The 56,608-nt window shown below is 45.9% G+C and overlaps 1 protein-coding gene across 5 annotated transcripts; it reads left to right on the forward strand.

The window, feature by feature from the left end:
* Positions 1–229: 229 nt before the first annotated feature.
* Positions 230–47,438, forward strand: LOC137424807 (cytokine-inducible SH2-containing protein). 5 transcript variants are annotated; one of them, XM_068112660.2, is made up of 4 exons: positions 282–477; positions 29,831–30,009; positions 41,785–41,943; positions 42,040–47,438. In XM_068112660.2, exons 1-4 carry the CDS (start codon positions 407–409, stop codon positions 42,381–42,383), a joined length of 753 nt encoding a protein of 250 aa, XP_067968761.2. In that variant the 5' UTR covers positions 282–406; the 3' UTR covers positions 42,384–47,438. The 5 variants fall into 5 exon arrangements, with proteins under 5 accessions (XP_067968759.2, XP_067968761.2, XP_067968762.2 ...); XM_068112661.2 differs by having other exon boundaries at positions 42,043–47,438; XM_068112658.2 differs by having other exon boundaries at positions 230–477; positions 29,921–30,009; positions 41,785–47,438.
* Positions 47,439–56,608: the final 9,170 nt, after the last annotated feature.

Genomic DNA, 56,608 nt, shown 5'->3' on the forward strand with positions numbered 1-56,608 from the left:
TGCAAAAGAAACTTTATTTTAACCAATAAACATGTCCGCTTATTATGTGAGTTAAAATGAGCAGAGTGAAGTTTAAAAAACCTTTCTTACCTACGAGTGAAAAAAGGTAAAACATCATTGTTTGTCTTCCAGGGAAAAAGAATGCACATTGAAAATCACGTGGAGCCTTGCGAATGTGGTCACGTGACATCTATTCCTGGAAAGTTCCTGGAAATCAGTTTATGGGGGAGGGGCAGGACTGGAGTGTGGGGGGAAGGAGTGAGAGCGAGTGGTGGCGAATGGGTGGGGACACAGATCGTCACTGAACGAGCGAAGATAATTTCCGAATTCCCGACTCAATGAACGTAAGGTGTGGAGACACACAGACAAACAAAAACCGAGCGTAATTGGACGTGGCGACGGACAAATGCCGGAGAGAATATCTTCATCTTGTTTACCTGGGCTCCGGAACCTTGGCGAGACGACGCGGACAATTAGGTAACCACCCGACGTGTGTGTGTGTGTGTGTGTGTGTGTGTGTGTGTGTGTGTGTGTGTGTGTGTGTGTGTGTGTGTGTGTGTATCTGTGGGTGAGATTGAGAGTGTGTCTGTGGGTGAGATTGAGAGTATGTCTGTGGGTGAGATTGAGAGTTTGTCTGTGGGTGAGAGATTGAGAGTGTGTGTGTGGGTGAGATTGAGAGCGTCAGTGGGTGAGAGATTGAGAGTGTGTGTGTGGGTGAGATTGAGAGTATGTCTGTGGGTGAGATTGAGAGTGTGTCTGTGGGTGAGATTGAGAGTGTCTGTGGGTGAGATTGAGAGTGTGTCTGTGGGTGAGATTGAGAGTATGTCTGTGGGTGAGATTGAGAGTGTCTGTGGGTGAGAGATTGAGAGTGTGTGTGTGGGTGAGATTGAGAGTGTGTCTGTGGGTGAGATTGAGAGTTTGTCTGTGGGTGAGAGATTGAGAGTGTGTGTGTGGGTGAGATTGAGAGCGTCTGTGGGTGAGAGATTGAGAGTGTGTCTGTGGGTGAGATTGAGAGTGTGTCTGTGGGTGAGATTGAGAGTGTCTGTGGGTGAGATTGAGAGTATGTCTGTGGGTGAGATTGAGAGTATGTCTGTGGGTGAGATTGAGAGTGTCTGTGGGTGAGAGATTGAGAGTGTGTGTGTGGGTGAGATTGAGAGTGTGTCTGTGGGTGAGATTGAGAGTTTGTCTGTGGGTGAGAGATTGAGAGTGTGTGTGTGGGTGAGATTGAGAGCGTCTGTGGGTGAGAGATTGAGAGTGTGTCTGTGGGTGAGATTGAGAGTGTGTCTGTGGGTGAGATTGAGAGTGTCTGTGGGTGAGATTGAGAGTATGTCTGTGGGTGAGATTGAGAGTGTGTCTGTGGGTGAGATTGAGAGTGTCTGTGGGTGAGAGATTGAGAGTGTGTGTGTGGGTGAGATTGAGAGTATGTCTGTGGGTGAGAGATTGAGAGTGTGTCTGTGGGTGAGATTGAGAGTATGTCTGTGGGTGAGATTGAGAGTGTGTCTGTGGGTGAGATTGAGAGTGTGTCTGTGGGTGAGATTGAGAGTGTGTCTGTGGGTGAGAGATTGAGAGTGTGTGTGTGGGTGAGATTGAGAGTGTGTCTGTGGGTGAGATTGAGAGTGTGTCTGTGGGTGAGATTGAGATTGTGTCTGTGGGTGAGATTGAGAGTGTGTCTGTGGGTGAGAGATTGAGTGTGTGTCTGTGGGTGAGAGATTGAGGGTGTGTCTGTGGGTGAGAGATTGAGAGTGTGTGTGGGTGAGAGATTGAGAGTGTGTCTGTGGGTGAGAGATTGAGAGTGTGTCTGTGGGTGAGAGATCGAGACTCGAGAGTGTGTCTGTGGATGAGAGATTGAGATTGTGTCTGTGGATGAGAGATTGAGAGTGTGTCTGTGGATGAGAGATTGAGAGTGTGTCTGTGGATGAGAGATTGAGAGTGTGTCTGTGGGTGAGAGATTGAGAGTGTGTGTGTGTGTGTGTGGGTGAGAGATTGAGAGTGTGTGTGTGTGCGTGAGATTGAGAGTGTCTGTGGGTGAGAGATTGAGAGTGTGTCTGTGGTGAGATTGAGAGTGTGTGTGTGGGTGAGAGATTGAGTGTGTGTCTGTGGGTGAGAGATTGAGAGTGTGTGTGTGTGTGTGTGTGTGTGTGTGTGTGTGTGTGTGTGTGTCTGTGGGTGAGAGATTGAGATTGTGTCTGTGGTGAGATTGAGAGAGTGTGTGTGTGTGGGTGAGAGATTGAGAGTGTGTGTGTGTGTGCGTGAGATTGAGAGTGTCTGTGGGTGAGAGATCGAGACTCAAGAGTGTTTCTGTGGGTGAGAGATTGAGAGTGTGTCTGTGGGTGAGAGATTGAGAGTGTGTCTGTGGGTGAGAGATTGAGAGGGTGTGTGTGGGTGAGAGATTGAGAGGGTGTGTGTGGGTGAGAGATTGAGAGTGTGTTTGTGGGTGAGAGATTGAGATTGTGAGTGTGTGTTTGTGCATGAGATTGAGAGTGTGTCTGTGGGTGAGAGATTGAGAGTGGGTGTGTGTGTGTGTGCGTGAGATTGAGAGTGTGTCTGTGGTGAGATTGAGAGTGTGTCTGTGGTGAGATTGAGAGTGTGACTGTGGTGAGATTGAGAGTGTGTGTGTGGGTGAGATTGAGATTGTCTATGGGTGAGAGATTGAGAGTGTGTCTGTCGGTGAGAGATTGAGAGTGTGTGTGGGTGAGAGATTGAGAGTGTGTCTGTGGGTGAGAGATTGAGAGTGTGTGTGTGTGGGTGAGAGATTGAGAGTGTGTGCGTGAGATTGAGAGTGTGTCTGTGGTGAGACTGAGAGTGTGTGTGTGGGTGAGATTGAGATTGTGTCTGTGGATGAAAGATTGAGAGTGTCTGTGGGTGAGAGATTGAGAGTGTGTGTGGGTGAGAGATTGAGAGTGTGTCTGTGGGTGAGAGATCGAGACTCAAGAGTGTGTCTGTGGGTGAGAGATTGAGTGTGTGTGTGTGGGTGAGAGATTGAGAGTGTGTGTGGGTGAGAGATTGAGAGTGTGTGTGTGTGTGGGTGAGAGATTGAGAGTGTGTCTGCGGGTGAGAGATTGAGAGTGTGTGTGTGGGTGAGAGATTGAGAGTGTGTGTGTGTGTGCGTGAGATTGAGAGTGTGTGTGTGGGTGAGAGATTGAGAGTGTGTGTGTGTGTGCGTGAGATTGAGAGTGTGTGTGTGGGTGAGAGATTGAGAGTGTGTGTGTGTGTGCCTGAGATTGAGATTGTGTCTGTGGGTGAGAGATTGAGAGTGTCTGTGGGTGAGAGATTGAGAGTGTCTGTGGGTGAGAGATTGAGAGTGCGTCTGTGGGTGAGAGATTGAGAGTACATCTGTGGGTGAGCGATTGAGAGTGCGTCTGTGGGTGAGAGATTGAGAGTGCGTCTGTGGGTGAGAGATTGAGAGTACATCTGTGGGTGAGCGATTGAGAGTGCGTCTGTGGGTGAGAGATTGAAAATACATCTGTGTGTGAGCGATTGAGAGTGCGTCTGTGGGTGAGAGATTGAGAGTACATCTGTGTGTGAGCGATTGAGAGTGCGTCTGTGGGTGAGAGATTGAGAATACATCTGTGTGTGAGCGATTGAGAGTGCGTCTGTGGGTGAGAGATTGAGAATACATCTGTGGGTGAGCGATTGAGAGTGCGTCTGTGGGTGTGGTGTTTTGGTGATGTTTTCTTTCTCAATTGTGATGCAACCTTCTGTGTGAGTAGTTAAATCACTCATTGGTGTGGTGATGTTTGTGGATTATGAATTACACTTTTTTATTGTGTCTTTTTCTTTGCTTATTGTTCTTCCTTCTTTGTCTTTGTTCACTTTCTCTTTTCATTTTTATCCCCACGCTTAAAAAAACAAAATGGGCGATATTGTATTCGGCTCTGTTTATCTGTCCGTCTATACTGTGCTGTCCATCATACTATCTCCTCCTAAACGGTTGTACAGAGATTCATCAAACATGGTAGTATTGGGTCATTCCTGATGGAACGTTTTGCCATCTTTCAACCTTGCTCTTGGTGGGAAGCTTCGGCATTTGTGATGGCGCAACATCAACATCACTCTGATTACCTCCGCCACCAAAGGTGGATGTAGGTTATGTTTTCACCCCTGTCTGTCTGTCTGTGAACAAGATATCTCAAAAAGTTCTGGACGGATTTCGGACGAAATTTGGTGGAGAGGTTGGGTATTTGACGAGGACGAATCGATTTGATTTTGCTGAAGATCTGAATTCGGATCCGGATATGAGAATTTTCTTATATTTGCTAAGTGATTCTTCACCATTGAGTGATAGGGCCAGAAACAATATGTAGCATGATATTTCAAACAGTTGTGGACAGATTATGACAACACTTGGTGGATGAGTTGGGCAAGTGACAAGAACAAGCCGAGTAGATTTTGGTTCAGGTTGGATCCAGATCTGACCTATGAGTGGGATACTAAACATAAACTGTTCAGCGTGGCGGGGGTATGCACTCAACCGAGTGCCAATCTAGTTATATCTTCTTTCACTCCATTCTACACTGTCCTCCATAAAAATCTGAACATTTGGAATATTGATAATGTAATTGTTAAAGGACCATTCCAGTGATCATTCTAAGTGCCATGGCACGAGGGATGTGTAGAACATCTTTTTTTTTTCTTTTTTTTTTCTATACTGAATCGAGGCTCGTGAAAGAGCTAACATTTACTTCACAAACAAATCAACCAGACAAACAAAATATATAAAAAGAGGGAGTGGAAGACAAGATGGGGAGAGAAGGGGAAGCACACAAACACAACATTTGAGAGCAGGGAGATGTGTGGAAGGGAGAGGGCTTGGGGGGAGGAGGCGTGGGAAGGTGAGGGGGTGGGGGGGAGGGAGAAGTATAGAACATAAGGACACCAAGTACTTCCAGGACAGAAGTTGGTATTTCAAAAAAGTGGAATTGGGGTGAAATTAGCGGGGGTAGAAAAGATAAAGGTTTTGGATGGGGGAAGATAAGAGATGGTGGTGAACAGCTGTTTTAAAGACCTGGAGGGTGGAGTGGGATTGAAGAGAGTGATGGAGTTTGTTCCAGAAGCAGGAGAAAAGAGTAATGAAGGAGTGAAGGTGAGCAGAGAGTCTTGACCTTGGCAGTTTAACCATAAGAGGGTTGCAGGCAGATCTTGTGCGACCTGTAGGAATATTTGCGGGACAGAGCCCAGAGAGAGCTGGGGGGGGCAAGGCCAGAGAGAAGTCGGTAGAAGACGGAAAGACCACCAACCTGCCTGCGGTGAGTGAGTGAGAGGCCCTTGGAGTTAGCTTCATCGCGGGAGATTCCAATGATTCTGAATGCCTTGGTTTCAACAGCGTGAAGACGAGCTAGGTGTGAGGCAGGAGCACCAGCCCAGAGGGGAGAGCAGTATTCCATTGAGCTGCGGATGAAAGCCTTGTATGTGGTGAGGAGCTCAGGTGTGCCAAGGAAGGACTTCGCACGACGGAGGATGCCCAGTCGGCGACTGGCTTTGGAGGCCAGATTTGAAATGTGGTTTTCCCAGGAAAGATCATGGCAGATAGTGAGACCCAAAAGCTTGAGTGACAGAACTTCTTGGAGAGGATTATTCAGAAAGTGGATGGGAGGGTTGTCCAGTCGGTCTTTTCGGAGAGACATCGTAAGAGTGTGAGATTTGTCAGGATTGAAAGACATGTGCCACTTGTTTGCCCAGTCTGTGATTTTGTCCAGGTCTGCAGAGAGTGAGGAGGCTGCAGACTGCCGATCTGAGGGATGAAGAATGGAGCGACAGAGAGTAGAGTCATCAGCAAAGAGATAGAGAGGATTTTCAAGAGAGTCAGAGAGATCATTGATGAAGACCAGAAAAAGCACAGGGCCCAGAACACTGCCTTGGGGAACTCCAGCCTGAACAGGAAGAGGAGATGAGAGAAACCCATTCAGGGCCACACGTTGACTACGACTGGAGAGGAAGTCCGCCAGCCATGCGTGGAGATTTCCATGGATACCAAAAGAGGAGAGTTTGGTGAGCAGAGCGGGGTGCCAGACCGTATCGAAGGCACGTGATATGTCAAGGGAGACTGCTCTAATTTCCTGTTTGGCATTGAGAACCTCCATCCATTGTTGAGAAAGCAGAAGCAGCATGTCCAGAGTAGAGTGACCAGGTCTGAAACCAAATCGATGATCAGAGATCAAGCCTTTGGAGAAGAGGAAAGATTTCATATCTGAAGCAATGATGGATTCCATGACTTTGCTGATAATTGGGAGAAGGCTGATTGGTCTGTAGTTGCTGGGATCTGTTTTTGCACCTTTTTTGTGCAAAGCGGTGATGTTGGCAGATTTCCAAGCAGATGGAAGATGACCTTGAGCAAAAGAGAGGGTGAAGAGAACAGAGAGAGGGAGTGAAAGAGCGGAAGAACAGGATTTTAGGACCCGTGGGCTGATGCCGTCAGGTCCAGTTGCAGAATCAGAGTCGAGGGTTGACAGAAACTTTTCCACCTTGTCAGGAGGAAAGGACACAGAGTCCAGGAGCAGCTGGGTACGACTGGGTACGGTGGGTACAGAGAGGGATGGGTTTGGGACACAAGATTTAGAGGCAAACACAGAGTTGAAGCATTCAGATTTTTCACGTGCGGAGTCAGCCATGTGGCCTTTTGAGGTGAGGGAGGGGATGGAGGGGGAACAAACACCAGAAACAGATTTCACCAGACGCCACCAGGATTTGGAAGAGGGAGACAGATAAGAGAGTTCGGTCCTGAGAACGGAGAGATATTGTTTCCTGGCTCTCCTGAGGGTGGACACACACCTGATTGCAATTTTCCACGTAAGTTAATTGCCTCATGTAATAATCATTCAGCACGTGCAATTCATTCATCGTTACATTTGTAGAGTTGACACGAGGCATTGTGAGCATATTTGAAAGTTTTGTTGAGACACCAGGTAATGGCAGATTCATACATTAAAGAGATCGTGCAGCAACATGTGTTGTCTGCCCTTCAACAACATGGTCCAGGAATAATCTTTATAAATGATAATGCTCCTGCTCACAGAGCCATTCAAACAAGAATCGTCCTTGTCATGCCCACATTAATGTCATAACACCCTGGCCTAACATAAATCAAAATAAAATCTCTGGGATATCCCTGATCACCACGTTCGAACCTTGCCAAGACAGCCACAGACCCTCAATGAGCAGGAGGAACAGGATCTGTTTCATCCTTGGAATGCCGTTACTCAGGCTCAGATTTCAGTGCGTATATGGTTAATGCGATGATGGTTTGATGTAGTGATTCCTGCCGGAGGTTGTCATGCCCAGTACATATTGAGATTGTTACTTCGACATTGGATCTACATGTTAAAACATTCGCCAAAATGCAGCATTACATGAGTAGATCAAAATAAAATGGACATGTAAATATTCAGCATTTATGGTTCACACCTCATCTGTGTCCTATTATGTCACATAAATAATCCATCAACAGCAAGAACGGCACTCGGTAGAGCACATACCTCCGCCAAGCTAAACAGTTTGCGTTTTGTATCCCACTGGCAGGTCAAGATCTGGATCCGAAATTAACCAAAATCTAATCGGCTTGTTCTCGTCACCGAACCAACTCACCCACCAACTCTCCAACCAACACATCCACCAAGTTTTGTCATAATCCATCCATAACTTTTTGAGATATCATATTCACAGACAAACAGACAGAGAGACAGGGGTGAAATCTTAACCTATGGCAGGGGTAACAATCACGTGTTCAATTTTTTATGGCAGAGAGTGTATGTTTACTGACCGTAACGATATTTGTGGTTTTCACACCTTTGCATTCATTCTCTTCTTTAACTCTTTGAGGACTTGTTTTTTTTCAAGCATTAAAATATATATTACAAGCATTTCTCTCAGTCCCTATCCTCATCCCTATCCCCATCCATTTCTTGCTGTCCCTTCCCCATCCATTTCTCTCTGTCCCTATCCTCATCCCGATCCCCATTCATTTCTCTCTGTCCCTTCCCCATCCATTTCTCTCTGTCCCTATCCTCATCCCTATCCCCATTCATTTCTCTCTGTCCCTTCCCCATCCATTTCTCTCTGTCCCTTCCCCATCCATTTCTCTTTGTCCCTATCCTCATCCCTATCCCCATCCATTTCTCTCTGTCCCTTCCCCATCCATTTCTCTCTGTCCCTATCCTCATCCTTATCCCCATTCATTTCTCTCTGTCCCTTTCCCATCCATTTCTCTCTGTCCCTATCCTCATCCCTATCCACATTCATTTCTCTCTGTCCCTTCCCCATCCATTTCTCTCTGTCCCTTCCCCCATCCATTTCTCTCTGTCCCTATCCTCATCCCTATCCCCATTCATTTCTCTCTGTCCCTTCCCCATCCATTTCTCTCTGTCCCTGTCCTCATCCCTATCCCCATTCATTTCTCTCTGTCCCTTCCCCATCCATTTCTCTCTGTCCCTTCCCCCATCCATTTCTCTTTGTCCCTATCCTCATCCCTATCCCCATCCATTTCTCTCTGTCCCTTTCCCATCCATTTCTCTCTGTCCCTATCCTCATCCCTATCCACATTCATTTCTCTCTGTCCCTTCTCCATCCATTTCTCTCTGTCCCTTCCCCATCCATTTCTCTCTGTCCCTATCCTCATCCCTATCCCCATTCATTTCTCTCTGTCCCTTCCCCATCCATTTCTCTCTGGCCCTTCCCCATCCATTTCTCTTTGTCCCTATCCTCATCCCTATCCCCATCCATTTCTCTCTGTCCCTATCTTCATCCCTATCCCCATCCATTTCTCTCTGTCCCTATTCTCATCCCTATCCACATCCATTTCTCTCTGTCCCTGTCCTCATCCCCATCCCTGTCCATTTCTCTCTGTCCCTATCCTCATCCCTATCCCCATCCATTTCTCTCTGTCCCTTTCCCATCCATTTCTCTCTGTCCCTATCCTCATCCCTATCCACATTCATTTCTCTCTGTCCCTTCTCCATCCATTTCTCTCTGTCCCTTCCCCATCCATTTCTCTCTGTCCCTATCCTCATCCCTATCCCCATTCATTTCTCTCTGTCCCTTCCCCATCCATTTCTCTCTGGCCCTTCCCCATCCATTTCTCTTTGTCCCTATCCTCATCCCTATCCCCATCCATTTCTCTCTGTCCCTATCTTCATCACTATCCCCATCCATTTCTCTCTGTCCCTATCTTCATCCCTATCCCCATCCATTTCTCTCTGTCCCTATCTTCATCACTATCCCCATCCATTTCTCTCTGTCCCTATCTTCATCCCTATCCCCATCCATTTCTCTCTGTCCCTATCTTCATCCCTATCCCCATCCATTTCTCTCTGTCCCTATTCTCATCCCTATCCCCATCCATTTCTCTTTGTCCGTGCCCTCATCCCTATCCCCATCCATTTCTCTTTGTCCGTACCCTCATCCCTATCCCTGTCCATTTCTCTTTGTCCGTACCCTCATCCCTATCCCTGTCCATTTCTCTTTGTCCGTGCCCTCATCCCTATCCCCGTCCATTTCTCTCTGTCCCTATCCTCATCCCTTTCTCTCTGTCCCCATCCCCATCCATTTCTCTGTCCCCATCCACATCCATTTCTCTCTGTCCCTATCCTCATCCCTATCCTCATCCATTTCTCTCTGTCCCTGTCCACATCCCTATCCACATCCATTTCTCTCTGTCCCTAGCCTCATCCCGACCCGCATCCATTTCTCTTTCTCCCTATCCTCATCCCTATCCACATCCATTTCTCTCTGTCCCTGTCCTCATCCCCATCCCTGTCCATTTCTCTCTGTCCCTATCCTCATCCCTATCCTCATCCATTTCTCTCTGTCCCTATCCTCATCCATTTCTCTGTCCCTATCCTCATCCATTTCTCTGTCCCTACCCTCATCCTGATCCACATCCATTTCTCTCTGTCCATATCCTCATCCCTATCCCCATCCATTTCTCTTTGTCCGTACCCTCATCCCTATCCCTGTCCATTGCTCTTTGTCCGTACCCTCATCCCTATCCCTGTCCATTTCTCTTTGTCCGTACCCTCATCCCTATCCCTGTCCATTTCTCTTTGTCCGTGCCCTCATCCCTATCCCCGTCCATTTCTCTCTGTCCCTATCCTCATCCCCATCCCTGTCCATTTCTCTCTGTCACTATCCTCATCCCTATCCTCATCCATTTCTCTCTGTCCCTGTCCTCATCCCTATCCACATCCATTTCTCTCTGTCCCTATCCTCATCCCAATCCTCATCCATTTCTCTCTGTCCCTATCCTCATCCCTATCCACATCCATTTCTCTCTGCCCTTGTCCTCATCCCTATCCACATCCATTTCTCTCTGTCCCTATCCTCATCCATTTCTCTCTGTCCCCATCCTCATCCCCATCCACATCCCTTTCTCTCTGTCCCTATCCTCATCCCCATCCCTGTACATTTCTCTCTCTCCCTATCCTCATCCCTATCCACATCCATTTCTCTTTCTCCATATCCTCATCCCCATCCCTGTCCATTTCTCTCTGTCCCTATCCTCATCCCTATCCACATCCATTTCTCTCTATCCCTTTCTCTCTGTCCATATCCTCATCCCCATCCCTGTACATTTCTCTCTCTCCCTATCCTCATCCCTATCCCCGTCCATTTCTCTCTGTCCCCATTCTCATCCCCATCCACATTCCTTTCTCTCTGTCCCTATCCTCATCGCCATCCCTGTACATTTCTCTCTCTCCCTATCCTCATCCCTATCCATTTCTCTCTGTCCCTATCCTCATCCCTATTCTCATCCATTTCTCTCTGTCCCCATCCACATTCCTTTCTCTCTGTCCCTATCCTCATCGCCATCCCTGTACATTTCTCTCTCTCCCTATCCTCATCCCTATCCATTTCTCTCTGTCCCTATCCTCATCCCTATCCCCATCCATTTCTCTCTGTCCCTTCCCCATCCATTTCTCTCTGTCCCTATCCTCATCCTTATCCCCATTCATTTCTCTCTGTCCCTTTCCCATCCATTTCTCTCTGTCCCTATCCTCATCCCTATCCACATTCATTTCTCTCTGTCCCTTCCCCATCCATTTCTCTCTGTCCCTTCCCCCATCCATTTCTCTCTGTCCCTATCCTCATCCCTATCCCCATTCATTTCTCTCTGTCCCTTCCCCATCCATTTCTCTCTGTCCCTGTCCTCATCCCTATCCCCATTCATTTCTCTCTGTCCCTTCCCCATCCATTTCTCTCTGTCCCTTCCCCCATCCATTTCTCTTTGTCCCTATCCTCATCCCTATCCCCATCCATTTCTCTCTGTCCCTTTCCCATCCATTTCTCTCTGTCCCTATCCTCATCCCTATCCACATTCATTTCTCTCTGTCCCTTCTCCATCCATTTCTCTCTGTCCCTTCCCCATCCATTTCTCTCTGTCCCTATCCTCATCCCTATCCCCATTCATTTCTCTCTGTCCCTTCCCCATCCATTTCTCTCTGGCCCTTCCCCATCCATTTCTCTTTGTCCCTATCCTCATCCCTATCCCCATCCATTTCTCTCTGTCCCTATCTTCATCACTATCCCCATCCATTTCTCTCTGTCCCTATCTTCATCCCTATCCCCATCCATTTCTCTCTGTCCCTATCTTCATCACTATCCCCATCCATTTCTCTCTGTCCCTATCTTCATCCCTATCCCCATCCATTTCTCTCTGTCCCTATCTTCATCCCTATCCCCATCCATTTCTCTCTGTCCCTATTCTCATCCCTATCCCCATCCATTTCTCTTTGTCCGTGCCCTCATCCCTATCCCCATCCATTTCTCTTTGTCCGTACCCTCATCCCTATCCCTGTCCATTTCTCTTTGTCCGTACCCTCATCCCTATCCCTGTCCATTTCTCTTTGTCCGTGCCCTCATCCCTATCCCCGTCCATTTCTCTCTGTCCCTATCCTCATCCCTTTCTCTCTGTCCCCATCCCCATCCATTTCTCTGTCCCCATCCACATCCATTTCTCTCTGTCCCTATCCTCATCCCTATCCTCATCCATTTCTCTCTGTCCCTGTCCACATCCCTATCCACATCCATTTCTCTCTGTCCCTAGCCTCATCCCGACCCGCATCCATTTCTCTTTCTCCCTATCCTCATCCCTATCCACATCCATTTCTCTCTGTCCCTGTCCTCATCCCCATCCCTGTCCATTTCTCTCTGTCCCTATCCTCATCCCTATCCTCATCCATTTCTCTCTGTCCCTATCCTCATCCATTTCTCTGTCCCTATCCTCATCCATTTCTCTGTCCCTACCCTCATCCTGATCCACATCCATTTCTCTCTGTCCATATCCTCATCCCTATCCCCATCCATTTCTCTTTGTCCGTACCCTCATCCCTATCCCTGTCCATTGCTCTTTGTCCGTACCCTCATCCCTATCCCTGTCCATTTCTCTTTGTCCGTACCCTCATCCCTATCCCTGTCCATTTCTCTTTGTCCGTGCCCTCATCCCTATCCCCGTCCATTTCTCTCTGTCCCTATCCTCATCCCCATCCCTGTCCATTTCTCTCTGTCACTATCCTCATCCCTATCCTCATCCATTTCTCTCTGTCCCTGTCCTCATCCCTATCCACATCCATTTCTCTCTGTCCCTATCCTCATCCCAATCCTCATCCATTTCTCTCTGTCCCTATCCTCATCCCTATCCACATCCATTTCTCTCTGCCCTTGTCCTCATCCCTATCCACATCCATTTCTCTCTGTCCCTATCCTCATCCATTTCTCTCTGTCCCCATCCTCATCCCCATCCACATCCCTTTCTCTCTGTCCCTATCCTCATCCCCATCCCTGTACATTTCTCTCTCTCCCTATCCTCATCCCTATCCACATCCATTTCTCTTTCTCCATATCCTCATCCCCATCCCTGTCCATTTCTCTCTGTCCCTATCCTCATCCCTATCCACATCCATTTCTCTCTATCCCTTTCTCTCTGTCCATATCCTCATCCCCATCCCTGTACATTTCTCTCTCTCCCTATCCTCATCCCTATCCCCGTCCATTTCTCTCTGTCCCCATTCTCATCCCCATCCACATTCCTTTCTCTCTGTCCCTATCCTCATCGCCATCCCTGTACATTTCTCTCTCTCCCTATCCTCATCCCTATCCATTTCTCTCTGTCCCTATCCTCATCCCTATTCTCATCCATTTCTCTCTGTCCCAATCCTCATCCATTTCTCTCTGTCCCTATCCTCATCGCCATCCCTGTACATTTCTCTCTCTCCCTATCCTCATCCCTATCCATTTCTCTCTGTCCCTATCCTCATCCCTATTCTCATCCATTTCTCTCTGTCCATATCCTCATCCCTATCCACATTCATTTCTCTTTCTCCCTATCGTCATCCCTGTCCACATCGCATCCCTTTCTCTCTGTCCCTATCCTCATCCCTACCCTCATCCATTTCTCTCTGTCCCTATCCTCATCCCTATCCACATCCATTTCTCTCTCTCCCTATCCTCATCCCTATACACATCCATTTCTCTCTGTCCCTATCGTCATCCCTGTCCACATCGCATCCATTTCTCTCTGTCCCTATCCTCATCCCGACCCACATCCATTTCTCTCTGTCCCTATCCTCATCCCTATCCACATCCATTTCTCTCTCTCCCTATCCTCATCCCTATCCACATCCATTTCTCTTTCTCCCTATCGTCATCCCTGTCCACATCGCATCCATTTCTCTCTCTCCCTATCCTCACCCGTACCCTCATCCATTTCTCTCTGTCCCTATCCTCATCCCGACCCACATCCATTTCTCTCTCTCCCTGTCCTCATCCCTATCCACATCCATTTCTCTTTCTCCCTATCCTCATCCCTATCCACGTCCATTTCTCTCTGTCCCTATCCTCATCCCCATCCCTGTCCATTTCTCTCTGTCGCTATCCTCATCCCTATCCTCATCCATTTCTCTCTGTCCCTGTCCTCATCCCTATCCACATCCATTTCTCTCTGTCCCTATCCTCATCCCAATCCTCATCCATTTCTCTCTGTCCCTATCCTCATCCCTATCCACATCCATTTCTCTCTGTCCCTGTCCTCATCCCTATCCACATCCATTTCTCTCTGTCGCTATCCTCATCCATTTCTCTCTGTCCCTATCCTCATCCCAATCCACATCCATTTCTCTCTGTCCCTATCCTCATCCACTTCTCTCTGTCACTATCCTCATCCCTATCCACATCCATTTCCCTCTGTCCCCATCCTCATCCCCATCCACATCCCTTTCTCTCTGTCCCTATCCTCATCCCTATCCCCATCCATTTCTCTTTGTCCGTACCCTCATCCCTATCCCTGTCCATTTCTCTCTGTCCCTATCCTCATGCCTATCCCCGTCAAATTCTCACTGTCCCTACTCTCATCCCTATCCCCATCCATTTCTCTTTGTCCCTATCCTCATCCCGACCCACATCCATTTCTCTCTGTCCCTGTCCTCATCCCTATCCACATCGATTTCTCTCTGTCCCTATCCTCATCCCCATCCCTGTCCATTTCTCTCTGTCCCTATCCTCATCCCTATCCTCATCCATTTCTCTCTGTCCCTATCCTCATGCCTTTCTCTCTGTCCCTATCCTCATTCCTATCCTCATCCATTTATCTCTGTCCCTGTCCACATCCCTATCCGCATCCATTTCTCTCTGTCCCTATCCTCATCCCTATCCACATCCATTTCTCTCTGTCCCTGTCCACATCCCTATCCACATCCATTTCTCTCTGTCCCTGTCCACATCCCTATCCACATCCATTTCTCTCTGTCCATATCCTCATCCCAATCCACATCCATTTCTCTCTGTCCCTGTCCTCATCCCTCTCCACATCCTTTTCTCTCTGTCCCTATCCTCATCCCAATCCACATCCATTTCTCTCTGTCCCTGTCCTCATCCCTATCTACATCCATTTCTCTCTGTGCCTATCCTCATCCCAATCCACATCCATTTCTCTCTCTCCCTATCCTCATCCATTTCTCTCTCTCCCTATCCTCATCCCTATCCTCATCCATTTCTCTCTCTCCCTATCCTCATCCCTATCCCCATCCATTTCTCTCTGTCCCTTCCCCATCCATTTCTCTCTGTCCCTATCCTCATCCCTATCCTCATCCATTTCTCTCTGTCCCTATCCTCATGCCTTTCTCTCTGTCCCTATCCTCATTCCTATCCTCATCCATTTATCTCTGTCCCTGTCCACATCCCTATCCGCATCCATTTCTCTCTGTCCCTATCCTCATCCCTATCCACATCCATTTCTCTCTGTCCCTGTCCACATCCCTATCCACATCCATTTCTCTCTGTCCCTGTCCACATCCCTATCCACATCCATTTCTCTCTGTCCATATCCTCATCCCAATCCACATCCATTTCTCTCTGTCCCTGTCCTCATCCCTCTCCACATCCATTTCTCTCTGTCCCTATCCTCATCCCAATCCACATCCATTTCTCTCTGTCCCTGTCCTCATCCCTATCTACATCCATTTCTCTCTGTGCCTATCCTCATCCCAATCCACATCCATTTCTCTCTCTCCCTATCCTCATCCATTTCTCTCTCTCCCTATCCTCATCCCTATCCTCATCCATTTCTCTCTCTCCCTATCCTCATCCCTATCCCCATCCATTTCTCTCTGTCCCTTCCCCATCCATTTCTCTCTGTCCCTATCCTCATCCTTATCCCCATTCATTTCTCTCTGTCCCTTTCCCATCCATTTCTCTCTGTCCCTATCCTCATCCCTATCCACATTCATTTCTCTCTGTCCCTTCCCCATCCATTTCTCTCTGTCCCTTCCCCCATCCATTTCTCTCTGTCCCTATCCTCATCCCTATCCCCATTCATTTCTCTCTGTCCCTTCCCCATCCATTTCTCTCTGTCCCTTCCCCCATCCATTTCTCTTTGTCCCTATCCTCATCCCTATCCCCATCCATTTCTCTCTGTCCCTTCCCCATCCATTTCTCTCTGTCCCTATCCTCATCCCTATCCCCATTCATTTCTCTCTGTCCCTTCCCCATCCATTTCTCTCTGGCCCTTCCCCATCCATTTCTCTTTGTCCCTATCCTCATCCCTATCCCCATCCATTTCTCTCTGTCCCTATCTTCATCCCTATTCCCATCCATTTCTCTCTGTCCCTATCTTCATCCCTATCCCCATCCATTTCTCTCTGTCCCTATTCTCATCCCTATCCCCATCCATTTCTCTTTCTCCCTATCCTCATCCCTATCCCCATCCATTTCTCTTTGTCCGTACCCTCATCCCCATCCCTGTCCATTTCTCTTTGTCTGTACCCTCATCCCTATCCCTGTCCATTTCTCTTTGTCCCTATCCTCATCCCTATCCCCATCCATTTCTCTCTGTCCCTATCTTCATCCCTATCCCCATCCATTTCTCTCTGTCCCTATCTTCATCCCTATCCCCATTCATTTCTCTCTGTCCCTATTCTCATCCCTATCCCCATCCATTTCTCTTTCTCCCTATCCTCATCGCTATCCCCATCCATTTCTCTTTGTCCGTACCCTCATCCCCATCCCTGTCCATTTCTCTTTGTCTGTACCCTCATCCCTATCCCTGTCAATTTCTCTCTGTCCCTATCCTCATCGATTTCTCTGTCCTTATCCTCATCCTGATCCACATCCATTTCTCTCTGTCCCTATCCTCATCCCTATCCCCATCCATTTCTCTTTGTCCGTACTCTCTGTCCCTATCCTCATCCCTTTCTCTCTGTCCCCATCCCCATCCATTTCTCTGTCCCCATCCACATCCATTTCTCTCTGTCCCTATCCTCATCCCTATCCTCATCCATTTCTCTCTGTCCCTGTCCACATCCCTATCCACATCCATTTCTCTCTGTCCCTAGCCTCATCCCGACCCGCATCCATTTCTCTTTCTCCCTATCCTCATCCCTATCCACATCCATTGTCCCTGTCCTCATCCCCATCCCTGTCCATTTCTCTCTGTCCCTATCCTCATCCATTTCTCTGTCCCTATCCTCATCCATTTCTCTGTCCCTATCCTCATCCTGATCCACATCCATTTCTCTCTGTCCATATCCTCATCCCTATCCCCATCCATTTCTCTTTGTCCGTACCCTCATCCCTATCCCTGTCCATTGCTCTTTGTCCGTACCCTCATCCCTATCCCTGTCCATTTCTCTTTGTCCGTACCCTCATCCCTATCCCTGTCCATTTCTCTTTGTCCGTGCCCTCATCCCTATCCCCGTCCATTTCTCTCTGTCCCTATCCTCATCCCCATCCCTGTCCATTTCTCTCTGTCACTATCCTCATCCCTATCCTCATCCATTTCTCTCTGTCCCTGTCCTCATCCCTATCCACATCCATTTCTCTCTGTCCCTATCCTCATCCCAATCCTCATCCATTTCTCTCTGTCCCTATCCTCATCGCTATCCACATCCATTTCTCTCTGCCCTTGTCCTCATCCCTATCCACATCCATTTCTCTCTGTCCCTATCCTCATCCATTTCTCTCTGTCCCCATCCTCATCCCCATCCACATCCCTTTCTCTCTGTCCCTATCCTCATCCCCATCCCTGTACATTTCTCTCTCTCCCTATCCTCATCCCTATCCACATCCATTTCTCTTTCTCCCTATCCTCATCCCCATCCCTGTCCATTTCTCTCTGTCCCTATCCTCATCCCTATCCACATCCATTTCTCTCTATCCCTTTCTCTCTGTCCCTATCCTCATCCCCATCCCTGTACATTTCTCTCTCTCCCTATCCTCATCCCTATCCCCGTCCATTTCTCTCTGTCCCCATTCTCATCCCCATCCACATTCCTTTCTCTCTGTCCCTATCCTCATCGCCATCCCTGTACATTTCTCTCTCTCCCTATCCTCATCCCTATCCACATCCATTTCTCTCTGTCCCTATCCTCATCCCTATTCTCATCCATTTCTCTCTGTCCCAATCCTCATCCATTTGTCTCTGTCCCTATCCTCATCCCTGTCCTCATCCATTTCTCTCTGTCCATATCCTCATCCCTATCCACATTCAATTCTCTTTCTCTCTATCGTCATCCCTGTCCACATCGCATCCATTTCTCTCTGTCCCTATCCTCATCCCGACCCACATCCATTTCTCTCTGTCCCTATCCTCATCCCTATCCACATCCATTTCTCTCTCTCCCTATCCTCATCCCTATCCACATCCATTTCTCTTTCTCCCTATCATCATCCCTGTCCACATCGCATCCATTTCTCTCTCTCCCTATCCTCATCCCTATCCCCGTCCATTTCTCTCTGTCCCCATTCTCATCCCCATCCACATTCCTTTCTCTCTGTCCCTATCCTCATCGCCATCCCTGTACATTTCTCTCTCCCCCTATCCTCATCCCTATCCACATCCATTTCTCTCTGTCCCTATCCTCATCCCTATTCTCATCCATTTCTCTCTGTCCCAATCCTCATCCATTTGTCTCTGTACCTATCCTCATCCCTGTCCTCATCCATTTCTCTCTGTCCATATCCTCATCCCTATCCACATTCATTTCTCTTTCTCCCTATCGTCATCCCTGTCCACATCGCATCCCTTTCTCTCTGTCCCTATCCTCATCCCTATCCACATCCATTTCTCTCTCTCCCTATCCTCATCCCTATCCACATCCATTTCTCTCTGTCCCTATCGTCATCCCTGTCCACATCGCATCCATTTCTCTCTGTCCCTATCCTCATCCCGACCCACATCCATTTCTCTCTGTCCCTATCCTCATCCCTATCCACATCCATTTCTCTCTCTCCCTATCCTCATCCCGACCCACATCCATTTCTCTCTCTCCCTGTCCTCATCCCTATCCACATCCATTTCTCTTTCTCCCTATCCTCATCCCTATCCACGTCCATTTCTCTCTGTCCCTATCCTCATCCCCATCCATTTCTCTCTGTCGCTATCCTCATCCCTATCCTCATCCATTTCTCTCTGTCCCTTCCTCATCCCTATCCACATCCATTTCTCTCTGTCCCTATCCTCATCCATTTCTCTCTGTCCCTATCCTCATCCCTATCCACATCCATTTCTCTCTGTCCCTGTCCTCATCCCTATCCACATCTATTTCTCTCTGTCGCTATCCTCATCCATTTCTCTCTGTCCCTATCCTCATCCCAATCCACATCCATTTCTCTCTGTCCCTATCCTCATCCACTTCTCTCTGTCACTATCCTCATCCCTATCCACATCCATTTCCCTCTGTCCCCATCCTCATCCCCATCCACATCCCTTTCTCTCTGTCCATATCCTCATCCCTATCCCCATCCATTTCTCTTTGTCCGTACCCTCATCCCTATCCCTGTCCATTTCTCTCTGTCCCTATCCTCATGCCTATCCCCATCAAATTCTCACTGTCCCTACTCTCATCCCTATCCCCGTCCATTTCTCTTTGTCCCTATCCTCATCCCGACCCACATCCATTTCTCTCTGACCCTGTCCTCATTCCTATCCACATCGATTTCTTTCTGTCCCTATCCTCATCCCCATCCCTGTCCATTTCTCTCTCTCCCTATCCTCATCCCTATCCTCATCCATTTCTCTCTGTCCCTATCCTCATCCCTTTCTCTCTGTCCCTATCCTCATCCCTATCCTCATCCATTTATCTCTGTCCCTGTCCACATCCCTATCCACATCCATTTCTCTCTGTCCCTATCCTCATCCCTATCCTCATCCATTTATCTCTGTCCCTGTCCACATCCCTATCCACATCCATTTCTCTCTGTCCCTATCCTCATCCCAATCCACATCCATTTCTCTCTTTCCCTGTCCTCATCCCTATCCACATCCATTTCTCTCTGTCCCTATACTCATCCCAATCCACATCCATTTCTCTCTGTCCCTATCCTCATCCCAATCCACATCCATTTCTCTCTGTCCCTGTCCTCATCCCTATCTACATCCATTTCTCTCTGTGCCTATCCTCATCCCAATCCACATCCATTTCTCTCTGTCCCTATCCTCATCCCTATCCTCATCCATTTCTCTCTGTCCATATCCCTCATCCCGATTCTCATCCATTTCTCTCTGTCCCAATCCTCATCCATTTCTCTCTGTCCCTATCCTCATCCCTATCCTCATCCATTTCTCTCTGTCCCGACCCTCATCCCGACCCACAACCATTTCTCTCTGTTCCTTTCCTCATCGCTATCCACATCCATTTCTCTTTCTACCTGTCCTCATCCCTGTCCACATCCATTTCTCTCTCTCCCTATCCTCATCCCTATCCACATCCATTTCTGTTTCTCCCTATCCTCATCCCTATCCACATCCATGTCTCTCTGTCCCTATCCTCATCCCCATCCCTGTCCATTTCTCTCTGTCCCCATCCTCATCCCTATCCTCATCCATTTCTCTCTGTGCCTATCCTCATCCCAACCCACATCCATTTTTCTCTGTCCCTGTCCTCATCCCTATCCACATCGATTTTTCTCTGTCCCTATCCTCATCCCCATCCCTGTCTATTTCTCTCTCTCCCTATCCTCATCCCTATCCTCATCCATTTCTCTCTCCCTATCCTCATCTGTATCCACAGCCATTTCTCTCTCTCCCTATCCTCATCCCTATCCTCATCCATTTCTCTCTCTCTCCCTATCCTCATCCCTATCCTCATCCATTTCTCTCTCTCCCTATCCTCATCCCAATCCATATCCATTTCTCTCTGTCCCTATCCTCATCCCTATTCTCATCCATTTCTCTCTGTCCCTATCCTCATCCCTATTCTCATCCATTTCTCTCTGTCCCAATCCTCATCCATTTCTCTCTGTCCCTATCCTCATCCCTATTCTCATCCATTTCTCTCTGTCCCAATCCTCATCCATTTCTCTCTGTCCCTATCCTCATCCCTATCCTCATCCATTTCTCTCTGTCCCTATCCTCATCCCTATTCTCATCCATTTCTCTCTGTCCCAATCCTCATCCATTTCTCTCTGTCCCTATCCTCATCCCTATCCTCATCCATTTCTCTCTGTCCCTATCCTCATCCCTATTCTCATCCATTTCTCTCTGTCCCAATCCTCATCCATTTCTCTCTGTCCTGATCCTCATCCCGACCCATATCCATTTCTCTCTGTCCCTATCCTCATCCCTATCCCCATCCATTTCTCTTTCTCCCTATCCTCATCCCTATCCACATCCATTTCTCTCTCTCTCCCTATCCTCATCCCTATCCCCGTCCATTTCTCTTTGTCCCTATCCTCATCCCGACCCACATCCATTTCTCTCTGACCCTGTCCTCATTCCTATCCACATCGATTTCTTTCTGTCCCTATCCTCATCCCCATCCCTGTCCATTTCTCTCTCTCCCTATCCTCATCCCTATCCTCATCCATTTCTCTCTGTCCCTATCCTCATCCCTTTCTCTCTGTCCCTATCCTCATCCCTATCCTCATCCATTTATCTCTGTCCCTGTCCACATCCCTATCCACATCCATTTCTCTCTGTCCCTATCCTCATCCCTATCCTCATCCATTTATCTCTGTCCCTGTCCACATCCCTATCCACATCCATTTCTCTCTGTCCCTATCCTCATCCCAATCCACATCCATTTCTCTCTTTCCCTGTCCTCATCCCTATCCACATCCATTTCTCTCTGTCCCTATACTCATCCCAATCCACATCCATTTCTCTCTGTCCCTATCCTCATCCCAATCCACATCCATTTCTCTCTGTCCCTGTCCTCATCCCTATCTACATCCATTTCTCTCTGTGCCTATCCTCATCCCAATCCACATCCATTTCTCTCTGTCCCTATCCTCATCCCTATCCTCATCCATTTCTCTCTGTCCATATCCCTCATCCCGATTCTCATCCATTTCTCTCTGTCCCAATCCTCATCCATTTCTCTCTGTCCCTATCCTCATCCCTATCCTCATCCATTTCTCTCTGTCCCGACCCTCATCCCGACCCACAACCATTTCTCTCTGTTCCTTTCCTCATCGCTATCCACATCCATTTCTCTTTCTACCTGTCCTCATCCCTGTCCACATCCATTTCTCTCTCTCCCTATCCTCATCCCTATCCACATCCATTTCTGTTTCTCCCTATCCTCATCCCTATCCACATCCATGTCTCTCTGTCCCTATCCTCATCCCCATCCCTGTCCATTTCTCTCTGTCCCCATCCTCATCCCTATCCTCATCCATTTCTCTCTGTGCCTATCCTCATCCCAACCCACATCCATTTTTCTCTGTCCCTGTCCTCATCCCTATCCACATCGATTTTTCTCTGTCCCTATCCTCATCCCCATCCCTGTCTATTTCTCTCTCTCCCTATCCTCATCCCTATCCTCATCCATTTCTCTCTCCCTATCCTCATCTGTATCCACAGCCATTTCTCTCTCTCCCTATCCTCATCCCTATCCTCATCCATTTCTCTCTCTCTCCCTATCCTCATCCCTATCCTCATCCATTTCTCTCTCTCCCTATCCTCATCCCAATCCATATCCATTTCTCTCTGTCCCTATCCTCATCCCTATTCTCATCCATTTCTCTCTGTCCCTATCCTCATCCCTATTCTCATCCATTTCTCTCTGTCCCAATCCTCATCCATTTCTCTCTGTCCCTATCCTCATCCCTATTCTCATCCATTTCTCTCTGTCCCAATCCTCATCCATTTCTCTCTGTCCCTATCCTCATCCCTATCCTCATCCATTTCTCTCTGTCCCTATCCTCATCCCTATTCTCATCCATTTCTCTCTGTCCCAATCCTCATCCATTTCTCTCTGTCCTGATCCTCATCCCGACCCATATCCATTTCTCTCTGTCCCTATCCTCATCCCTATCCCCATCCATTTCTCTTTCTCCCTATCCTCATCCCTATCCACATCCATTTCTCTCTCTCTCCCTATCCTCATCCCTATCCCCGTCCATTTCTCTCTGTCCCTATCCTCATCCCTTTCTCTCTGTCCCCATCCCCATCCATTTCTCTGTCCCCATCCACATCCATTTCTCTCTGTCCCTATCCTCATCCCTATCCTCATCCATTTCTCTCTGTCCCTGTCCACATCCCTATCCACATCCATTTCTCTCTGTCCCTAGCCTCATCCCGACCCGCATCCATTTCTCTTTCTCCCTATCCTCATCCCTATCCACATCCATTTCTCTCTGTCCCTGTCCTCATCCCCATCCCTGTCCATTTCTCTCTGTCCCTATCCTCATCCCTATCCTCATCCATTTCTCTCTGTCCCTATCCTCATCCATTTCTCTGTCCCTATCCTCATCCATTTCTCTGTCCCTACCCTCATCCTGATCCACATCCATTTCTCTCTGTCCATATCCTCATCCCTATCCCCATCCATTTCTCTTTGTCCGTACCCTCATCCCTATCCCTGTCCATTGCTCTTTGTCCGTACCCTCATCCCTATCCTCATCCATTTCTCTCTGTCCCTGTCCACATCCCTATCCACATCCATTTCTCTCTGTCCCTAGCCTCATCCCGACCCGCATCCATTTCTCTTTCTCCCTATCCTCATCCCTATCCACATCCATTTCTCTCTGTCCCTGTCCTCATCCCCATCCCTGTCCATTTCTCTCTGTCCCTATCCTCATCCCTATCCTCATCCATTTCTCTCTGTCCCTATCCTCATCCATTTCTCTGTCCCTATCCCCATCCATTTCTCTTTGTCCGTACCCTCATCCCTATCCCTGTCCATTTCTCTTTGTCCGTACCCTCATCCCTATCCCTGTCCATTTCTCTTTGTCCGTGCCCTCATCCCTATCCCCGTCCATTTCTCTCTGTCCCTATCCTCATCCCCATCCCTGTCCATTTCTCTCTGTCACTATCCTCATCCCTATCCTCATCCATTTCTCTCTGTCCCTGTCCTCATCCCTATCCACATCCATTTCTCTCTGTCCCTATCCTCATCCCAATCCTCATCCATTTCTCTCTGTCCCTATCCTCATCCCTATCCACATCCATTTCTCTCTGCCCTTGTCCTCATCCCTATCCACATCCATTTCTCTCTGTCCCTATCCTCATCCATTTCTCTCTGTCCCCATCCTCATCCCCATCCACATCCCTTTCTCTCTGTCCCTATCCTCATCCCCATCCCTGTACATTTCTCTCTCTCCCTATCCTCATCCCTATCCACATCCATTTCTCTTTCTCCATATCCTCATCCCCATCCCTGTCCATTTCTCTCTGTCCCTATCCTCATCCCTATCCACATCCATTTCTCTCTATCCCTTTCTCTCTGTCCCTATCCTCATCCCCATCCCTGTACATTTCTCTCTCTCCCTATCCTCATCCCTATCCCCGTCCATTTCTCTCTGTCCCCATTCTCATCCCCATCCACATTCCTTTCTCTCTGTCCCTATCCTCATCGCCATCCCTGTACATTTCTCTCTCTCCCTATCCTCATCCCTATCCATTTCTCTCTGTCCCTATCCTCATCTCTATTCTCATCCATTTCTCTCTGTCCCAATCCTCATCCATTTGTCTCTGTCCCTATCCTCATCCCTGTCCTCATCCATTTCTCTCTGTCCATATCCTCATCCCTATCCACATTCATTTCTCTTTCTCCCTATCGTCATCCCTGTCCACATCGCATCCCTTTCTCTCTGTCCCTATCCTCATCCCTACCCTCATCCATTTCTCTCTGTCCCTATCCTCATCCCTATCCACATCCATTTCTCTCTCTCCCTATCCTCATCCCTATACACATCCATTTCTCTCTGTCCCTATCGTCATCCCTGTCCACATCGCATCCATTTCTATCTGTCCCTATCCTCATCCCGACCCACATCCATTTCTCTCTGTCCCTATCCTCATCCCTATCCACATCCATTTCTCTCTCTCCCTATCCTCATCCCTATCCACATCCATTTCTCTTTCTCCCTATCGTCATCCCTGTCCACATCGCATCCATTTCTCTCTCTCCCTATCCTCACCCGTACCCTCATCCATTTCTCTCTGTCCCTATCCTCATCCCGACCCACATCCATTTCTCTCTCTCCCTGTCCTCATCCCTATCCACATCCATTTCTCTTTCTCCCTATCCTCATCCCTATCCACGTCCATTTCTCTCTGTCCCTATCCTCATCCCCATCCCTGTCCATTTCTCTCTGTCGCTATCCTCATCCCTATCCTCATCCATTTCTCTCTGTCCCTGTCCTCATCCCTATCCACATCCATTTCTCTCTGTCCCTATCCTCATCCCAATCCTCATCCATTTCTCTCTGTCCCTATCCTCATCCCTATCCACATCCATTTCTCTCTGTCCCTGTCCTCATCCCTATCCACATCCATTTCTCTCTGTCGCTATCCTCATCCATTTCTCTCTGTCCCTATCCTCATCCCAATCCACATCCATTTCTCTCTGTCCCTATCCTCATCCACTTCTCTCTGTCACTATCCTCATCCCTATCCACATCCATTTCCCTCTGTCCCCATCCTCATCCCCATCCACATCCCTTTCTCTCTGTCCCTATCCTCATCCCTATCCCCATCCATTTCTCTTTGTCCGTACCCTCATCCCTATCCCTGTCCATTTCTCTCTGTCCCTATCCTCATGCCTATCCCCGTCAAATTCTCACTGTCCCTACTCTCATCCCTATCCCCATCCATTTCTCTTTGTCCCTATCCTCATCCCGACCCACATCCATTTCTCTCTGTCCCTGTCCTCATCCCTATCCACATCGATTTCTCTCTGTCCCTATCCTCATCCCCATCCCTGTCCATTTCTCTCTGTCCCTATCCTCATCCCTATCCTCATCCATTTCTCTCTGTCCCTATCCTCATGCCTTTCTCTCTGTCCCTATCCTCATTCCTATCCTCATCCATTTATCTCTGTCCCTGTCCACATCCCTATCCACATCCATTTCTCTCTGTCCCTATCCTCATCCCTATCCACATCCATTTCTCTCTGTCCCTGTCCACATCCCTATCCACATCCATTTCTCTCTGTCCCTGTCCACATCCCTATCCACATCCATTTCTCTCTGTCCATATCCTCATCCCAATCCACATCCATTTCTCTCTGTCCCTGTCCTCATCCCTCTCCACATCCATTTCTCTCTGTCCCTATCCTCATCCCAATCCACATCCATTTCTCTCTGTCCCTGTCCTCATCCCTATCTACATCCATTTCTCTCTGTGCCTATCCTCATCCCAATCCACATCCATTTCTCTCTCTCCCTATCCTCATCCATTTCTCTCTCTCCCTATCCTCATCCCTATCCTCATCCATTTCTCTCTCTCCCTATCCTCATCCCTATCCCCATCCATTTCTCTCTGTCCCTTCCCCATCCATTTCTCTCTGTCCCTATCCTCATCCCTATCCTCATCCATTTCTCTCTGTCCCTATCCTCATGCCTTTCTCTCTGTCCCTATCCTCATTCCTATCCTCATCCATTTATCTCTGTCCCTGTCCACATCCCTATCCGCATCCATTTCTCTCTGTCCCTCTCCTCATCCCTATCCACATCCATTTCTCTCTGTCCCTGTCCACATCCCTATCCACATCCATTTCTCTCTGTCCCTGTCCACATCCCTATCCACATCCATTTCTCTCTGTCCATATCCTCATCCCAATCCACATCCATTTCTCTCTGTCCCTGTCCTCATCCCTCTCCACATCCATTTCTCTCTGTCCCTATCCTCATCCCAATCCACATCCATTTCTCTCTGTCCCTGTCCTCATCCCTATCTACATCCATTTCTCTCTGTGCCTATCCTCATCCCAATCCACATCCATTTCTCTCTCTCCCTATCCTCATCCATTTCTCTCTCTCCCTATCCTCATCCCTATCCTCATCCATTTCTCTCTCTCCCTATCCTCATCCCTATCCCCATCCATTTCTCTCTGTCCCTTCCCCATCCATTTCTCTCTGTCCCTATCCTCATCCTTATCCCCATTCATTTCTCTCTGTCCCTTTCCCATCCATTTCTCTCTGTCCCTATCCTCATCCCTATCCACATTCATTTCTCTCTGTCCCTTCCCCATCCATTTCTCTCTGTCCCTTCCCCCATCCATTTCTCTCTGTCCCTATCCTCATCCCTATCCCCATTCATTTCTCTCTGTCCCTTCCCCATCCATTTCTCTCTGTCCCTTCCCCCATCCATTTCTCTCTGTCCCTATCCTCATCCCTATCCACATCCATTTCTCTCTGTCCCTGTCCACATCCCTATCCACATCCATTTCTCTCTGTCCCTATCATCATCCCAATCCACATCCATTTCTCTCTGTCCCTGTCCTCATCCTTATCCACATCCATTTCTCTCTGTCCCTATGCTCATCCCAATCCACATCCACTTCTCTCTGTCCCTGTCCTCATCCATATCCACGTCCATTTCTCTCTGTCCCTGTCCTCATCCCTATCCACATCCATTTCTCTCTGGCCCTATCCTCATCCCAATCCTCATCCATTTCTCTCTGCCCCTATCCTCATCCCTATCCTAATCCATTTCTCTCTGTCCCTATTCTCATCCCTGTCCACATCCATTTCTCTCTCTCATCCTCATCCCTATCCACCTGCATTTCTCTCTGTCCCTATCCTCATCCCTATCCACATCCATTTCTCTCTGTCCCTATCCTCATCCCTATCCACATGCATTTCTCTCTGTCCCTATCCTCATCCCTATCCACATCCATTTCTCTCTGTCCCTATCCTCATCCATTTCTCTCTGTCGCTATCCTCATCCCTATCCACATCCATTTCTCTCTGTCCCTATCCTCATCCCTATCCTCATCCCTATCCTAATCCATTTCTCTCTGTCCCTATCCTCATCCCTATCCTCATCCATTTCTCTTTGTCCCTATCCTCATCCCTATCCTCATCCCTATCCACATCCATTTCTCTCTGTCCCTATCCTCATCCATTTCTCTCTGTCCCTATCCTCATCACTATCCACATCCATTTCTCTCTGTCCCTATCCTCATCCATTTCTCTCTGTCGCTATCCTCATCCCTATCCACATCCATTTCTCTCTGTCCCTATCCTCATCCCTATCCTCATCCCTATCCTAATCCATTTCTCTCTGTCCCTATCCTCATCCCTATCCTCATCCATTCCTCTCTGTCCCTATCTTCATCCCTTTCCCTGGCCATTCCTCTCTGTCCCTATCTTCATCCCTATTCCTGTCCATTCCTCTCTGTCCCTATCTTCATCCCTATTCCTGTCCATTTCTCTTTGTCCCTATCTTCATCCCTATCCCTGGCCATTCCTCTCTGTCCCTATCTTCATCCCTATTCCTGTCCATTCCTCTCTGTCCCTATCTTCATCCCTATTCCTGTCCATTCCTCTCTGTCCCTATCTTCATCCCTATCCCTGGCCATTTCTCTTTGTCCCTATCTTCATCCCTATTCCTGTCCATTCCTCTCTGTCCCTATCTTCATCCCTATTCCTGTCCATTCCTCTCTGTCCCTATCTTCATCCCTATCCCTGTCCATTTCTCTTTGTCCCTATCTTCATCCCTATTCCCATCCATTTCTCTCTGTCCCTACCCTCATCCCTTTCCCCATCCATTTCTCTCTGTCCATATCCATATTTTTGGTGTCTTTCTCCCCTTTTTTCTTCTTCCCCCCATTTCGTTATTTCTCCTCTCTCTATTTTTCACTGTACCTGTCATTGTGAACTTTTGCAAATCCAAATGTTAGTTTCAAATTTCTTTTTTTACGTCGTGTTCCAAATCAATGCTCTGTGGATGAGGTATCCATACATGTGGTCAAGTTATTGGTTGAGGTTGTTTGATAAATGATTTTAAAATGTGTTTTCCTTCTTTTTTTCTTTAAAAAAGAATTTGCATTCAAAAGTTACCTGAGTATTTTCTGTTACCATTTATTGAAAGTAGGTGACCATTTGGTGAAGCATTTATTTTCTTTTTTACCGTACCTGAATTGAAGGTGCAATTGCCTAAGGGTTTCCACATAGTCAGGGCCCTTAGGGATATTTTGGTTCAAATTCTTCCAAAAGCATCAAATGTGGCGCAGATGTTGCCCATGCCATACTCTTTCGATTTTTGACGGGCGCCAAGGGCGGTATGATCCGGGGACCATACCGGTCCATCCCGCCATGTCACCTGACCTATGACGTCATAATTAGGATATGCATCCAATCACATGGCGTACTATAAGTGGTCAAAGTTCAAAATGAATCGATCGACAAATGAAGGCAGGGATCCATTTTTAAGGTTTTCATAATATCCAATATGGCCGCCAGGTCACATGACCTATGACGTCATATTTATGACATGTATACAATTATGTATACATGAACCCGGATCATGATCGCACAAAAATTAAACACAAGGATATGGCATACAGTTCATAAAACATCAAAATCCGTACCTTTGTAATTAGACTGATGAACTGCATATGCCTGAAAATTAGGAAATGGACATGTAAATATTTCCTCTAATTGTCAAAAATAAGGTCAGAGTTCGATTACCCAACCCAGAAACATAAAATGGTGAACCTCGCGTAAATATTGACAAAAAACTAAAAAACCGACATGTTTGACTCAAAAATGACCTTTAGGATGGTTGACCTTGACCTCGAATGATCAAAATAACATCATAATTGGATTCCTCGACCTCGAAAACCCCTGAAAAGTGGTATCATACATGATTCCAACCCTTTTGGTTATTTAACTGATTTTCCTCTAATCCGGGTGGCGGCCATTTAGTATTTCGCCAATATGGGGCCCCCGAGGGGGGGGGGGCGCCCGTCTTGGCGCCCGTCAAAAATCGAAAGAGTATGGCATGGGCAACATCTGGGCCAAAGTTGGTGCTTTTGGAAGAATTTGAACCAAACGGCCCCAAAATATCCCTAAGGGCCCTGACTAACAGGACTTTAGTGTATGTACATGTTTTGTTTTGCTTTACATTTGAAAGGGAACGCGTATCCTAGAAAATAAACTTTTTTTTTTTTTTTTTGAGGTGGTTGGGGGTCGAGGCTTCACCTCACCTCGTGATGTACCATGATTCCAAGCTTGCCATTTCTGCCCCTACACTGTCCATCCTGAACAGCAAGGTGCATCGTCCAGTTTTTAATGCTGAATCACCCTCAGAATCCTCTCCCATGCATGGTGCTGATCAAAGGCAGCTGATCCTCTCAGGTTGGAGATTGTTTTGAATTTCACTATTTTGCAATGTGAACTCAGTTACTATATTACTCTCATCTCATTTGTTGTTTGATTTCAAAGTTTAATTTTCTGGGGCAACTGTAAAATTGTATTGTAGTTCTGATGTTAAATTGGTGTGATAGGTTAAATTTCCATGTAAGCTGGTTTCGATGTAACAGCAACATCATGTTAAATTGACTAAATATTTTTGAATCCATTATTATAGTGATCAGACTTATCACTCAGTCAGGTTTGCTTGGTTGTTGCTGTTCCTAATCCTTCTTATGATATCTATCTATAATTCCACTAATCTCTGTGTGTATGTTTGTTTGTATGTTTGTCTGTGACCGCTGTTTCTCGACAACTACCGGTCCGATATACTTGAAACTTGCCAGGTATATTGCTGGGGACCCGAGGATGTGCCTTTTCAAGGTTTTAAATTAATCGCAGAAGTAGTTACCGAGCTATGTCCAAAAAACGATTCAACCAATCAGAGAGCAGCGAGCTATCACGTGTGCCGAACGTGGCGAACAGACTCTGCCTCGGATGGCACATTTGAGAGCGTATTCATTTATTTCCCGTCGGCAAACTATGTTGCCGTTAAACTATGTTTTAAAACTAATTAAAACTAATTTGCGATTCATCGTAACTGCGATTCGTAACTGCCGTTCGCTTTGGCTTTGCGAATGGACCAAACCATTTCATGTAAATAGAGGGGGGGGATTGTCACCGTACTCGCAAGCCGTTCGCTTTGGACCAAACCATTTCATGTAAATAGAGGGGGGGGATATAATTTTAGATATAGATATAGTACGGGCATGCCCTAGTGTGGACAATTTAGACAGTAATTTTGGGGAGTAATTAGCCCATCCCCTAGCGGAGCAGGAGATGGGGTTTTGCAATCGTGTGTGTGTGTGTGTGTGTGTGTGTGCGTGTGTGTGTGTGTGTCACTGTGTGTGTGTGTTTGTGTGTGTGTTTGTGTTTGTGTGTCTGTGTCCAGGCCTTAACTTTTTTTTTTTTTTTTAATCATTTGAGCTCTTTTCAACAAATGTTCAACAAACCTTTATTATGAGAATATGGAGAACACCAATTAATAAAATGTAAAATATTTTTATTAAATAGTTCATTTTCATCAAATTTAGTTTGAGTACAAAGCAGACGCTCTCATCTCGCAGAAAAAAGGCTTTGCCTTTTGAGAAGCTTTCTAGTTTCATTTTTTTTTTCCGGTACCTCATATAATGGCCTCCTCTTTATTTTGTATCAAGATAGCATTAGCTTATTATAGGGCTTTTAATGTTTTATTATTTTACTGACCAGAAAATTAGGTTTAAAAAAAAACAGGGGGATAAGGCTCTGTTTGTCTGTCTGTCTGTCCGTCACGCTATCTCCTCCTAAACAGTTGTGCGGAAATTCAACAAACTTGTTAGTTATGATCACCACGTGGCAAGAAAATACAAGAGCAGTATCATTTTGGCTCCGCCCCCTGGGGCAGGGTCAAAACGTCAAATCCCCAAAAATTCAATTACAGGCACATTTTAAAACATAAAAAAAAAAAAAACTTTGTATATACAATAAACAATGGTGGATGCATAAAATATGTAACTTTTTTTTTACTTGACCCCTGCTCGGTTCATTTCCCAGGGGGTGGGGACTTGGTGTAACAGAGGTGAAAATGGGAAAAAATATTTAACTCAAAATTTGCTGTTGGGTCATTCTTGGTGGACTTTTTTTGCCAGTTTTCAACTTTACTTTAGGTGGGAAGCATGGAGATTTGCGATGGCATGCCTTCGACTTCGCTTGAGTTGACTTTTGAAATCAAACTGACTGTTAGTTATTAACTAAAAGGGCTACTTGCATTATTATAACTCATTTATGTGAGTACACATCAGAATTATTTGTTAAATAATTATATTCCATCAATGAATGCATTTCTGCATCCCTGTTCCCTGTTCCCTGTTCCCTGTTTCCCTGTTCCCTGTTTGTCGCGTTTGTCGTTAAAGTGTCGTGTCGTTTAAAGTCGTCTAAGTTTAAAGTGTCATGTCGTGTCGTGTCGTGTCGTGTCGTGGTGTTTGTCGTTAAAGGCGGCAAAAAGGGTTGGCGTCAGGAAGGGCATCCGGCCGTAAAACATTGCTTCAAATAGGGGACCGAAAAACAACAACAACCACGGTTCCCGAAAAAGGCCAACCCCCGCTTTGCGGGGAAAAATGGCCTCTAAAGGTGTTTTTTTTTTGTTTTTTTTAATGAATGCATTTCTGCCTGCAGTGATTCATGCTGGATTTGAGCTGGCAAGCTGCTCAATGAGGGATTATATTCAAATTGCTGTTTTTACCTGCTAGGATTCAACCTATGAGCCACACCAGAACTTGCTAAAAAGGTCAGCTGGAGGCGTATGCCATGTGCCCACCATGTCTAGGTATCCACTGCATAGTTATTGAGGTTAGTAGTCAGGAAAGAAGATATAAAGTTAAAATGCAACTTCTGACATAGTTAGTCTGTGATTTATGGCCATTCCATACCAAGTCAACCAGAGCCATTGCCCACCCCCCTCAGGTTTACTAGAAGAATTAACCTGGGTGTTTTCGGGTCCGCTTAGTTTAACAAAGCTAGTCGTGCTTTAAGAAATTTCCCCTTTGACCTGTGACCTGGCAAAGGTCAACCCAAAGTGAAAGAGTTGCCTTGACCAGAAAAAAACATCCTAGGCTCAACTTAGATGCGACAATCATTCGTCACACCTCGTTTGACTCGTAAAGAATAGAGCTTTCAAGAAAGAATATATCGGGAGCCCCTAACTAACTTATGGCCAGTTTCCAGACAAGGAGTACCTTCAGCCCAACCCATGACCCTGTAGGGTATGCCTATCCTAAAATGTTAGTATTGCATTAAGAACCTTGGCAACCAGTGTTGCAAATATTTTGAAAATATTTTGGTTTCAAGTCTCCCCACTGGTCATTAAACCCCTCTGAAATATGAAGTTTTGCCTTTTTTAAACCAAGTTTAGGCAAAAATAAATCACGTGGGAGGGAGAGGCTCTGGAAAAATCACCCAAATATATTTTTGGATAGATGTTGATGAGATCTACAAGAATCATGCAAAATATTGTGGTATCCTTGGATTTGTGAAGTTGCATTTGTCATGCATTCAAACATTGCTTGTTGCCATTTTGGTGAGGTTAAAGCCCCACATAGTCTGAACCGAAATGGCATTTTTCTTCAATTTTGCATTATCTGAGGTTACATCGAGAATTGAAAAAATGACATGGTGAACTTGCTTGGAGCTGAGCGGTTATGAACCGAGCTGTATGAATGGGTGAAAGGACATGTATTTCTCTTTGAGATGGCGATAAGTATGGCGATAAGCACAGAGAGAAATGGATGGGGATAGGGATGAGGATAGGGACAGAAAGGACATGTAAGGACATGTGTGCAGATAATTTTTTGACTCTCAAGTACAGGTTGAAGAAAACCACCCTGTCCTTGAGGCCAGGAATGACGACGGTCATCTTCATCACCGACTCCAGAAAAGCACGTCACTTTGTACCTGATACCTCAGTCAAGATAAAGGTCTAATTTACCAGTCAAAATATGGAATTCCATGTGGTGACAGTATTGAAAGAGGCAGTTGTCAGGAGGGTCCAACTCGGCTGAGTCGACCACTTGATTACTGGGTGAAGGTGTCGTTTGACAATGAAACGTTCCCTGGAGAAGATGAGAACATCTCAGATGATGGAGCACAAGTGAAGGTTATGTTTAACCCTTCCCCAAAGAGAGACTGTTCTATGAATGGAAGAACATCGTGAAGAAGATCTCGCTCTCCATTCCAGTTCACAGACAGAATAACTTTAAATTTGATGATTATGTGCTGAACTTTGTGATGTGCAGTTTCTGTAGCAGTTGGTGACCAATCACATTCTGCATGCAACTTTTACAATGTTAAGGATCCTTTCTTTTTTGCTTAGTTATATACTTGTAATAATAACTGGTATTTACCTTTGCCACTGAAGGTGGATGGAGGTTATGTCTTCAACCCTGTCTGTTTGTTTGTTTGTCGGTGAATATGATATCTCAAAAAGTTGTGGACGGATTCGGACGACATTTGGTGGAGACGTTGGGTACGTGACAAGGAAGAAAGGATTAGATTTTGGTGAAGATTCGGATCCAGCTACTATAATTTTAAAGTGATTCTTCACCATTGGGAGATAGGACTAAAACTGATATAGTGAAGGAGCTGGGGCTCCCACGTCGATCGGAAGAATGGACGCGACAAAAAGCTGGCATTCATCCGAGTTGCTTTAATCAAACCAAACACTCAGGCACTCTGAAAAGCCCGTTTATCGGGCAGCAATATATATACATATTATCCCGGAACGTTTGCCCAGGAAAGGCGAGAGGGGGCGTGGCCCAGCGTCCTGGCTGCGGCCTGGCAAGTTGAGGGCGAGCCTGCCCGGGCATGCCCGGGCATGCCCGGGCGTCCCGACCGAGGCCTGGCAAGTTGAGCGCGGGCCTGCCCGGGCGTCCTGGACGAGCCCGGCATGGTGATCGCTCCGCGTCCTTGATAGGTGCAAGGTGATTGTGAAAACCCAGCGGTAGCCGCTACACACGTCCCCCCAGAATCGACTTGCACCGGCAGGGTCAATTTGAGGGGGGTCCTGATGACCCGGGCGAAGCGACCCCTGGTGGGTCGTGGGAGGGGGTCCGGTGTGGTGGTGGGCGGTCGAGTGGGGGGCACCGTGGACAGGGGGCGGCCTCGCCGTGGCGGAAGGGCCACCCGTGGTGGGTGGTCGACGTCCACGTGCGCCGGCTTGAGGCGGTCCACCGCAATCCGGTCCGACCTGCCGCCGATGTCGATGACGAACGACTTGTCATCCCGTCGCAGCACCCGGAAGGGCCCGTCGTACGGCGGCCGGAGTGGCCCCCGATGTGCGTCGTGATGCACAAAAACATACTCCGCTGTGCGAAGTGCTGGGGGGACGTAGGACTGGGGGTCACCGTGGTGGGATGTTGGCACGGGGGCAAACCGTCGGGCGGCCTCCTGGAGGTCCGAGCGCTGGTGAGCTGCGGACCAGGGACTGGTAGCGTCGGGCACGAATTCGCCCGGGACACGTAGCGCCTGGCCATAGACAAGCTCGGCGGTGGCTGCCTGGAGGTCCTCCTTGGGGGCCGTGCGGAGGCCCAAAAGGACCCACGGCAGCTGGTCGGCCCAACCGCCGTCTTGAAGGCCGGCCATGAGCGCGGCCTTCATGGAGCGGTGGAATCGCTCGCACAACCCGTTTGCTTGGGGGTGGTAGGCCGTAGTACGGTGGAGCTTGACCCCCAGGTTGCGGGCGACCGCGCCCCACAGCTCGGAGGTGAACTGTGGTCCGCTGTCTGACGAGATGTCCGCCGGTGCGCCGAAGCGGGCGACCCAGGTGGCGATGAAAGCCTGCGCCACGTTGGCGGTGGTGGTGGAGACGAGGGGAACGGCCTCCGGCCACCTGGTGGTCCTGTCCACCATGGTGAGCAGGTGTGTGAACCCCCGTGATGGGGGGAGGGGGCCCACCAGATCCACGTTGACGTGGTCGAAACGTCGTTCGGGCACGGTGAAAGGTGCCAGCGGGGCCTGGGTGTGTCGGTGGACATTGGCCCGTTGGCAGGCCGTGCAGGTGCTGGTCCAATCGCGGACGTCCCGACGAAGGCCGTGCCAGATGAATCGCGCCGACACCAGCTTCTGGGAAGCTTTCCGGCCCGGGTGGGAAAGGCCGTGGAGGGAGGCGAAGATGCGGCGTTGCCAGGTGACGGGCACGATGGGGCGAGGCTGGCCTTGGGAGACGTCGCAGAGCAGGACAGTGTCCGCGAAGGGGATGTCGGCCAGGCGGAGGCCCGTGCCCGCCGCCCGGAGGGCTTGCACCGTGGTGTCGGTGGTTTGGTCCGCCGCCATAAGCGCAAAGTCCACGCCCAGGTGGACCGCGTTCGTGCTGGCCCGGGAAAGACAGTCGGCCACGGCGTTGTTTTTGCCGGCGATGTGCCGGATGTCCGTGGTAAACTCCGACACGGCGGAGAGGTGGCGCTGTTGGCGGGCCGACCACGGCTCCGTGACCTTGGCCATGGCGTAAACCAACGGCTTGTGGTCGACGAACGCCGTGAAAGGTCGGCCCTCCAGGAGGTGGCGGAAATGGCAGATGGCCAGGTGTAGACCGAGGAGCTCCCGGTCAAACGTGCTGTATTTGAGCTCGTTCGGCCGGAGCTGCCGGCTGAAAAAAGCGAGTGGCTGCCAAACCCCGTTCACCCATTGCTCATGTACGGCACCCACCGCGTAGTCGGAGGCATCCGTGGTGAGGGCGATGGGAGCGTTGAGCACAGGGTGAGCGAGCAGTGTTGCATCGGCGAGGGCCCGCTTTGAGCTTTGGAAGGCCGCATCCATTGCTGCGGACCAGGCGATGTCGTGCTTGGCCGGCTTGCCCCGGAGGGCTTCGTAGAGGGGCCGCATGAGTTGAGCAGCGCAGGGCACAAAGCGGTGATAAAAATTCACCATTCCCAGGAATTCCTGCAGGGCCTTTATGGTGCGGGGACGCGGGAACGTGGTGATGGCCTCGACCTTGGTTGACAGCGGCACGGCCCCGTTCTTGGTGATGTGGTGGCCCAAAAAATCAACGGCCGTCGTGCCGAAGTGGCATTTGGCCGGGTTGACGATGAGGCCGTGCTCACTGAGGCGCCCGAACAGTGTTCGGAGGTGGAGGAGGTGCTCGGCCCGGGACGTGCTGGCGACGAGGATGTCGTCCAGGTAAACGAAAAGGAACGGCAGGTCACGCAGCATGCCGTCCATCAAGTGCTGGAACGCCTGAGCCACGTTCTTGAGACCAAACGGCATCCGCAAGAATTCGAATAAGCCGAACGGCGTGATGACTGCCGTTTTAGGGACGTCGGCCGCCCTGACAGGTATCTGGTGATATCCCCGTATGAGATCAATTTTCGAAAAAATGACCCGTCCCGCCAGACGGGCGGAGAAGTCTTGGATATGCGGGATCGGGTACCTGTCGGGGGTGGTAGCGTCATTGAGACGGCGGTAGTTGCCACACGGGCGCCATCCACCCCCCGGCTTTGGCACGATGTGCAGTGGCGAGGCCCACGCGCTATCGGAGCGCCGCACGATGCCGAGGTGCTCCAATGCGTCGAATTCGGCCTTCGCCACGGCGAGCTTGGCTGGGTCGAGGCGGCGGGCCCTGGCGTAGACCGGCAGGCCCGTGGTTGGTATGTGGTGCTCGATCCCATGCCGTACTGCGATGGCCGAAAACGTCGGCCGCGTGAGGGCCGGGAACTCCGTGAGCAGGCGAGCAAACTCGTTCGCCGCCCGGACGGCGCATGCCAGCTCGGTCGGCGCGGAGCTGCTCAATGTGCATACCAGGGAGCTGAAGGTTTCGGCGTTGATTAAACGACGCCGTTGGACGTCCACCAGCAGTCCGTGTGCGCAGAGGAAGTCGGCACCCAGCAGAGCCATGGGCACGTTTGCGGTTACAAACGTCCAAGCAAAGCGTTGGCCGCTGAAGCAGAGGGTGACGTTGCGCGGGCCGAAGGTGCGGATGGTCGATCCGTTGGCCGCAACCAAGGAGGGGCCGCAAACCGCGGATTGCCTGTCCTGGTCAGAGGCGGGTATGACGCTCAGTTGGGCGCCGGTGTCGCACAGGAAGCGCCGTCCGGACGCTTTATCCGTGATGAACAGTAAGTTGCCCGTGTGGCCGGCGCTCATGGCTGGTAATGAACGCCGGCCCGGCCGTTTCCCGGCCTGCCGAAGGTGCACGGGGGTCGGCATGTCCGGGCCTTCTGTCCGAACCTGGCATGATAGTAACACCACGCTTGGTCAGGTGGAGGCCCCGGTCGTCGTGCTGGAGGTGGTCGGCTTGGTGTAGCGGCCGCCAATTGCGTCGGCAGTTCGGTCGTCGACCGTGCCGGGTGCTCGGGCGCCATGGGTGTTGTGTCGGACGGCGGTGGGTCCCATGTCGCCGCTGCGATGCGCTGTCCTGCGGCGGAGATCTTGTCGGCTTCTCTGGCAAGGGCCCGGGGATCTGTGATCGTCGTGCTTGCCAGGGTGAGGCTTACCGGGTTAGGCAGCTGACGAAGGAACAGCTCCCGGAACAGGAATGCCGGAGAGTGCTCGCCGAGCAGTGAAAGCATGTAGTCCATTCGCTCGGAAGGGCGCGTGTCGCTGAGCTCGGGCAGGTCGAGCAGGCGCCGTGCGCGCTCCGCCGATGGGAGGGCGAAAGCGTCGAGGAGAAGCTTCTTAATCGCGCCGTATTTGTCAGCGGCTGGCGGGCTCTCGAGGAGGCTCAGGGCGCGGGCCACGGTGGCCGAACCGAGCGCTGCTACCACATGGTGGAAGCGGGTGTCGTCGGCCGTGATGCCTCGCAGGGCGAACAGGGAATCCGCCTGTGCGAACCAAACCGCCGCGTGAGCCTCCCAGAAGGTAGGCAGTTTAAGGGCGACTGCCGTGTCCATGTCGGTAGGTCACCAATGAAGGAGCTGGGGCTCCCACGTCGATCGGAAGAATGGACGCGACAAAAAGCTGGAATTCATCCGAGTTGCTTTAATCAAACCAAACACTCAGGCACTCTGAAAAGCCCGTTTATCGGGCAGCAATATATATACATATTATCCCGGAGCGTTTGCCCAGGAAAGGCGAGAGGGGGCGTGGCCCAGCGTCCTGGCTGCGGCCTGGCAAGTTGAGGGCGAGCCTGCCCGGGCGTCCTGGACGAGCCCGGCATGGTGATCGCTCCGCGTCCTTGATAGGTGCAAGGCGATTGTGAAAACCCAGCGGTAGCCGCTACACAAGCACAGTATCTCAAAAAAGGTATGGACGGATTCAGACGAAACTTTGTGGAGAGGTTGGGTGTGTGGCAAGACCGAATCATTTCGATTTTGGTGAAGATCTGAATATGGATTCGGATACGATAAACTTTTCTTTTTTAAAGTGATTCTTCACCATTGAGAGATCGGGCGAAAAGTGATATATAACATGATATTTCAAAAACTTGTGGACGAGTTATGACTAAACTTGGTGGAAGAGTTGGTTCGGTGACAATAACAAACCGATTCGATTTTGGTTCAGGTCCAAATCCAGATCCGACCTGTCAGTGGGATACAAAACATAAGCTGTTCAGCCTGGTGGGGAGTATTCTCTCTATCGAGTGCCATTCTCATTTTATTTCTATTTCTGTAGGAGTACCATGGTAATCTATTTTTTGTGTTTTATTTGAGTATGCAGTTTTTAGAATGCAACTACATGAGGTTTGTGTACTTTGAAACGTATCATCATAACAAGGAAATCTATGTTCCACATGCAAGTTCATATAACAACCCCTCAGAGATTAGATGAGATTTCAAAAGCTACTTGAAGGGCATTTTTGAGTAGAAGTTTGTAACATACATTTCTAGCCTAATTTGGGGTGCTGATTCCAAAACATGAGGATACCAAGCTCTATTTTTAGTCCTTGACATTCAAAACTGAAAAACAAAATGGCGGCTGGAAAAAAAAACATCTGCAGGTGCAAGGTTTAACCCACATCCTACCAGTCTTTTCAGACCCTAAGCATACATTTTGGAGTGTTATTTCTATATTTAGTTGCACATTGTATTTCATGGACCAAAACTAGTGGGGTCTTTACTATGTAGGGACAGAGAGAAATGGATGTGGTAGGTATGAGGGTAGGGACAACTAAAAATATGTGCAACTAAATATGTTGCACATTGTCTTTCATGGATTCGTTTGTTCATCTGTATGTGTTAGTTATAAATGTGTATGATGTTTTAAAATTCCATCTTGCTGCACAGTGAGTTAAAAGCAAATTTTGTCTAGGGTCCTTAAAGACCCTACTAGTTTTGGTTCATTATTTTGGATATGTGCTTACTTTGCATGACATTTGTACTGAGCAAGTCTGCTAAACCAGTCCACTCAATCGAGGACGTCAGCAGGAAGGTCATTGCTGATTTTAGCTCCCCTTGTTTTCCACTTATTACTTTTGAGCATATTCAACGGTGAGTCTTTGCTGACTGTACCCCAAATTTGTTTTCCACTTATTCTTTTTTTACCTCCTTTATTTTCTAATTTCCTCTTTCCAATCATCCTCTTTGGGTGTATAAATAGGAGCCGACTGCCTGAGACATCATTGCTTTGGTTCCTTTTGTGGAGGCAAGGTTATCCTTTTTATTCCCATGATTTTTTTTTTATGTTGAAGGCTCCAGTTGCGGACGATATAGTCCTCATCGAGGCCAGACCTTAAAGAAAGGAACTGCATTGATAGAAAAGTAAAGAAAGAGATCATGATTCAAGGGTTTTTGAGGAAGTAAAATAATCTGCTTTTTGAAAAGGGGAAGGTCGTAAGTGTTTGGAAAAACATGAGAAGGTAAAGAGTTTCAGAGTTTGGCAGTGGAGGGGAAGAAACAAACATCATAACGGCCCACCCTTGAGGTACCAATGGCCACACAATAATCATGCGATGTAGGGGCTTGTCGTGTATTCCGTGGTCTCCCTAATGGTGGAGGTACACACTCAGCAAGTTATTGGAAGCAGAAACCGAAGTAATATCTGTAGAAAAGAGAAAGAGAACCAACATTGCAGGGTAATTCAGGGTGGGTGGAGTTTTGAGGTCAGATTGGGAGAGTTGATAGGTCGGATTACTTTGGATTCAATTATGTCCAGTGCATATGTGGAGCTAGAACCTCCCCAGATGTGAGAGCAGTTCTCTATACAAGGATGAATCAATCCTTCATATAGTTGAAGCAACTGTTGAGAGGAGAAGAATCTTTGACATCTGAACAGGACTCCCAGTTTCTTCGAGGTAGACTTATCTGTTTGTGTAATGTGTGGATTCCAGGATAAATTTGATGTTAGGGAAATACCTAGTAGGTTTATTGAATCACATGGTGTAATTGTGGAGCTTTCAAAGGAGATTGGAGAGTTGAGAGGAGTTTTATAGAGAGAGATGGGAAGAAATAGAGTTTTAGAAGCATTAAACCTAACTTGATTACATTTGCCCCACTGGGAAATCTTGTTCAAATCAGAATTTAAAGAGGTGTTTTACTAACTTTACACTATGTTTTGTGTTTGTAACCAAGTAGGAATACTCTATTGCAGTGAATTATCTTAGGGCAGTGCAGTAGGACAGTAACTTCTGTCCCTCTAGTCAAGAACCACCTTTAGAGGCTATATATTCCCCACAGAGCAGGGGTTGGCCTTTTTCCGGCACCTTGGTTCCCTTTTTGAAGCAATGTTTTATGGCCGGATGCCCTTCCTGCCGCCAACCCTGTTGGTCGCCTCTTGCGACACACAGGGAATTACCAGTGAACTGGTACTCGATTTGCCGACCTCGGAAGGATGACAGGCTGCGTCAACCCCCCCTGGCATTAATTCAGCAATTGACCGGGATTCAAACCCAAGTTAATAGGATTCCAGGCCGGCACCCTAACCGCTAAGCCAACACCAGGCCTATGTCCCTCTAATGAAGGAGTTAATAAAATATACAACTAGTAATAGGCGTACACAACCATTGTGAAACGTCGAATGAGGCCCTCATTGTTTTTTTTCTTGTCCTCACTTGTTCACCTTTATTCACTTTTAATTTATTTTCGCCACAACCGCTTCATCGATTGACACAAAACTTATGATTGGATGGAAAATGCACTGATATATTGCGCTGATGTAACACATTTCCCGTGATAGCTGATGCCAACACACAGAGATGTTCATGTTTTTTTTGTTTGTTTTTTTCTGAAATATTTTTCTTTTGTACATTTGTGTGTGCAGGTTTCTATTGGGGAGCACTTTCTGCTGAAGAGGCTCACAACATACTATCATGCTGTGCTCCAGGGACTTTCCTTATTCGTGACAGTGCACACCCTGCATTCCTCTTTGCTCTATCCCTTAAAACTGAACTTGGCGCGACAAACATTCGCATCTCAGGAGGTGTGCAAGGCTATCGTTTAGATTCTCACCCTCTAGTGAAACCTAAGCTCTTTACATTCCCCTCATGTCTTGCTCTTGTTGAATTTTATTCATTAGCAGGACAAGGAAAGCATTTGCTCAGGCACTGTGGTCGGAAAGAAGTGAAGAGCAGGACAGAAGGAAATTTGCAAGGTTGGAATGATCACGATGTTGAATGCACACGAAGGGAGCAGGAAGTGAGCACAGAGGGGAAGGATGGTGATGCATCTCATGTGGATGTCTTGACCGAAGATTCAACTACGGGTTTCCGTTTGTGTTTCAACCGTCCATTTTACCATGCTGCACCCTCACTCAAACACCTTTGCCGGATTGCCATCAACAGGGACGCAACATATCCTTCCAGTCTCCCTCTTCCAAAGTCGCTGATTTCTTTTCTTGAAGAGTACCCATTTGTTTTGTAGTCTTTACACTTGGTTTTAGTCTGACTATAATGCCTTTTAGCTAGAATAATCACAACGTTGATTGAAGTGTGCTAACTGCCATGGGAAGTAAGGAGAAGCTGACATTTCAGGTACTCACCCTTTGTCAGAGGAAAAGAGGGAGATAAGAGTGAAGGTTGATTTTCGGGTGGGAGTGAGTCAGAGGTCCATGCATATGTTAGAGCTATATCATGGATCAGGTTGTATTTATGGTGGGAATGACACATTTTGACACCCCAGGAAAGGGAGGGTCATGGTTTTGGAGTTAAAAGTCTGAGGAACAGAGAGTGGGAGAAGCGTAGGATGAATTTGGAAACAAGAAACCAAAAAAGGGAGTGGAAAGGAAAAGAGATGAAAAAAAATTAGAAAGGCGAAGATAAAAATTGAGGAGTGACAATAAAGGGGAGAAAAAAGGTAAGCAGAGTTAGAAGGGGGAAAAGGAGAGTTAGAGTAAATAAAACAAAATCGTACTAAAATATGCAATTTGGTGTCTGTCTGATGAATTTTGACCGCTATACATTCGATCGTTACTTATCCAATCTCAACCGAACTTAACAGGAGGAGTAAGGGTCACCCAATGATGGTTGTAACACATTCATTTGCACCCCTCCCCAAGGGGGTTTTCTCCACGAAGGGGGTATTACTTGTATTTTTTTTTTTTTTTTTTGGTAAAAAAGATCGAGGCTCGTGCAGGAGTTAGCACATTAAACACACATTAGCACATAAAATACAAAAAAGATAAACGGACACATAAAACATATTACAGGGAGGGGAGACAAGATGGGGAGAGAGAGGGAAGCACACAAGTTTTCCCTGCCATTGAGGTTGCATGTTGAGGTGTATGTACATCCATGTTAAGTAAGCTAGCTTTGTAATGGCGTTTTCCAAGTACGCTTCTCAAATTCAAAAGCATAATATTAGTTATTAATAAACAAAATTATTACGAATAATATCCCATCTCCCCAAGGGGTGTTTCCTCCTTGAACAAACGCCGTGTCAACATGTATGAATAGCTCATCGTGCCGTTTTTGTGGGAGCAACGGGCCAACGGTGTCGGCCTCTACCAGAAGTAAAAATATAAACCACAAATAAGCATGATTACCTTTATAAACAGTTGCTGATGCTTTTTACAACACTAAACAAATAAATTTGGAGGAATCTGGTCTATGCTCATCACGTCGACGATCACATCTGATCATAGATCTACTGTAATCTAAACACCCTTCTGCCGCTAAAGTGGAGTTCTTCCAAGGAGTTTTTCGTGGCGTTTTTCCAAAGCCGCTTCTCATTACAACAGTAATAACACTTATATATAATGGCATAATAGTAATGATATCTTTTCAATGACCTGATCTAACATGTTATAATGTCATGCATGTTCTGATCTAACATTTATAATGTCATTCATGTTCTGATCTAACATGTTATAATGTCATGCACCTTCTGATACTTTCAATGACCTGACCTAACATGTTATAATGTTATGCATGTTCTGATTCTTTCAATGACCTGATATAACAGATCTAACATGTTATAATGTTATGCACCTTCTGATCCTTTCAATGACCTGATCGAACATGTTATAATATCATGCATGTTCTGATCCTATCAATGTCCTGATCTAACATGTTAAAATGTCATGCATGTTCTGATCATTTCAATGACCTGATCTAACATGTTATAATGTCATGCACCTTCGACTCCTTTCATTGACCTGATCTAACATGTTATAATGTCATGCATGTTCTGATCCTTTCAATGACCTGATCTAACATGTTATAATGTCATGCATGTTCTGATCCTTTCAATGTCCTGATCTAACATGTTATAATGTCATGCATGTTCTGATCCTTTCAATGACCTGATCTAACATGTTATAATGTCATGCACCTTCTGATCCTTTCAATGACCTGATCTAACCTGTTATAATGTCATGCACCTTCTGATCCTTTCAATGACCTGATCTAACATGTTATAATGTTATGCACCTTCTGATCCTTCCAATGACCTGATCTAACATGTTATAATATCATGCACCTTCTGGTCCTTTCAATGACCTGATCTAACATGTTATAATGTCATGCACCTTCTGATCCTTTCAATGACCTGATCTAACATGTTATAATGTCATGCATGTTCTGATCCTTTCAATGACCTGATCTAACATATTATAATGTTATGCACAGTCTGATCCTTTCAATGACCTGATCTAACATGTTATAATGTCATGCATGTTCTGATCCTTTCAATGACCTGATCTAACATGTTATAATGTCATGCATGGTCTGATCCTTTCAATGACCTAATCTAACATAAGTCATAGCAATACTAATTAGCAATAATAAAAAGTGTAATAACATGACTCCCCCTGCCGCTCCCGTAGTGAGCGGGTGTACTAGTAAAAGAAAAAAGGGGGAAAAAGAGCAGGGAATTTTTTTTTTAAAGTTGTAAAACAGGTCTAAGTGAATGAAAAGTGCCCGTTAATCACCTGAGGAATTTTTTATGCTGATTATTGAATTTGATTAAATTTAATAACTTACTATTTGCCCATAAACAATGGAAGATTGCACTGTCAAGCAATGCTCACAATCTTAGAATAAAATATTTTAAAATTAATTTGCAAGTGTGATTAAAATAATAAATGATGACAAAAAACAATAGTGATAATACAACAAAAACCCACTATGGAACCATCAAAACAGGGCGTGTTATGAAGATTAGACTTTGTTCTTTATGCTTCTGACAGTCCATGGTGCTGAAATGTAGAAACATACCACAGACTGACTGCCATGTGACTAAATGAATATCCAGAAAGATTCAGCAACCCACTTGGACAGATCTCTTGGTTTGTATATCGAGCAAGTAAAGAAAATAACTGCCGTAGTTAAGAAAATAACTTGGCAGGCCAAATGTGCATATGCAAAGGACATAGACAAAAGTATTAAACATAACAAGGCATTCTTTAAGTATATAAGTGGTAAATAAAGGGATAAGAGGAGTATGGGCCTATTGAGGAATAGCACAGGAGAATTGATAGACGATGAAGGTGAGACGGCAAACTCATTAACTAATTTTTTTTTTGCTTCTACCTTTACACTGGAACAGTCGGGGGAACTTCCAAAAGTGGAGAGTATCTATCTCAGGGGTGAACAAGGGCTTTTAGAAGAGATCCGCGTAGAAGTAGAGGAATTTAAGTGTAAGTGTTGTTTGAAGCAATCACCCAGTCTTCACCCGGTCTCACCAATATACACAAGAAAAAAAGACATAAAATGTCACAGCCCCCATGGTTTTAGTAATTTTTGCTGTACACGTGCTCCTCATTTTATTTTGCGATCTGATTAAAGATGGCCGACTGGTACACTGGCGGCCATTTTAGTTGTAAAAAAGAAAACCGATATTGAACACATCCTCAACCATTTTCGGACATGCATTTATCGATTTTATTAAAACTTGACACACAGATATTGAATGATGGGTTACATATGCACATCATTTGTTTTCGAGATCAGATGCAATATGGCCAACAGGCGGCCATTTTGTTACTGAAACGTGTCCCCAACCATTTCTCGAACATGCATGGACTGGTTTTGTTAAAACGTGGCACAAAGACAATATATGAGAGTGCACATATGCAGAAAGTATTGTTTTATAAGCCAACCAAAAATTTCTGACTGGCAGCCTTTAAGTCAGTATAGCAAAATTGCTAAAACCACGGGGGGGGGGGGCATTTTATGTCTTTTTGTCTTTGTTTTATATTATTTTCTTTCATTTCATTTTATCAATCTTCTCTTTTTATCACCTCTGATCTCTCTCCTTCCCTTTTTTGATTTAATTTAGTTGTCTGTTTTGGCTATTTTTCTCTTCTCTCCCCATCCATTTTTTTGGTTCCTTGTTCCTCCCACAACCCCTTCCGGCCCCTCTCATATTAGTTCTTCCTTTTTCCCCATCTCCATGACTTTTACCTCCTGAATCCTGACCATCCTTTTTGAGAAGTGTCAAAATGAGTCATTCCTTCCCCACGTAAATGCTGATCCATGACGTAGCTCTGACACATGCACCTTTGACTCACTCCCATCCTATATCAACCTTTGCCCCAAACCCATCTTGCTTTTTGCTCCAGCGAAGGCTCAACACTCAAAACGTCAGCTTCTCCTTGCATACCATGCCAGTTAGCATACTTTGATCAATGTTCTGTTGATCTCATCCATTGTTGTTCTACCTGTCTGCCTATGCAGAATGACACTAACCATCATGATTAATTTCCATTCTATGATGCCTTCTGGTTTTAGTGTTTTCCATGGTGAGTGTGTTGAGAGTGGTCTGCAGGCCTGCTGTATAAATCTGGTTTGTGCAACTTATTTGACCTATTTTGTCTGTTTGATGGATAATGGGACTTCTCTATAAAATAGTTTGGAGGAATGGATGAATACACATTTCATATTTATATGTTATTTGCATAACCTTAAATAGCCCAGGGTTTATTTTATTATCTTAATTTTTTTCCAATTATTTCTGTCACCTTCACCTATTTAAATCAAGCAATTTGAATAGGGTCCGATATGGAAACCTTTTTCATAGATTCAAATAAACTCTTTTTAAAGTTTGAACTATCACATTGTATAGAATTCCTTTTACCTATTTGTACTGAATATTGTATCATTGGCTGTACATCAATTAAAACCTGCATTAATTTGCTTTGGATACTTTACTGTTGGGGTTCACTCAGAGCTTCTAGTACCCAATGAAGACAATGAACATAATATGAATTCAATAAAATGAAAAAGATTTCTTGACCTGCAAAAATTATGTCGATGGACTCCATGGAGATGGAGGTCATTAGGGAGGATAATGATGAATGGCCGTCTCCACAAAGCATTTCCATTATAGAGCACTGCACTAAATGAGTTCCTATCTATTGTTCCAGATTCACATTAAAGCTTTCCGCACTTTGAGCAGCAAAGTCACATTTTTGTAGATTACAGTTGTGTGGAATTCGCTCAATGAAATAAACGACAGGAGGTTTGGAGCTCTGTTTTACACTCTTTCAGCAGTCCCTTGTGTTCCACAGTACCCTTCACCCCTTTATAGTCCCCAAAAGGACCAGACAGGTATGTGAAGCACAGTTGCATTGTATTTGGTACATCGATACATTTACCAGTGTACTCTATTGTATTTGATGTATGTAGCATGTGTTTCTAAAGCCACTCCTTTTCTGGTGCTCACAGTAATCTGTATTTAAATGATTGTTCAGTTTGAAATGGTTGTATTGCTATAGGTTTTTGTAACACTATGTGAATATTGAACATACTTAGCTTCACTTCGTCAACTGATCTTGGGGACACAAACATGTTTTTATCACTAATTCCTCTGATCTCCAGAACGTACATTCGAATTGGCGAAGGTTGACTCTTGCTTTTTCCTTGCCTAACATTAACATTCCATTGTATTTGAATGCTGTTGAATTGTCTTGTAAGTTTAAATGAAAATAATAAGTTGCGTTTTTTTCCCCACATGAGCATTATTTCAGAACTTGATTATCATAGGATTCTAGTACAGAAAACGAGATTGTGGTAAAATCTCAATCGTCATAAAACATGGGAGTGCGTATTGTCATGGTCATTGCTGCGATCAAGTTCCAGTTTTATGATTCCACAAAATCAGAGCTCAGGGCTGATCCTTAGATTCTCTTTCTGTCGGACACTTCGCCGATTAAAAATTATTACGACTTTTAAGATTTGTGTAGCTAAAGTTAGCAAACTTACGTTTACATTGATTTTTTTTTTTTGGAACTATCACAATAACTGTACCTCAAAATGTCAAACTTTTTACCCTTACTGCCTCTTCATTCTGATTTGTTTTCAAGCTAGCAACTTCTTTGTACATGGTAGTCAAGGTTGTTGTTTTTTTAGGAGAATTGAAACGGTTATAAAAGAAGTACACGCATCATTCACTCAGTGACGCTCCAAATCACTCAGCGATGCGCGTTAAACAAAAATGAACAAACCGGTGTAGACGAGAGTCGATTTTTTTACGAAGCCATTTTGACTATGTAGCGATAAAGAAGAATGTTTCTCACTTTTTACCTTGCGCATGTCTTTTAGTATGATCAGACCAATCAGTGCAAGGAAGTAAACATGGTGCTGTAGTGGAAGCAGAGCACTATTTTGGCTGCGTACGGGGAGATGTTTCCTTGCTTTTTCATTGGTGTTACATTTATTCCTTAAACTTGAGCTTACCACTGCCTCGGTGTGAACCTCCACTTCCCTTCTAAAACCGAGCACATGGAACTAAATGCTACATCCAGTACCAAAGTATATCATTATGTAATTCATAATAGCCAGGAATGCAGTTGAGATATGGTAAAGAAAATGTCTGAGAAGAAAGATGAGCAGTAATATGATAAAAGGGAATGTGGAAGCAAATGCAATTTCTCCATATTTCATGTTGGTTAATGTGGTGACAGCCTCCACTTTATCATTTGTGATTGTGTGGGTGATGGCTGAATTGTGGTTTCAAAATGAGTTGACTTCTTTCCTGTTTGAATTCTGGGTTATATTTTTTAATAAAGAATGTTGTGCTGTCAAATAGCAATACATAATTTAATTGTTCACAAAATCACAAAAGCTGTTTTAAACATTCATCGAAGAACTAGAATGGGGGCTAAGTTTATCCTAATTCATGTCAATATCTTGGCCATTTATTTAGAAATCACAATGTCACACGGATAGCCTCGACCCAAGAGCACAAGTGATGTCAGAGGGGAACTGTACATGCCGGAGACCAACTTTGAGAATGGCACGAGCTGAAGACTAAATTTAATGAAGTGGTACCGAGCGGGTTGTACCACCTCGTAGTTCCAGACATGGGTCGAATACCACGTCGGTTTTTACCTCGTGAGCAAAGCGAAAAGCAGGGTAAAGCAATTGGTTCCATTTGTCTGTATTTACAGACATCCGTCTATCATCGAGGAACCGGAACCGTCTATCATTCAATTCCATTTTATATTTTGAACACTGTAGAACACGAATCGGAACACGAACCTGCAGTTTAGCAGTACTTTGGCTCTGAATTTGGCAAATTGTAAGGAATCCTGCCCTGAACGCATGTGCACAAAAGATTAACGTTTTTTTTTTAGTCTGTCTTCCTGTCTGGCAGTCAAACAGAATTGAACATAATTCCAAACAGAAAACTTCCTGTTTTTACTGATGTCACAAACAACAGGCATGAACAACTCATTTAATGTGTTAATAATAATAATAATAATAATAATAATAATAACAAGAAAAAGAGCAATCAGAGATTGCAAACCCTCGCCAGGATGTATTTTCAGTGGTTTTTAAGGCTTTTGTGTTAAAACAAATATGGCGGCCGAATCGCGTGTCGGATGACGTCATCATTATTTTTTTCCCGAAACGAATTTATTCCTAGATTATGCTCAAGAAATTTCATCTTGATCGGATAAAGTTTTGTACTTGTCAAATTATGACGTCATAATGGAGGCACCTATGACATCATCATTGACATATTTTATTCCCCATGGAGCGTTCTTTACAATGAGCCATGTCTCAATTTTTTCTATTCAGCGCTTTCGGAGATATATAGGTGCAAAGTTTTTCGGTTTTTCCAAGATGGCGGCCGAAACACGTGACCGATGACGTCATCATTATTTTTTTCCACCACCAGTTTATGCTGACGTAGCACTCAAGAAATTTCATCTTGATTGGATGAAGTTTTGTACTTGTCGAATTATGACGTCATAATGGAGGCACCTATGACATCATCATTAACATATTTTATTCCCCATGGAGAGTTCTTTCCAATGAGCCATGTCTCAATTTTTTCTATTCAGTGTTTTCGGAGATATAGAGGTGCAAAGTTTTTCGGTTTTCCCAAGATGGCGGCCGAACCACGTGACCTATAACGTCATAATTATTAAAAAATTATGCAGGTGGAGTTGCACCTATGGTGATAATTTCATGTCGATCGGACCAACGGTTGCAGAGAAAATCATATTTATTCTGTGCGGACAAAGAGACAAACATACGGACTCAAATGCAATACCCTCTCCTCTGGCGAGGGTAATAAATTTTCATTGTTCCATATTCAGGGAAATTATTCTTTGGTGACACTGTAAGTTGACCATCATTAAAACATAAAACACATAGGAAATAAGAAAACGAAATACAATTATATAAAATATAAAATAAATATAAAATATGGCAGATGGACGAAACAGCAAAATGGCTAGGAATTTGAAATTAGCATTTGAATTGCACATTTTCTGCAATGTGTGTCCTTTGGTTGGTAGTCCCCCACATATTATTTCCTTTTCAGACTTGCCCAGCAACCAAACTGTGGAAGAGCTGCGAGTTTCTGCCATCTGAAAAAAACAGGATAAATTAAAAATGTTATTTTTTGAGCAACCTCTAAATAAGTTCTAATTGACCTCATATTTGGTTCATATGATCTTCATAAACATAGGAACAAGGGCAGCCTTGTGGAGCATGGATGTTTAATAGTATTAAATATTACATATATCTGTCGACCACCCTATTGCACATGGTACAAATGACTTTTTGAAAATGTTCTTCTTCAGCCTCCTTACACAAAACCATCTCCTTGATGGCAGTTAAAAAAAAAAGTCCGTTCGAGAAATGACTTTCATCGGTACACACCTACACCGCCTTCCTTTTCAGTGCCCGCAGGTATAGAGACTGCAGACTGGTTGAAGGCCCACCTATTTTAAATGCCAGTGTAGTGACCTTTCTCAATCGTGACGTATTCCGCACATTAAGATAACGGGACCAGGAAATCAAATTAAATGACAAAACACTGATCAGTAAGGAATTGGTCAACATCCGCATCACACGTGAGCTAACACCAAATGAATTCAACTTCCCGAGAAGATACAATCTTTGCATTGATTTCTTGTACACAGCATCAGTATTTCCATCAAAAGTTAGCTTGTTATCAATAAAGGTTCCCAGGTATTTAAATTTGCTAACAATTTCCACCTTATCACCATTTATGGTTACAGGCTCATGATTGTGACCTTTCCGAAAGTCCAAAATCATGTCTTGTGTTTTACACATATTCAGAGTAAGACAAAAGTAACACCACTTATTCAATGTGTCAATCTCATCGAGGTAAAGATACACAGGATGATTGATCGGAAAGACAGCCAACAATGGCGGTATCGTCTGTATACTTAGTAAAGTTACAAACTTCTTTAAGAGCCACACATCCATTGGTGTACAAACTGAACAGTGGAGGTGACAATACACCGCCTTGTGGAGCACCAGTATTCAAGATTGATAACTTTGACAAGCTACCATTCACCCCCACCTGCTGAGGACGTACCATGTGCAATTCAAATGCTAAAAAACTTTCCACCCAGAGTATGAAATGGGGGTTCAGGCACAGGTCACTCAACACTTTCAGAAGGGTAAATGGCTGCATAGTGTTAAAGGCTGACGAGAAATCGATAAATAACACACGGACCTATAGGTTCCATTCTGGTCAAGGGGACTTGTGATTAGATGAAGTAAGCTGAGCCAGGTATCTTCAACACCTCGTCTTGCTTTGTATGCAAATTGTAAAGGATCCAGTTTAGGAGTTACATCTGATGTTATAAACTTCACCATCAATTTCTCCATACATTTACACAAGATGGAGGTGAGGGCAACAGGTCCATTAATCATTGAGCTGCCTTGGGTGAACCTTTTTTGGCACAGGAATACTAATGGACTTTTTCCAACAAATAGGAACAGTGTGAGTCGCCAAAAGTAACTGAAACAATGAGTAAAAACATTACTAAGTTCTAAACAGAACTCTTTCAGAATACCAGACTTGATGCCATGTGGACCACAAGCCTTCATTGTACCGAACGCCCTAAAACACCTCACGACATCAGGTTCACAAGTTACAGGTATGGGACTCGCTCGAGAATGCAGATCCTCACAGAGAGCTTCACATTTTACTCGGTTTCCTGGAACATCAAATCTCGCGTAAAAGTCACTCAATTCATCCACAAATTTGGAATCTGGAACCTTTGTGGACAATCTACCATCCTTGAGCCTCTCATTCATTCCCATCATATGCCTGAATCCCCTCCAAGCGTTACGAGCATCACCATCGTGTAGTTGTTCTTCAATCTTATCCTTGTACGACCGTTTACATTTGCCGATGGCAGAGCGCAGTTCTTTCTTCGCCTCCCTGAGGGCGGAGTCATCCTTCTTCAGGAATGCACGCTTCTTCTTCATCAAAGTGGCCTTCCTTTCAGCGGTAACCCAAGGTTTGTTGTTGGGAAACATACGAATGGCTAAATCCGGTGATGTATATGAGACGGAGCATCAACGGTGGGAAACTTCTGAAAAAGTTTTTTTTTTTTTCGACAACCTTTATTTTATTTCAATTTAATTATGTATTTGAACATTGTAGTGCAGAACACAAATCTCCTTACCACCTCCAAAACCCTCTAGTTTAGTAGTACTTGGAAAAATTTTATGACATCTCGACCGATCAAATTTGCCTCTCACACTTTCGTAGGGGAATATCGAGATTAGGACAAAATCGTGGCTCATAGGAAATATGGATCCCGCGCGGAAACGCAAACTAAGAATTGAAAAGACCTTCTTTTTGATCGAGGATCGTGTAGGAGATAACAACAATCACAAAAAAAACTTGCACACAAAACATACAATAAAGGGAGCGGGAGACAAGATGGGGGAGAGAGAGGGAATCACACAAGTACAACAGCAGAGAACAGGGACACCGGGAGATCTGTGGGAGGGAGTGGGCTTGGGGGGAGGAGGCAGGGGAAGAGGGGGGGGGGGTGTGGGGTATAAAACACATGGACACTGCCAGGACTTCCAGGAAAGAAGTTGGTATTTCAAAAAAGGAGATCTGGGGTGAATTACGGGGGGTAAAAAAGATCAAGGTTTTGGATGGGGGAAGACAAGAGATGGTGGTGAACAGCTGTTTTAAAGACCTGGAGGGTGGAGTGGGATTGAAGAGAGTGAGGGAGTTTGTTCCAGAGGTGGGAGTAACGAGGAATGAAGGAGTAAAGGTGAGCAGACAGTCTTGATTTTGGCAGTTTAACCATAAGAGGGTTGCTGGCAGTAATCTTCCTTCCATGTCTTTCTTCACCCTTCACATGTCCTTTTTCTCAAGACTGCGTGGGTAAGGTGTTCTATGATCTCTTGAGTTAATTAGGGTAATTAGCCCAGTTTAAACCCCAAGGATTATTATCAAATGAGCCACAACTCATGTGAGAAGTACGGCGGGCAGACACTCATGTGGATCTTAGGGAAATAAAATACAGTTTGTAAGCATGAAAATCCCAGCACGAAGCCACCATAAATCACAATATTCAATAGTACAGGCAATTAACTAAAAAAAACAACGCACATGAGAACCACACACTCAAATAGGTGTAAGATTGAATGAAATTGGCAGGAATACCTCTGCCCATTAGGTATCCACGTTCGCCCTCCTCACCAATCGCGGGCCACCTCATGCCTATAGACAGCGTTGTAACTCAATCAGTGGTGTCGATCCTGAACCAATCGGGACCAGGAACGTCGAGCAGCACAGTCCAATCACGCACCCCCTTGCTCGTTGCTAATTGGGGGTGTCCGTGTGGGAGGGTGGTGCTCCTTCTGCCTCCCCGAGGCTCGAGAAGAGGAGTCATGTTTAGATTTTTAGGTCTGAGGTTATGTTAGGTAAAAAAATCCTGTTACCACGATAACTTGTGAACCAGTGATGGGATTTTGACCAAAGTTTGGTATAAGTATGTATTATAATGCAAAGATGAACTGACTTGATTTTGGGGTCAAGAGGTCAAAGGTCAAAGTCTGTATTCGGTTTATAACTTTAGAACGGCTGAAGGGATCAAAGTCAAACTTGGTACAGGTATGTATAATGATGTAAAGACGAACTGATTCCATTTTGGGGTTAAGAGGTCAAAGGTCAAATGTCACATATCCTGTAAGGTAAAAATTCTGTTACCGAGCTCATTTGTGAACCAGTCATGCAATTTTCACCAAACTTTGTATAATTATATATTATGATGCAAAGATGAACTGATTCGATTTTGGGGTCAAGAGGTCAAATGGCAGAGGTCATGTTAAGTTGCAATTATTTCGTTACCGTGATAACTTAAGAACGGCTGAAGAGATTGAAGTCAAACTTGGTACAGGTATGTATATTGTATAATGATGTAAAGAGGAACGGATTAGATTTTGGGGTCAAGAGATCAAAGGCCAGATATCATGACATAAATATGTGATCACTTTAGAACAGCTGAAGGATTTAAATCAAACTTGGTAGAAGTATGTATCATGATGTAAATATGAACCGAGATGTTGGGGTCAATAGGTCAGAGGTCATGTTAAGTAAAAAATATTTCATTACCGCGATAACATAAGAATGGCTGAAGGGATCTAAGTCAAACTTGGTACAAGTATGTAATGTCGGCGGAGGCATATCGGTCGACGTCGCGATGTCGAAGAGTGCCGTTCTAGTTTTATAGTGCATTAAATGTGTGTTTCCCAATCGGCCCGTCACCGGATTTTGTCGTAGATTGTGACGACAGTGCAGGAATTATTGTTTTTATTTAACATCGTGCACCTGGAGAAAGGTTCCCAAGCGTATATATTATAACTATGAGTGCTATATGACGACCTAATTGGGAATCATTAGCACAACGTACAGATTTTTTATTGTGGAGTAACACAAGTAAAAAAAAAATCTTCATGGTGCGGTAACAGACATGCAGCATGTACAGTAGGCTACTGCACTTTGTAAGCATGAACCAACATGTAAGCAACATACTGTACCTATACGGGCATCATCACTGCGCTCTAAGTTGAATCGTAATCAATTCCTTTGCTTTTGCTCCCCATTTGCAGTTTTGCCATCGACTGGATAGAGCAACATTCAGACTGGGTATGTTTTTTGTGAAAGTCCTTCACGAACCTGCTGTCAATGCCTGACGTTCAACTGAAGGTGGCACAGGAATTTGGAATTTATTGGTTCATCATTTGTCATTTCGCCGTCATTATTATTTTTTACCCAAGTCATTCACGAACTGGTTGTCCATGCCTGAAGTCAAAAAAATTTTTATACTTACATTATTTGCTAACTGCTAACTGGTATCCCCACCCAGGTCATACTATCCTCTTCAAATGAAGTATCAAGCAAGCCCAGCCACGCCGTTGTTAGACTATCGGTCTTGTTTGTATATCACACTGAGACTGATGAGTGATAGGCCGGATCTGGATTCGGACATGAACCAAAATCTAATCGGCTTGTTCTTGTCACCTAACCAACTCATCCACCTAGTTTTATCATAACTCATCCAAAACTTTTTGAAATATCATGCTTATATATCGATTTTGGCCCTATCACTTAATGGTCGAAGAATCACTTAGAAAATATAAGAAAATTCTCATATCCGGATCCGGATCTTCACCAAAATCGAAACCATTCGTCCTTGTCAGACACCCAACCTGTCCACTAAGTTTCGTCCGAATCCGTTCATAACTGCGGATGTAATAACATTCAGATCGTTGCTAAGGAGTTCTTTTCACCGCGCGGAAATGGCGGCGGCCGTTGCTAACCGGAAGTACCACAAAGTTGCACCCACCCATAGCAACCATATTACAACATGTAAAACGGTGTATCTTCACCATGACGACCAGGCGGCACGTTTCCCGTAAGAGTAATACGGATCCCCATGAGGATGATGGTGGCGTAATATCGAGCCATCATATTTAATGATCTCCCCCGATTCTGTGCATACACCGACCGAAGACGAGATCAAAGATTGATGATAAACTGCCGCTCTATCTTACCCTCTTTCTGTTCTCTTCACCCTATCTTTTGCTCAAGGTCATCTGCCATCAGCTTGGAAATCAGACAACATTACCGTTGTACACATAAGAGGTGCAAAAACAGATCCTTGCAACTACAGACCAATGAGCCTGCTCCCAATCATCAGCAAAGCGTGGAATCCATCATTGCTTCGGATATCAAATCCTTCCTCTTCTCCAATGGCTTGATCTCAGATCATCAAGTTGGGTTCAGACCAGGTCACTCTACTCTGGACATGCTGCTTCTGCTGTCTCAACAATGGATGGAGGTCCTTAATGCCGAACAGGAAATCAGAGCTGTCTCCCTTGACATATCACGTGCCTTCGACACGG

The sequence above is a fragment of the Myxine glutinosa genome, chromosome 4 (assembly GCF_964187855.1).
Source record: "Myxine glutinosa chromosome 4, kmMyxGlut1.1, whole genome shotgun sequence".
Taxonomy (NCBI): Eukaryota; Metazoa; Chordata; class Myxini; order Myxiniformes; family Myxinidae; genus Myxine; species Myxine glutinosa.

What these genes read in the sequence shown, in the direction of transcription:
- LOC137424807 (XM_068112657.2), top strand. Translation starts at nt 407, where the DNA reads ATGCCGGAGAGAATATCTTCATCTTGTTTACCTGGGCTCCGGAACCTT. An exon ending in GAGACGACGCGGACAATTAG is followed by an intron (nt 478 to 29,830) that starts GTAACCACCCGA and finishes TTTTTTTTTGAG; the next exon opens with GTGGTTGGGGGTCGAGGCTT. An exon ending in AAGGCAGCTGATCCTCTCAG is followed by an intron (nt 30,010 to 41,784) that starts GTTGGAGATTGT and finishes TTGTGTGTGCAG; the next exon opens with GTTTCTATTGGGGAGCACTT.